Source organism: Leuciscus leuciscus (assembly GCF_965113295.1).
Source record: "Leuciscus leuciscus genome assembly, chromosome: 16".
NCBI lineage: Eukaryota > Metazoa > Chordata > Actinopteri > Cypriniformes > Leuciscidae > Leuciscus > Leuciscus leuciscus.
The window spans coordinates 1,184,873-1,256,961 of record NC_138740.1 but is presented as its reverse complement, the minus strand read 5'-3'; the positions used below and the strand labels follow the sequence as shown (position 1 = coordinate 1,256,961).

General features: G+C 39.8%; 1 protein-coding gene across 1 annotated transcript; it reads right to left on the bottom strand.

Moving 5' to 3' along the window:
- Positions 1-20,015: 20,015 nt before the first annotated feature.
- slc22a21 (solute carrier family 22 member 21) lies at positions 20,016-54,520 on the bottom strand. Its single transcript, XM_082141318.1, has 10 exons — positions 53,988-54,520; positions 51,240-51,343; positions 50,357-50,511; positions 49,948-50,119; positions 43,134-43,260; positions 38,337-38,434; positions 25,562-25,776; positions 23,224-23,406; positions 21,324-21,459; positions 20,016-20,327 (listed from the first exon to the last, which is right to left on the bottom strand). Exons 1-10 carry the CDS (start codon positions 54,375-54,377, stop codon positions 20,252-20,254), a joined length of 1,656 nt encoding a protein of 551 aa, XP_081997444.1. The 5' UTR covers positions 54,378-54,520; the 3' UTR covers positions 20,016-20,251.
- Between the last annotated feature and the right edge of the window lie 17,569 nt (positions 54,521-72,089).

The following is a 72,089-nucleotide window of genomic DNA, read 5'->3' as shown; positions in this document are numbered from 1 at the left end:
GTGAACACACTCTATATGATCAACTATACTGAGATCCAGAAGAGTGGAGTTCTTCACACACATCAGAGCATCATCAACATCTGAGAGGAACACAGCAAGCGTTAGGTGAACACACTCTATATGATCAACTATACTGAGATCCAGAAGAGTGGAGTTCTTCACACACATCAGAGCATCATCAACATCTGAGAGGAACACAGCGAGCGTTAGGTGAACACACTCTATATGATCAACTATACTGAGATCCAGAAGAGTGGAGTTCTTCACACACATCAGAGCATCATCAACATCTGAGAGGAACACAGCGAGCGTTAGGTGAACACACTCTATATGATCAACTATACTGAGATCCAGAAGAGTGGAGTTCTTCACACACATCAGAGCATCATCAACATCTGAGAGGAACACAGCGAGCGTTAGGTGAACACACTCTATATGATCAACTATACTGAGATCCAGAAGAGTGGAGTTCTTCACACACATCAGAGCGTCATCAACATCTGAGAGGAACACAGCGAGCGTTAGGTGAACACACTCTATATGATCAACTGTACTGAGATCCAGAAGAGTGGAGTTCTTCACACACATCAGAGCATCATCAACATCTGAGAGGAACATTACAGTGAAGAACGTTAGGTGAACACACTCTATATGATCAACTATACTGAGATCCAGAAGAGTGGAGTTCTTCACACACATCAGAGCATCATCAACATCTGAGAGGAACACAGCGAGCGTTAGGTGAACAAACTCTATATGATCAACTATACTGAGATCCAGAAGAGTGGAGTTCTTCACACACATCAGAGCATCATCAACATCTGAGAGGAACACAGCGAGCGTTAGGTGAACACACTCTATATGATCAACTATACTGAGATCCAGAAGAGTGGAGTTCTTCACACACATCAGAGCATCATCAACATCTGAGAGGAACACAGCGAGCGTTAGGTGAACACACTCTATATGATCAACTATACTGAGATCCAGAAGAGTGGAGTTCTTCACACACATCAGAGCATCATCAACATCTGAGAGGAACACAGCGAGCGTTAGGTGAACACACTCTATATGATCAACTATACTGAGATCCAGAAGAGTGGAGTTCTTCACACACATCAGAGCATCATCAACATCTGAGAGGAACACAGCGAGCGTTAGGTGAACACACTCTATATGATCAACTATACTGAGATCCAGAAGAGTGGAGTTCTTCACACACATCAGAGCATCATCAACATCTGAGAGGAACACAGCGAGCGTTAGGTGAACACACTCTATATGATCAACTATACTGAGATCCAGAAGAGTGGAGTTCTTCACACACATCAGAGCGTCATCAACATCTGAGAGGAACACAGCGAGCGTTAGGTGAACACACTCTATATGATCAACTGTACTGAGATCCAGAAGAGTGGAGTTCTTCACACACATCAGAGCATCATCAACATCTGAGAGGAACATTACAGTGAAGAACGTTAGGTGAACACACTCTATATGATCAACTATACTGAGATCCAGAAGAGTGGAGTTCTTCACACACATCAGAGCATCATCAACATCTGAGAGGAACACAGCGAGCGTTAGGTGAACAAACTCTATATGATCAACTATACTGAGATCCAGAAGAGTGGAGTTCTTCACACACATCAGAGCATCATCAACATCTGAGAGGAACACAGCGAGCGTTAGGTGAACACACTCTATATGATCAACTATACTGAGATCCAGAAGAGTGGAGTTCTTCACACACATCAGAGCATCATCAACATCTGAGAGGAACACAGCGAGCGTTAGGTGAACACACTCTATATGATCAACTATACTGAGATCCAGAAGAGTGGAGTTCTTCACACACATCAGAGCATCATCAACATCTGAGAGGAACACAGCGAGCGTTAGGTGAACACACTCTATATGATCAACTGTACTGAGATCCAGAAGAGTGGAGTTCTTCACACACATCAGAGCATCATCAACATCTGAGAGGAACACAGCGAGCGTTAGGTGAACACACTCTATATGATCAACTATACTGAGATCCAGAAGAGTGGAGTTCTTCACACACATCAGAGCATCATCAACATCTGAGAGGAACATTACAGTGAAGAACGTTAGGTAAACACACTCTATATGATCAACTATACTGAGATCCAGAAGAGTGGAGTTCTTCACACACATCAGAGCATCATCAACATCTGAGAGGAACACAGCGAGCGTTAGGTGAACACACTCTATATGATCAACTATACTGAGATCCAGAAGAGTGGAGTTCTTCACACACATCAGAGCATCATCAACATCTGAGAGGAACATTACAGTGAAGAACGTTAGGTAAACACACTCTATATGATCAACTATACTGAGATCCAGAAGAGTGGAGTTCTTCACACACATCAGAGCATCATCAACATCTGAGAGGAACACAGTGAGCGTTAGGTGAACACACTCTATATGATCAACTATACTGAGATCCAGAAGAGTGGAGTTCTTCACACACATCAGAGCATCATCAACATCTGAGAGGAACACAGCGAGCGTTAGGTGAACACACTCTATATGATCAACTATACTGAGATCCAGAAGAGTGGAGTTCTTCACACACATCAGAGCGTCATCAACATCTGAGAGGAACATTACAGTGAAGAACGTTAGGTGAACACACTCTATATGATCAGCTATACTGAGATCCAGAAGAGTGGAGTTCTTCACACACATCAGAGCATCATCAACATCTGAGAGGAACACAGTGAGCGTTAGGTGAACACACTCTATATGATCAACTATACTGAGATCCAGAAGAGTGGAGTTCTTCACACACATCAGAGCATCATCAACATCTGAGAGGAACACAGCGAGCGTTAGGTGAACACACTCTATATGATCAACTATACTGAGATCCAGAAGAGTGGAGTTCTTCACACACATCAGAGCGTCATCAACATCTGAGAGGAACATTACAGTGAAGAACGTTAGGTGAACACACTCTATATGATCAACTATACTGAGATCCAGAAGAGTGGAGTTCTTCACACACATCAGAGCATCATCAACATCTGAGAGGAACACAGCGAGCGTTAGGTGAACACACTCTATATGATCAACTATACTGAGATCCAGAAGAGTGGAGTTCTTCACACACATCAGAGCATCATCAACATCTGAGAGGAACACAGCGAGCGTTAGGTGAACACACTCTATATGATCAACTGTACTGAGATCGGTTTGTATCAAGAACTAAAGGAATAAATGGCTCAAAACCTAAAATCTTCCCCATTCACTCGTCCTCATGTCAGGCCAAACCCAAATGCTGTCATTTTTTCTATAGTAACTGCATCCGTCAAGTTCCTGAGAGTTTCTTTCTGACTCATGTGTCACTGTGTGGGTTGAACAGCTAATATGCAGCACAACACCACAATAGATTTACATATGACTATAGTGTACGCAGTTCTCCAAACCTTTTTTTAAAACAAAAATGATCCATCACTGAACTTCCTTAAGCTGGACTGAGACGCTGTTTACTTCTAGAAACAAACTTGCATTATTCTCCTGTTATCTCTGTAAAGCTGTTGTGAAACTCTGAGTTGTAAGAAGCGCTGTATATATAAAGGTGACTAATTATTACCTTTTACCTTGAATAATAATTACAACGTGTAAATTATTACTGTTATTTACTTGCAGTCATTTAGACTTGTTTATTGATTAATTGTGTTTTATTTCTTATAGTTTATAGTGTGTTTATAGTGAGTACATAATTTTATTTTTTGCTGATTTAATGTTAAAGCTAGATTTAAAAAAAAAGGATGAATTAAATGGAAGTATTACTGACCCCATTCCCTCCTCTTTCCCACGGGTCGTTCTGACCCGAAACTCTTTTTTTTTAACCACGCACTTGAACCACGAATACACACACACACACACACACAAATGTATGGATTTGAGGAGTTTTGTGTTTGAAATTTATAAAAGTAACAAATCCTTCCGTCTCGGGTCAGTTTGACCCCCTTAGGAATGAATGAATGCGAGGAATGCTTCAGTACACATAGAGAAACCTAAAATGGTCAACATTCAAACTAAAAATGCTAAAACTTTACCAAAAAAATATTTTATAATGTCTACATGTGTATCAAGCGTGCCGCACAAGCCCTGAAAAGTGAAGCTAAAACATCTCGATCGCCCCCCGGTGGCTGGTCCTAGTATAGGTCATAAGCCCCGCCTCCCCGTTCAAATATCTTTTTTCCGAAGGTGGTTTCTGTCATTTACTGTAGTTTATATCACGCTGATGTAAATTCAAGTGTTTGTTTTTAAAATAAGTTGTTTTTAGTTAGTTAGTTATTTGATGCTATAAAAACGGTGTTGTGACGTCACGATTGACAGCTGTGATTGACAGGTTCTCTGAGCGAAGTAGTCGCTGAAGCACCAACAGACTATTTTTCGGGATCTTCGGAGGACTGAGGAGATTGGAGCTTTAAATTTAATATCTAAATTTCTATAATTAATTATTTCACACCGAGAGTGAGGGGGCGGGGCCTTGATGTCAGCGCCATATCGGGACACTGGCGGCTTCAGTTCTAACCAATGGAAGAGAGCGAAGGGGCGTCGTCCATATTTTTTCACAGTCTATGATCTGAATGCATCCTGAAGTGAACTGACTTTATTTGCTCCATATAGAGCTATAACGCCATCTAGTGTCATGAAATATCATGCTATATAATTATTGTATCCACCAGAGGTCGGAAAAGACTCCCAATGTAAGATATTTTGAGCTGAATTAAAAGGGTTATGCATGAAATTGTGAGTTATTTTAAATTTAAGTTGAAGGAATGTGCTTAAATTACTATTTATTTATCTATATATGATGTATTGATAAAAAATCTAGTAATTTAAAGGTAAATAAAATAAAAAAGAACAACTAAAAATCCCCCTAAAAATAAAAAAATCTCCCCCCAAAAATATGATCAAAATTAAATTAAATAAGCTTTCTGAAAAAAAAAAAAAGATGTATAATTTTTGGCCTTCGGGTCATTTTGACCCGCGACGGAAAGATGTGTTACAAAGTGCGAGGGAAGGATGAGGGTTAATTTGCATTGTTTAATGCACTGACATGAAGTTTAGGACCAGCACTGCTTGCAAACAATTGTGAAGTACTCCTAATTTAATCAGAGTTCTCAGACGCATTAATAATACCATAATTGTCAGCTTTGCGAAACTCCTCGATGGACGAAAGCGTCGAGTCGTCGTCTGACGTTGGAGAATCGACATCCAAGCAGTCCAGCAGAAAGCTGGAGACACCAGAGGGCAGCGTCAGGCCTGCTCAGAGAAACACCAGAGGTTAGACCTGAGAACACAGGCCGAGGGAAACACAACCAGCAGAACACTGAACTGGAGCTTCAGAACCCACTGGTGGAGTCGAGGCTGGAGTCCTGGGAGACGCGGGCGGTCGATGAGCCCTGTGGAGAACACAGAGAGAGGAGGATAGTGACTCTTCCTCTGTTACACTCCTACTAGTGTTCAGTCTGAGCACTCGTACCTCGCCGTGATCTCTCCCGGATCCTGACGTCACACATCTGTCACACGCAGTCACTGCTCTGAAACTTCAAATACACACAGTATGACATTAGGAATAAAGAAACATCTACGCACTGCGTTATCTATCATCTCCTGGTCCTGCTGGACGTCGAGTTCACTTGTAGGAGACAACGGGGTTCAAAGCGCCTTTGACTTTATTCTCCTCTAAACCACTAGATGCACAAAAACTTGCAGCACTTTCATAAACATCCGCTTTTCAAGATGCGCGTGGAAAATGTTCTGATGCTTGACGTGATCGTGGACAGCAGCGCAACGCTGATTCTGTGCTAATCTGATCTGATATCTGATGTTTTTTTAAAATATTGTAGATTTAAGGAGCAAATGAGAATCGCTAAAATTCTTGAACATATTTTTACACAAAGGTCTTGTTGATGTTCAGTTTTGTTGAAGGTTATTAAAGTAACAGTTTTTCAGTAATGGACGGATATGTAAAAGTATGAGATTTGGGGTGAAAGACATAATATTAACATGATAATAAACAGCCGGCTGACTTTTACATTTGTGGACATGACATGGTTATTCAGATGGGAAATATCATATATCAAACCTTAGAGATAATCACCTTATTTATAATGAAACCATCATAATAAAAAAAAAATTAAAAAAATGATTTTAATCATAGCATATAATACAATGTAATTTATTGTTACTACTGTAAATCTATATTAAATTATTATGAGATCTCATTCAACGCTTTCAGAATCTTTACTTTTTTTATATATATATATTGTTATATTATACATAATGACAGTAAAGTTAGCCCATATTTATTTAACAAAAATGAATTCTTTTATTTATCAAAATAAACAGAAAATAGCACAAACTTTGCTAAAGTGGTTGTTTTGAACAAATATTACTTAGAGATTATTAAAAACACATTATTTTAGCTGAAAATTAGCTGTTCGTATCAGTATTGTGTGTCTGTGGGGTAACAGACCTCGACACCTTATACATTTATTTTCACACAAAATCTGCTGCTCCATCAATGTTCGATATATTATTTTTATATATGGATATATTACATTTTTCTTACCCTATGTATATATAATAATAGCCCCGTTGTACCCGACGACTCGTTCATCAGAGTCACTCGTAAATCCGATCATTCCGACATGACTCTCCATCATCAGTCCACCGTGAAGTGTAAACTTACTAATATTAAAGTAGGTTTATTGATCAATAATCGAGTCAATAAACTGCTCCAATCTGAGCATTTCCTAAACAAAAAGTAATCAGTCCTAAAGCTCCGAGGTGACATGTGAACAGACTGTGCTGTGCTGAGCGATCGTCACATAATATTTAGGCTAATAATAATAACAACAACTCGTGAGTCGTTGACACGTGACTCGGACGGCAGGTGTAATTATGCTAATTCTGAGTATTTAGTAATAAATCCCACCTGTCTTTGTTGCATCCATATTCCTTTATCTCAGAAAGCCGGCGACCTCGACGAGCACTTCGACTGCGTTTAGACCCATGTGTTTGGAAATCTAGGAGTTAAAAATGACATTTATAACGAGTCGATTAGAATCGCAGAATTAGACGTAAAAGAGCAAAGTTCATACTGGAGAATGACGGAGCGGCTCTCAGCGGCGTCACGTTGCGCCCGGTGCTTTTCACTCTTGAAGATTTCTTAACAATCATATTTAATAAACAAACTAAACGCGAAAAGAAAAGAAACCGCGATCCTCCTTTTACTCAACAATCCCCGAAACTATCATTACTACTGAAACGCTGTCGTTACAAGTGGGCGTGTCCACGCCCTCTCGAGGAACGTAACCAAGCAACGCGAGTGTAACTCATACTCCAGAATAATAAACAAATAGTTTAGCATAGGGCTATTTTTAGTGCTAGTTTAGGATGGGTAGAATAATAATAGATGTGGGATTAAGTGTACAATTATTTATTAAACATAAAACCAAATGACATGTGATAATTTAAAATCACCATGAAATCAAAAATGACCTAAATTATTAATTGTTTAAAAATAATCATAATCCTGCAGCTCATATTTTTTTTATCAAAATAACTTCCCCTCCTTATCCCTCTTACAGCGACAGACCAGATTCTTTTCCTTTATTTTTATTTTTATTGAACATCATACACAATATTAAAAATGGCATTCATTTTAGACAGTAAATCATGCAAGGCACACCAATGAACAAACTATAGAGAATGTTTTCATCCCAGCAAGTCTGCATGCTTACTCTTCATATATTTCTCAATGGTGGAAAACAACTTGTTAGTTAATTAATTATTGAATTATTGTCACCTGTAAGTTGTTGACTGTTCAGCAGAATAATGACAGTTTTGTCTTATTTTGAGCTGCTTTACAGCAGAACTGAACTCTGTTTGTGTCACTGAAACGAAAGCGCTGTAGAGATAAAGCTGACTTGACTTGAGAGAGTTGTAGCTTGATGAAGGCTTATCGCCTAAACTTCCGAGAGTGGTGTTAGACCTTTTTTAGGAAAATAACTACAAACAAAATATTTTGCTGTTGTTAATTTTATTATCACAGCCCTATAAGCAATTATATCCACTTTAAATCTCTATATTCTTCATTATCATCTTCATTACGACACCAAATGATCACACTGGCTCAAAGAACTTCTCTATTTAACACCTCATTACATTTCCTGCAAAATCAATGATTTAGGTTGTTATTGTGTATGTTTATGTTGTAAAAATGACAATTAATATTTGAATAAATCTGTTTTTAACTCAATTTATATTGCATTCAAACTTTACACTACAATGGAAACAGTGCCGACAGTTCAGTATCTCAAAGTTTTGTTGATTCAAACTGTATTATTTTAATTAAATCCAACTTGAATCTTGACAAACCATAGGCTATGTCATTTGAAAGATCTAAAATTCAAGTTTCCATAACTATTTTCTGATAGAAGTTGTCATGGTCATGTTTAGTTTCTGTCTTGTTTAGTTTCTTAGGATATGTTTACACGACAACTGTACTAAAATTGGAAAAGTTTTTCCTTTGCATTGTTAATGTACAGACGTCAATGTTGTCAAAACGATCCCCGTTCACACAGAGCTGTGAAGACGAGTAAAAGCGCGGTGTTTTGCTGCCAGGCCAGTGGCTGGCAATGTGACTTTGTAAAGAAACACTATACACGCCTATAGACTGAACACATAATACACACGTGCATGACGTCACAGTTTTCTCAAATTCGCGTTTTTGTTGTTTACAACAATACAACAAACAAGCCGAGCTAAAAATCATCAACCAGTCCTCCTCACTCAATAGGCTAACCATTACAGAATCATCAGCACATTTTATAAAACTACTACTACAATCATTTGTGTACCAGATAACTAATAAAGGAGAGAGGACACATCCCTGAGGAGACCAGTAGATGGCACTAACCCTTCAGAAAAACAGTAATTTACTTTAACTCTCTGTATTCTCTGCCCAATGAAATCTAAAATCCATCCTACTAGACTTATATCCAACTTAAATTCATTAATGAGTTTCTCAATATAAATATGTGGCTTGCACTTTTTCTTTCTTTTTTTTTTTTTTTACTAATTTTCCAAAGATTTCATAACTAAAGATGTAAGTGCCACAGGTCTAAAGTCCTCTAATGTCTGTACATTATGCTTTTTTTTGGCACTGCAGTCAGTGTAGACTCCTTCCCCCGTACAGGTACTTTTTGTTGTTGAAGGGACAGAGCAAAACTTTCATAAAATATTGGTAATAACTGCTCGGCACATTCCCTAATCAAACCCCCTATCTATATTATCAGGCCCAGGAGCCTTCCTGATTTACAGTGTTTAAAACATCCCGAACATTAAAGACACAATCAGGTTACCCCACATTCATTTTTCAAAACCCTACATTTTCTGGATAAAATCGTAAGTATCAAATCTTACATAAAAACTATTAATAATAATAATAAACTTTTTTTTCTTAGCGCCTTTAAAAGTTACATCTCAAAGCGCTTCACAAAAATAAGAGAAAATAAAAAAGAGAAATACAACAATATAAAAGAAAAGCTTTCATAAAAGAGAAGTACATTCAAATATACAATACAAATATAAAATGTTATCAAAAGATTTCCATAAGTAAATGGTATAGAAGTAATCAAATAAATCAAATAAAAGTTAACCTTAAAAAAGTACGTTTTGAGGGAAGCTTTAATCTCAGAGTTCCATATGTTTTATAATCCTGTAACAAAACTGTGTCTGAACTGAATCCATTCAAACTAATTCTGTAATTTCTTTCTGCTTCCCGTAGTGACGATCATGTGGTTCAGCGGGGTCCCGGGACATGCTCTCTCATGAAGATTCATTTATTTGTTTATTTATTTACATAACTGCAATAAAGTAATATCCTAGCATTTACTTGTTTACATACTAATGTATCTTATTTAATTCAAGCACCTAAAAACTTTTAAAATCAAAGTGCCATGGGGTCAAACTAACTTTATTTAATATTTTCTTATATTGAAAATGTAAATTTCTTGTCATCTCTTGGAATATCTGAAAGCCAGGTTTTTCCTAATATCTGTCATTATTAGCAGAACACATATTGGAAAACCAATTGTTTAGTCAATACTTTAAGAAGATCCTCTTGATTCGAACTTGTTCTTGGCCTAAAAAGTGACATAGGTCTTGTAACTGTTTAACAATAAGGCAGCATTTGTTACACTAAGATCATAATTACAGGTGAGAGCATTGATGGCTCCTCATTATTCTTCGCCAATTCCTTCCTTTTTTCATTTGTAATGAAAGATAGCTACACATTCACAAACTATATCTACACAACATGCCACAGTTGTAATGTAAATCTTTATTGAAAAATCTATTCCATTAACAAATAGACTAATCTATTATAAATTCTACAAGTTAGTCAAAATTTACCACAATAAAAACAATAAAATTTGACATAGAACAAAAAGACATAGAACATAATGTTCAAAAAGACATAGAGCAAACAATATCAGACTTGTTCTAGATGTATTAGATTATCGTGAGTTAGTTGATGATGAAAGTCTTATTCTTTTTGTAGAGTTTTACAAAGCTTTTGACTCTCTCGAACACAAGTTTATTTTTCTATTTCTCCAAAAGCTTGGGTTTGGTGATCCATTCTGCAAATTATAAGAACTCTTTATAATAATGCCAATTGCTCTATCAACCTTAAATCAAGAGGAGTTGGTCAGGGTTGCCCTGTATCCCCTTATTTATTTCTTGTGGCGGCATAACTTCTTTCCTCCGTTCTTTCGAGTAGTCATCTGCAATATATTACTATTGCCAACAAGCTTATCATTATTAGTCTGCTAGCACACAACACTACCCTGTTCTTAAAAGATGAATCACAGATTCTGATTGCCATCAAACACATTACATTTTTCTCCAAAGCATATTGATAAATGTGAGCTGTCAAAACCTGTCCTCTCTCTTTACGGTATTCCAGTTCAGTCACAGGTCAGGTGATCTATCTGAGTGCATCCATATGTGAGGATGATAAAGGCAGATGCAGACTGACCTTTGACCCAGTTGTTGGGAAAGCTAAAAGCAAATTGAATTCATGGTTACAGCAGAGCCCGTCTACGGAGAGCCTGCCCACTCCCTATTAAGTCCTATTGTACCGAATTGTGGTTGTAGTTCCACCAGAGTTCCACTGGGGGCGATCGCCCATGAGTGCAAAATGAATGGGAGTCTATGGGGCTAGACGGCTAAATTTGTCTCTTTCACCCGATTGCCATTGAGAAATCTCAGATTTGATTGTAGGTTTTGCAAGTTCAACATGGGTTATAGGTCGAAATTTGAATGAACGAGTACTTATGTCCTTTCGATTTCTTACAGGTTGAGTTTTTGCTGCCCATAACACGCTAGCATTCTGCTAATGAACGCTGATTGGTCAGTGAAGGACTGATTACGACCAGAGATACCTCTTGATGGCATCGTGGCATCCGAAGCGGGACCAGAACAAAAACTCTTCTAGCACGTGTATTTACCTGTGTCAGCTGTGTTGTGTATTTACCTGTGTCAGCTGTGTTGTGTAGTTGCCTGTGTCAGCTGTGTTGTGTATTTACCTGTGTCAGCTGTGTTGTGTAGTTACCTGTGTCAGCTGTGTTGTGTGTTTACCTGTGTCAGCTGTGTTGTGTAGTTACCTGTGTCAGCTGTGTTGTGTGTTTACCTGTGTCAGCTGTGTTGTGTAGTTACCTGTGTCAGCTGTGTTGTGTGTTTACCTGTGTCAGCTGTGTTGTGTAGTTGCCTGTGTCAGCTGTGTTGTGTATTTACCTGTGTCAGCTGTGTTGTGTGTTTACCTGTGTCAGCTGTGTTGTGTAGTTGCCTGTGTCAGCTGTGTTGTGTATTTACCTGTGTCAGCTGTGTTGTGTAGTTACCTGTGTCAGCTGTGTTGTGTGTTTACCTGTGTCAGCTGTGTTGTGTAGTTACCTGTGTCAGCTGTGTTGTGTGTTTACCTGTGTCAGCTGTGTTGTGTATACCTGTGTCAGCTGTGTTGTGTAGTTACCTGTGTCAGCTGTGTTGTGTAGTTACCTGTGTCAGATGTGTTGTTTGTTTACCTGTGTCAGCTGTGTTGTGTAGTTACCTGTGTCAGCTGTGTTGTGTGTTTACCTGTGTCAGCTGTGTTGTGTGTTTACCTGTGTCAGCTGTGTTGTGTAGTTACCTGTGTCAGCTGTGTTGTGTGTTTACCTGTGTCAGCTGTGTTGTGTGTTGACCTGTGTCAGCTGTGTTGTGTGTTTACCTGTGTCAGCTGTGTTGTGTGTTTACCTGTGTCAGCGGTGTTGTGTAGTTACCTGTGTCAGCTGTGTTGTGTGTTTACCTGTGTCAGCTGTGTTGTGTGTTGACCTGTGTCAGCTGTGTTGTGTGTTTACCTGTTTCAGCTGTGTGTTTACCTGTGTCCGCTGTGTTTACCTGTGTCAGCTGTGTTGTGTGTTTACCTGTGTCAGCTGTGTTGTGTGTTTACCTGTGTCAGCTGTGTGGTGTGTTTACCTGTGTCAGCTGTGTTGTGTAGTTACCTGTGTCAGCTGTGTTGTGTGTTTACCTGTGTCAGCGGTGTTGTGTAGTTACCTGTGTCAGCTGTGTTGTGTGTTTACCTGTGTCAGCGGTGTTGTGTAGTTACCTGTGTCAGCTGTGTTGTGTGTTTACCTGTGTCAGCTGTGTTGTGTGTTTACCTGTGTCAGCTGTGTTGTGTGTTTACCTGTGTCAGCTGTGTTGTGTGTTTACCTGTGTCAGCTGTGTTCTTTGTTTACCTGTGTCAGCTGTGTTGTGTAGTTACCTGTGTCAGATGTGTTGTGTGTTTACCTGTGTCAGCTGTGTTGTGTGTTTACCTGTGTCAGCTGTGTTGTGTGTTTACCTGTGTCAGCTGTGTTGTGTAGTTACCTGTGTCAGATGTGTTGTGTGTTTACCTGTGTCAGATGTGTTGTGTGTTTACCTGTGTCAGCTGTGTTGTGTGTTTACCAGTGTCAGCTGTGTTGTGTGTTTACCTGTGTCAGCTGTGTTGTGTAGTTACCTGTGTCAGCTGTGTTGTGTGTTTACCTGTGTCAGCTGTGTTGTGTGTTTACCTGTGTCAGCTGTGTTGTGTGTTTACCTGGGTCAGCTGTGTTGTGTGTTTACCTGTGTCAGCTGTGTTGTCGATGCCTCGAGAGAAAAGAAAGTGCAGAGCGCGAAAAGCACCAAAGTGACTGAAGGATTGCCGTAAAGCAGTATCTCTGGTCGAATGATGTGTATGATGTCATTGACACTTTAAAAGACTTTTAGTGACTCTAAAAAATCTAACACCCAGCAATGTGTAATTTCTTTGCATCTCCTTTCGAATACAACATTCAAATTACTAGACAAAATATCATATACTGAGAAAAGTGGATTTTGAGGGGTATAGCGCCATAGACCTCCATTCATTCTGCACTCGTCCTGTGAGCGCCCTCATGTGGAGCCAGATTGGAACTGCAACCAGTTCAGAAGCCGGAAGTTTACTGAGAGTGGAACTTCTCCCCTTATTAGACATTCTCTGGTTACAGAGAGATGTATCTGTGAGAGGATGAACCCGTATCGCTAAAGCTGAGGGCGTCTCGAGATCGACTTACCCGGCACTCTCCTATACGTGCAGATTTTGACAGAATGCTATTTGACCTTCTGTGGAACCATAAGAGGAATTACATTAAAAAGTCTGTGGTTTTAACAAACATGACTGTGGTGGGCTAAACTTTCTAGATTTTACTTCCTTAAATAATACTTTCAAAATAAATAGGTTAAAACAGTACTTAACAAACCCTGTTTCATTCTGGAATATTCTTCTTAATCTTGGGATTACATTTTTTCCATTGTTAGCTTCAGTTGTTTGAAATAAATTGTTTGAAAGAAATACTTCTCATTCATTGTATTTCTTTTTTATTTTCCATACTTTTCAAAGTAAAAAGAACATTTGTAAAGAAAATTAAGTGTATAATTATTTAATAACATTCAGAAAACAAAATTGAGGTAACAAAATTCAAGAACATACAGAAACTATTTACAGAACTATTTACAGGACAACAGATTTTAACAAATCACTGCAGGATTAATCTGAGTGACCAGGTATTGGACCATTTTTATGTTTAATTACAACGGGAGTCCCTGGCAGTGTTGCTGGAGCCGCTGAAACGAGCAAAGAAAGTATTTAATTTATTTAATTGCTTTATTTCTTCCAAAAGAATTAAAATGAGGAGAATAACTCTTTGTTTGTCCATTCTCTCCCATACATTGTGCCCTACTGGGTGGTTGCTAGGCGGTTGCTAAGGTGTTCTGGGTGGTTGCTAGAGCATTGCTAGGCAGTTATTAGGATGTTCTGGGTGGTTATGTCCTATCGGAATGGCCAGTCTGTTGATATTCCAAGGAAGAAAGTGTGGACTTTGTCAACTAAATATTTAATTACCAATAAGGTCAAAGAGGTGTCTTACAAATGACTTCATCGTTTTTATCTTGTTGTCACAAGGCTAGTCTGTGTTTCTGTTTGGGTTCATGTTTGTCACAGTTTAGTCTGTGTTTCTGTCGTGTTTAATGCATGTCACAAGTCTAGTCTGTGTTTCTGTCTTGTTTCATGTTTAGCAGCTCCCCGTTATGTTTATTAGTCTGTCACAGGTGTTTCCTATTAGCCACACCCTCTTGTTATCTTGTTAGCTCGTTTACCCTTGAATTTAAGCCTGTATGTCTAGTTCAGTCTTGGTGGGTCCTTAATGTTGTTTGCTGGTTGTTCTGTTCCTGATTCCTGTTTCCTGAGTCTGTCTTTGTATAGTTTGAGTTGTGTAAATAAAGTCAATCTGCAAATGGATCCTACTACCTTGTATTCTTCAACCACACGTGACAGAAGGACCCACCCAACCATGGATCCAGCAGATTGCCGCTTCCACCTCTGCCAGGATAAACGCCTGATGGAGGATTATGTGAGAGAATTTTTTGAGTTTTGCCATGAGGTGAACTTTAAGGAAACGGACTAAAGGACATGTTTGTCTTATAATATACAGGACTTAATAAGTTTCTGTATTTCCTCATGCCTCACGATACCCCACATTACACTCTGGCACAATATATTGGGTTCGCCCTTTTATTGAGTGGTTCGCCATTTACGGTGGGCTTTGCAAGTGAGGAACCCAACAAGCTCACACTATTCCCAAAGCCTGTCATAGTTCATGTCATGCCCACCATGCCTGAACCCGCTGCGGAGGAGGCTGTCCCTGAACCCGCTGCGGAGGAGGCTGTCCCTGAACTCGCTGTCCCTGAACCCGCTGCGGAGGAAGCTGTCCCTGAACTCGCTGTCCCTGAACCCGCTGTGGAGGAAGCTGTCCCTGAACTCGCTGTCCCTGAACCCGCTGCGGAGGAGGCTGTCCCTGAACCCGCTGTGGAGGAAGCTGTCCCTGAACCCGCTGTGGAGGAAGCTGTCCCTGAACACGCTGTCCCTGAACCCGCTGTCCCTGAACCCATTGTGGAGGAAGCTGTCCCTGAACACGCTGTTCCTGAACACGCTGTCCCTGAACCCGCTGTGGAGGAAGCTGTCCCTGAACTCGCTGTGGAGGAAGCTGTCCCTGAACTCGCTGTCCCTGAACCCGCTGTGGAGGAAGCTGTCCCTGAACTCGCTGTCCCTGAACCCGCTGTGGAGGAAGCTGTCCCTGAACCCGCTGTGGAGGAAGCTGTCCCTGAATCCGCTGTGGAGGAAGCTGTCCCTGAACTCGCTGTGGAGGAAGCTGTCCCTGAACTCGCTGTGGAGGAAGCTGTCCCTGAACTCGCTGCGGAGGAGGCTGTCCCTGAACCCGCTGCGGAGGAGGCTGTCCCTGAACCCGCTGCGGAGGAGGCTGTCCCTGAACCCGCTGCGGAGGAGGCTGTCCCTGAACCCGCTGCGGAGGAGGCTGTCCCTGAACCCGCTGCGGAGGAGGCTGTCCCTGAACCCGCTGCGGAGGAGGCTGTCCCTGAACCCGCTGCGGAGGAGGCTGTCCCTGAACCCGCTGCGGAGGAGGCTGTCCCTGAACCCGCTGCGGAGGAGGCTGTCCCTGAACCCGCTGCGGAGGAGGCTGTCCCTGAACCCGCTGCGGAGGAGGCTGTCCCTGAACCCGCTGCGGAGGAGGCTGTCCCTGAACCCGCTGCGGAGGAGGCTGTCCCTGAACCCGCTGCGGAGGAGGCTGTCCCTGAACCCGCTGCGGAGGAAGCTGTCCCTGAACCCGCTGCGGAGGAAACTGTCCCTGAACTCGCTGTCCCTGAACTCGCTGCGGAGGAAGCTGTCCCTGAACTCGCTGCGGAGGAAGCTGTCCCTGAACCCGCTGCGGAGGAAACTGTCCCTGAACTCGCTGTCCCTGAACTCGCTGCGGAGGAAGCTGTCCCTGAACTCGCTGCGGAGGAAGCTGTCCCTGAACTCGCTGCGGAGGAAGCTGTCCCTGAACTCGCTGCGGAGGAAGCTGTCCCTGAACTCGCTGCGGAGGAAGCTGTCCCTGAACTCGCTGTCCCTGAACCCGCTGCGGAGGAGGCTGTTCCTGAACTCGCTGTGGAGGAAGCTGTCCCTGAACTCGCTGTCCCTGAACTCGCTGCGGAGGAAGCTGTCCCTGAACTCGCTGTGGAGGAAGCTGTTCCTGAACTCGCTGTGGAGGAAGCTGTCCCTGAACTCGCTGTTCCTGAACCCGCTGCGGAGGAGGCTGTTCCTGAACCCGCTGCGGAGGAGGCTGTTCCTGAACTCGCTGTGGAGGAAGCTGTCCCTGAACTCGCTGTCCCGGAACCCGCTGCGGAGGACCGCTGCGGAGGAAGCTGTCCCGGAACCCGCTGCGGAGGAAGCTGTCCCGGAACCCGCTGCGGAGGAAGCTGTCCCGGAACCCGCTGCGGAGGAAGCTGTCCCGGAACCCGCTGCGGAGGAGGCTGTTCCTGAGCACGCCGCGGTGGGCGCTCCCGAGTTGGTCCAGAAGCAAGCCAGGGCTGCCCAGGAGGACGAACTCGAGTCTATCCCTAAGCATGCTGTGGAGGGCGCTCCCGAGGCTGTTCCTGAACTGGCTGTTCCTGAACTGTCTGGTCCGCCCTGGTCGCATATACGGCATGCTCCGCCCTGGCCGCCCATACAGTTTGCTCCATTGACCTGGCCCTCCCACCTCCCCCAAGAACACCTCCGTTTCACCACCACCCTGGACTATATTCTGAAGAGCGTCTGGGATCCGCTCTTTAAGGGGGAGGTTATGTCACAAGGCTAGTCTGTGTTTCTGTTTGGGTTCATGTTTGTCACAAGTCTAGTCTGTGTTTCTGTCTTGTTTCATGTTTAGCAGCTCCCAGCTATGTTTATTAGTCTGTCACAGGTGTTTCCTATTAGCCACACCCTCTTGTTATCTTGTTAGCTCGTTTACCCTTGAATTTAAGCCTGTATGTCTAGTTCAGTCTTGGTGGGTCCTTAATGTTGTTTGCTGGTTGTTCTGTTCCTGATTCCTGTTTCCTGAGTCTGTCTTTGTATAGTTTGAGTTGTGTAAATAAAGTCAATCTGCAAATGGATCCTACTAGCTTGTATTCTTCAACCACTCGTGACACTTGTGAAGCTCTTAAAAAAGATGTTTCCTGATATTGACTCTTTATGTTGTGGTGCTGAAGACAGATCTATCTCTCATCTCTTCTGGGAATGCACACATATAAGTCTGTTTTGGAAGGATTTCTGTATCTTTGTACACACATTTTCATCACAGAGTTTTTCTTCGCTATACAAAGATGTTTTATTGGGTCAGCACAACTTTGATAAAGATGTAAAGGACCAATATTTTTTTGGTAAACTTATTTATTCTTCTAGCGAATTATTATTATTTTTTTCTTACACGGATATAAATTCCAGGGTGCTAAACCCTACTTTTACATTTTTTGTAAGGAACTTAAATCATACCTGGACACTCTCCTCACATCCAGCAACTCTAAAGCCATGAAAACTGTGTCATTTGTATGATATTTTCCTGATTTCATAACCTGTAATTGTACTCTCAATTGTATTTACCCCTGGCATTGATTATGTATGTTCTTAGCAATAAAAAACAAGAACAAAAAACCTAGAAACTGCTCCGGCTCCGGCTGCTCTCGAATCGCTCTCGCGGGACTCTGATGTCACAGTCACGTGGCGTCGGCGCTGTATCAAGTCGGACAAAATTTCTCCCCAGCATGCACTGCTTCAAGTCAGCCGCCGATCGGTGTAGAGCTGTATGAAGTCCAACAAGCCTTTTAATCTGGGAAAAAAATGCTGTATTCTGCTGCCAGGCCAGTAGATGGCGATGAAACACTACAGACTGAACACGTAATACGCATGTGCATGACGTCCTCGTCTTCAGAGATTCACGCTTTTTGTTGTTTACACAGAGACCGCTTTCAAAAACTTGCACTTTGAGACCCGTTTCCAAAAGTTGGCGTTTTCAGGCACACAAAACGCCGTCGTCATGTAAACGAATGGCCAAAACGCATAAAAAGCTTTACATTTTTAATTGTAAACAGACCTTTATTTTTAACTGTCACCATTTGCCTGAGTTCTAGTCATTCATTAGTTGCCATGGTTCCTAATTGGTTGTCACCTGTTCCCTGTTCTGTTGATCATCCTCCTGTGTGTTTAAGCCTTCAGATCTCCTCTGTTCGGAGTCTTGTGTTCATGTTATGTTCAAGTGTAGAGCCTGAGCTGTCTTCATGTTCATTAAAAGTTGATTGTTCATTCTGCGTCATGCGTCATGCATCTCTTTGTGGATATTTACTACACACAAGTTTCTCAAAGTTAAGAGGAAACGTTCTTCCTGTTAACTGTCACTGGCCCACCAGTCGGCCCATTTGCCATTGCATGTTTAAAACAATCATATCCTATACTTAACCTGATCTAATATTGACAAACAATATAATGTTGGAAAGCTCTAAGTGTGCACTTTTCATATTTGACCACTGTTTTGCAGGAAATATTATGTAGTGACAAACATTTATCAATTTGTGACAAGAGAGAGTAGCGAAAAAATACCAGGAGTTGTGACCTTTGTTATGAAAAACCAATAAACACACTTACAGTGACTTAAACTTCAGTTTTTATGCTAATAATCCAAACTAAATATATTTTTGAAAACAATGTTTTGAATAAAAAAAAAAGGATATCAATCTGTGTTGTGGTGTGAGGTCAAGTGGTAACCAGTGTCCTTCAGGAATCATCAACTGGGCATGAATGTCACCTAGTGGCCTTTGTTGGTATAACAGCTCATAAAAATCTCTTTTTTTAAAAAGATATTTGTCTCAAATTTGGAACACAACTTCTTTAGAACTATGGCTTTTAATTCATATAATTTTTAGATTGAACCAAATTTTTATTTATATATTTTTTTAATAAAATATAAAAGTTTTATTGCAGTACTTTTTTATTACAATAAACTTAAACAGCTATAACTTTTGTTATTTAATTTTTTTAACAGACACCTGTGCAATAAACTTCAAAGTATCTTCTTTAAAACAAGACCAGAATGAGGATTATATTCAAAAGCGTTCCAGAATTACATTCATTTGAATTTCGACATCAGCTTTGCAGGCCTACACTCAAAATTGGGCGTGACAGTTAACAGGTTATTAATAGAACATTAATTCAACGTTTTCTGGTCTTTAATAATGTTACCTCACAATCATTAGACATTGCTTATTGAATGTTTTTCAAGTGCTGGACCTTTTTTTTTAATGTTTTTTATTTTTTATAATGTTCAAAGAACATTCAAAAGTTACGTTCCCATAATCTTTGAAGAATGATAAAGTGGAATGTTCCTTTAACATTCCATAACCAAGATTTTTTTTTAAATGGCCGTTCAGTGAACATTCAGAAATAACATTTTCAAAAGTTAATGTGAACATCACCAAAACATTAGAATATATTTTTCATTAGCCTGGTGTCTACAAAACTCACTCACACTCACACACAGAAGAAGAGAGAAAGAAATATGTTTGAAAAGTTGTGTCAAAAGCAAAAATGTATTGTTACATACAAACTGTGTGTAGCCTTTATCACATTTAGGACCAAAGAACATTCCATAAATGAACCGTATCACATTTTACAGAAATAGTTATTACAAATAGAGGCTCTATTCCAAAAGTTATAAAAAGTTCTGCCTTTTTTACTGTGGAAATCAAAAGTTAGTTTACAGAGCTTTTATAATCCCTCATAATCATTAATAATCCTTACGATCCGTTATAAGCGTACAGACTCATACTCCTCTTCACATTTACTGTTGGTTGAACTGCAAGTAGAATGTCTTCTTTTACACCTGGAAAAACAAAACATAATATAATTATTTACAGTGCACAACAAAAGTGCAATATCACACAAATGTCAAATAATTGAAAACTGTATCACTTCTCAATTATTATCTTATTTAAATAAAATAAAAGACAATATAGAAAAAAACAGGCTCCAAAGTAGAACATCTGTGATTTACATTGCATGAACATGGTTATGAAATATTTGTGTTAACAGCCCTGCATGCAAATATGTTGGACACTCCCACATTTAAAGGATAAATGTGACCATGCTGCAGTTCTCACTAAAAAACACTTTATTTCATTTTTGTGGGTGCAATAAAGTCTGCATGTGTTTTTATACAAGCAAATCTTTAGTAAATCGGGGCAGTTATGTACAGTACTGCTAATGCTATAGCAAACAGCAGGGGGCGCTAGTCGGGGTCTTCCCTATGTTCCCACAGACCTATGTTCCCACATTTCTAAGAATTTTTTTTTACTGAAAATTTTGAACATTTAGGCCCTATGTTCCCACAGTCCTATGTTCTCTCAAGATTTTCTAATTTCAAAGATTTTTCATGAAGGGTTGGTTTTAGTGATTGTGCTGGTACCGGGATAGCCCAATTACATCCCAGACAAGTCTCCCTCCTGTAAGGGGTAGGTTTAGGTATGTTAACTAATTAAGCCCTAGTCCCCTATGAAGGGTTAGGGTTAAAAAAACAGAAAAAAAAAACTTGGAAATGATGGAACATAGGGCTGTGGGAACATAAGGCTGTGGGAACATAAGGCTGTGGGAACATAGGGCTGTGGGAACATAAGGATGTGGGAACATAGGGCTGTGGGAACATAAGGCTGTGGGAACATAAGGCTGTGGGAACATAGGGCTGTGGGAACATAGGGCTGTGGGAACATAAGGATGTGGGAACATAAGGATGTGGGAACATAGGGCTGTGGGAACATAAGGCTGTGGGAACATAGGGCTGTGGGAACATAGGCACGCTCCCCGCTAGTTTTGTCTGGCTTACCAAAGTAATGTCTGCATTTGACTGATAGCCTCGGGTAAAGGAGATCCGAAACTCTCCGGAAGAAGAAGGTAGAGCAACCCGGAGAGGACATTCAGACTGCCGATCAGGATGTACGGCAGAGACCTGTAGTATCCCCCTGCAGAGAAACAACAAGAGACGCTTGAATGCAGACACGAGTTTACATTACACTGAGATCCGATCACAATGCCTCCTCAACCACCCCTGAACCTGGACACGCTGATCCGGATAACATCCCGATCGGAAGCACGTTCACACTTGTGTTTTCAGTGTGTATGTGGACAACATCCGGATCCAGGTCGCATGTTCATGCCAAGTGTAAACTGGAACTGTCTCTCTACAGGACTGATCATTACCAATATTATATAATACCAACAAACTCTGGAATTCATTGCCTTTGTGTGTTAGATCTGCTCAGACCATTTCCAGATTTAAATCTTTGCTAAAAGCTCATTTATTAAATGTATTCATTTATTTATTCATTCTTAGGTGTGCGGTAGTTTTATGCTGTTTCCTTGTTGTATGTTTGTTTTATTATTATTATTATTTATTATTATTGATAATGTTAATCACCCTCTTTGGGCAACCTTGGTTGTAATGAAATGTGCTTTATAAATGAAAGAAAATTCTGCTCTGCCTGAAATGCTCAAAATTGGTTGAAATATTTTGAAAATGCCTCATATCAGTAAAACTCTTGTTGGACCCCAACATTCTTCTAAATATCTATGTTAAAATAGACATACACTACCGTTCAAAAGTTTGGGGTCAGTAAGATTTTTAATGTTTTTAAAAGAAGTCTCTTCTGCTCACCAAGGCTGTGTTTATTTGATAAAAAAAAAGAAAAAAAAAAGTAATATTGTGAAATATTATGACAATTTAAAACGACTGTTTTCTATTTTAATATATTTTAATGTGTAATTTATTCCTGTGATCAAAGCTGAATGCTCAGCATCATTACTCCAGTCTTCAGTGTCACATGATCCTTCAGAATTTGATGATCAAGAAACATTCATTATTATTATCAGTGTTGAAAACTAGTGTACAAAAATGTTTCAAAATTCTTTGATGAATCGAAAGTTGAAAAGAACATTTATTTAATTAAAATAGAATATTTTCTAACATTATAAATGTCTTTACTGTCACTTTTGATCAGTTTAACTCATCCTTGATGAATAAAAGTATTGATTTATTTTATTTATTTCCCCCAAAAATAAAATTAAAAATGATTACTCAATCAAACTGTTGAACGGTCGTGTTTAATATTACAAAAGCTTTAGATTTCAGATTAATGCTGTTCTTTTGAACTTTCTATTCATCATAGCATCATGAAATAAAAATGTAAATAACTGTTTTCAACACTGATAATAATCATAAATGTTTCTTGAGTATCAAATCATCATATTAGAATGATTTGTGAAGGATCATGTGACACTGAAGACTGGAGTAATGATGCTGAACATTCAGCTTTGATCACAGGAATAAATTACACTTTACTGTATATTCACATAGAAAACAGATGATTTACATCGGAATAATATTTCACAATATTACAGTTTTTGTTTGTATTTTTAATAAAATAAATGCAGCCTTGGTGAGCAGAAGAGACTTTTAAAAACATTAAAAATCTTACTGACCCCAAACTTTTGAATGGTAGTATATGTGTTTGTAATGACACGAGGTCGAGTAAAGGATGAGAGGAATGATCATCATCTTGCAGTTTTGAAGTGTTTTCTCCCTCTACATCATTTGTATAGAAACCTGGTTTTGAGAACAGATTGCCTGTTTGTCATTTTCCAGTACAGATATCTAAACATTCTTAAATCAAGATACACTTAATTACTACATCACTGATTTATGAGAAGAGATAGAAGAGATCATAGACCTAAGTAGATGAAGTATGGTGCGGAGAGGCTGCCCGCTCTGGATGCCATGGAGCAGGTTCCCAAAGCCGAGCCCCTCACGACGGTGGGGTACAGCTCAGCGGTCGCTGGGTACACGATCGAAAACGCTGCCGACAGACCGAACTTTCCCAGCATCACCAGAGCAATGGTGACAGAGCTCATATCTATAAGTTAAAAGAGACAAAACATAACATCCAAAGTTGACTGTATACTGCAAAAAACTCTTCCCTAGTATTTCTGTCTCGTTTTCCAGCACAAATATCTCAACATTCTTAAAACAAGATTCTGTTACTTGAGAAGAAAAATGTGTCAAAATGAAGTGAGTTTATGCTTAAAACCATAACAAATATCTGCCGATGGGGTCAGAAAACACTTTAATTCAAAGGGAAAACGAGATTATTTTTTACTTCTTAACTTATTTTTTTTGATACATTGGCATTTCAGAAAAATAAGACTTTAAATGTGACTTCTCAAGTAAATGATTGAAAATTGACAAATTTAATGTATCATGATTTAAGAATGTTTAGATATTTGCACTGGAAAACAAGACAGAAACACTGAGGAAGAACATCAAGGATCAAACACATCATTACACAGACAAATCCTCTAAACATGCGGTCAAAGTTCATCAGAAAATCCAGCAAATGCTGACAATTAATTAGATTAACCCTCAGCTTGTGTTCTGGTCATTTTGACCTGGAGAGGATTTTCTTTTTCCCCAAAATGCTAGTTAATATTATGTTATTGGACTAAAACTGACTGACTTTACTCTACAAGGGTATAACTACTTAATCAAAATTGTTGTAAGTTTTGGTCATTTTTTCCCATCTTCTTACACTTGTTCCAGGTCAAAAATGACCAGTCTACAAAAATAGCTTATATATCACTCGTTATGCTATATTATCACCAAATATTGTCACATAATATTTGATCGAGGTATGGATATGAGTAGTTTGCGGGCTGCTAGATATGAATGTGCCTTCTCTAAGAGTCATCCGATCTAGCAGACAACGCTCTGAGGTGGAGAAGTCCATGCCGTCCCCCTAGTGGTGGATTTCCTTGTGTTTCATGAAGCGTGGCTGCCTCCCAACCGGTTGAGTTTACAAGCAGACGGCCCTTCATGAGTCACTGAGGGTGAAGCTGTCTCCCCCTGATAGCGGGACCAGTAGACAACTCCCTAAGGTCATGAGTGACATGAGGTCATGAGGCGAGGAAACTATTGTTTTCTTGTGCCAGTATTTATTTAAAGATAATGTCTGGCATGATGTCAGGCTGACCTTACCAGACCTTGAGCTCCAGTCGTCTTAGGGCTTGGAGCTTGTGTGGTGGGACTAGTGTTACTGACAGTTATACGCTCTTTTCCCCACTAGGACAAGGATTTTGGATATTGTCATCCTTGTGGGGAAATTTTGTTCCCATAACATAGGGTTTACCAGGACCACACACACACATAAACACACACACACACACACACACACACACACACACACACACACACACACACACACACACACACACATAAACACACACACACACACGCACGCACGCACGCACGCACGCACGCACGCACGCACGCACGCACGCACGCACACACACACACACACACACACACACACACACACACACACACACATAAACACACACACACACACACACAGACACACACACACACACGCACGCAAGCACGCACACACACACACACACACACACACACACACACACACACACACACACACACACACACACTCACACACACACTCACACAGGCACACTCACACACACACTCACACACACACTCACACAGGCACACTCACACACACACTCACACACACAGGCACACTCACACACACACTCACACACACACTCACACTCACACTCACACACACACACACTCACACACTCACACTCACACTCACACACACACACACACACACACACACACACACACACACACACACACACACACACACACACACACACTCACACAGGCACACTCACACACACACTTTATCAGATCAATGAGGCCTACGATCAATCAGTTCCAAAAAGAAACACCAAACCTGTCCTAATTGAAACAAGCTGACAAAAAGATATAATATTTGGTGATATGATAATATTAGCATAACTAGAGATTTATAAGATATTTTTAAAAGGCCGGTCATTTTTGTCTGGGAACACAAAAAGCGTTACAGGGTTTTCAACACAGACTAAGGGTTAAACACAATCAAAAGTGAACACTAAACCTTCTATTCAGTAAACCTGCTGAAACTGATCTTTTAATGAATATCTTGCATACCAGATTACAGTTAAATGTCTCACGTTGTGGTATGAGGTGTATGAAGAGAAGAAGCACTCCCCCGAGGGACAGGGTGGAGGACAAGCAGAGGCGGCGAGGCAAGCGGCGGAGCATCAGCCAGGCCATGAGGAGCGCCGGCACCTCCACCACTGCGGACAAGAAGCAGTTCAGGAAGATGTCTCCATGTAGACTGGAAGTGTTCAGAGACAAGGCACAGTATCCACTCGAAACGGCAAACCTAACAGGAGAAAGTGAGCGAGTGAGCGGCAGGTCCATACATATGATATAATATTCACTTTAAAATATTATACTGCTTTTTACGAGTTCCTTTGCCCATATAATCTTTAAGCTAATAAGGTTAAGCGTATTTGGCTTGCTGTCCGCAGTGGAGAGGCTGGAGGAAGTAGCTCAGATAAACCCCCAGTGGGACTAATGCTCGGATGATGAGTACGGTAACAAGATGCTTACATTATGTTGTGGAGCTGGGGAGGTGGAGGGACGCCAGAACGGCTGATAACGGAGCAAGGTGATATTGCACATATGCTCATATGCTTATATGCTCCAGCAGTTAATTGAAAGGTTAGATGGGTTCACTCCTCCCGAAATTACGTTGTGAACTTTACTTATATAAATGGTTGTGGGTTTTTTTAAGTATTTGATTTCCGCATGACAGAAACCAACTCATAACCAACAAAATGCTGATCATACAAAAGTCAGCCCAAACATGACAGTCTCACCACAAGACAAATACTGGATGACCTTTTCATATTTAAATACAAAACACATTGGGGCCAAGAGTCTGAGACCACATCAAGATCTGGGATTTAAAATCTAAATTAGTTTGAACCCAGTAATAACGTTCTTTTAAAGCAGGGGTCGGCAAGTAACTGTGGCCGCGGGCCAATATGTTTTTTAGCCAGTAGATGGCGGGCCAGCTACACGGAGTAGGCCTATGGACACAAATTAAATACTCTATTTAACTACTAAATAGTAAATAGAACTAATTAAAAACAGATTACAGCCATTTTAATAAAGGTGTGAATAGCAAGCATGCCTCATTCGCTTACAGTCTGACTTTTTAACTTTATTCCTTTTTATTATTATTATTTATTCGGGACACACACATACACACCTAAGGGTTAAGGAGTTCTGTGCGGGACTGTTTTTCCCGTCCCGCTCCCACAAGGTTCTATTCAGCAACCGCTTATAATACACTCTGTGTTCTCCCGCTTTATTCCCCGACCTGACGGGTCCGCACAATTTAGATCTCGTTTCCAGAATCTCACATTCAAATGTCTCTAACAGAAAGAAGGAGATTAAGTAGCCTATAACAATTATAAATGCTATACAAAAATTGTGTTCGTGTCAATATAAAATATTATTTTAACATTGTACTGTCAGCAGAGAAAAAAATTTCACAGAAAAAATTCATGAAATATAAATAACATAAATTAAATAGGACAAAGCCTATCACTCAAATCACTCAAGCAACATAAACGAAAACCATATTGCCCTACTGACAAATGAAGTAGCCTAGGCTATTTTCTGCCGAACTATTTCAAACATCCTTGCAAAAAAAGAATGTTGTTGACTGACAATGGTTCTGGTTTCAGTACCAAACAGCTCCTCAGAGCTAGGTGTAGGTGTACAGGTGGTCAGAATGAAGTGCGGATACGCTGTCAAAAGATGTCGGGAGTGGGCTATTGTCAGTCAGACCGCCCGCTCCGTCCAAAGTATAGGTTCCAGAGTTCCGACCGCTACCGTCTTTATACTTTAAAATGTAATCCCGCGCCGCATGATTCCTTATGGGCGTTTCACACAGTATGCGGCGGTGAAATCGCTGCGTGGCTACGGCTTTTCTCAAGTTTCATTTTAGTTCAGGAAATAAATAATGGAAAAACAAGTCGTTTTTAATTTTTGGTTTTAATTTGAAAAAAACGATTGAACGAATGATACACGCCCCTATTTGTAAACAGTTATTGTAAAAAAAAAAAAAAAAAAAAATGGACTTCCAAAATAATCCGGCGGGCCAGAAAATATTGCTGGCGGGCCAGTTTTGGTCCGCTGGCCGCCTATTGCCGACCTCTGTTTTAAAGGTTGTATCAGCGATTTCAGGCCCAAACATAAATTATCACATTCATCTAATCTTTCCTAACGATCCGCTAGCTGCCCGCCCCATAAGCATGCCGTCAAAAACCGCGTCTCTATAGGCAGCCTAGGCTCTGAGATCTGCACACAAAAACAATTGGTTTCACCAAACACTCAAAACCAAAATAAATAGTGTTCCAACCAATCACTGACAGGGGGAGGGTGCTGTGAGGTTTCGCATGCAGCCGTGTTTATGTTACATCAGATCATTCACTCTAGGAGCTCGGCTAATGTATACATTGCATACATACACTCTTATTGATACAGTTTCCATGTGTTCACCGCAATATATTACAAAAATACTCTGTAAATAAATTAGTACAAGTAAAATAATGGGTTTGTTGATGGACATGCACTTGTTAATGCTGATGGTGAGGAATTACAGCTGCAACATCTCATAATGTCCCTCAAACTGAGTAGCGTATCAATGAGAAACACTGAGTCCTGCTGGAGTCGTCCTGATGGAGGTTCGGGTTCACTGAGAAACACTGAGTCCTGCTGGAGTCGTCCTGATGGAGGTTCGGGTTCACTGAGAAACACTGAGTCCTGCTGGAGTCGTCCTGATGGAGGTTCGGGTTCACTGAGAAACACTGAGTCCTGCTGGAGTCGTCCTGATGGAGGTTCGGGTTTAATAACTAGTTCTTCCAGTGTTTCATCATCACGACTCACGCTTGCATTGATATGTTAAAATCGACGTCATTGTTCGCTAATGTGTTTAGTTTACGGTGTAGGAAGCCTCAGGACAGCTGACGTTGTTATGGCAATGGCCGTTTTTGTTTTCGACATGCACGCTGTACGCGGTAAACCAATCACAACAGACTGCACTGTCTGGCCAATCAGAGCACAGTAGCTCGCGGAAAGGCGGGATTAAGAGAGATTGATTCATCTGACGAGTCGTTTGAGAATCATTGAAAATGTGGTGATGTGCAAATGTATATTATGAGGAAATTAAATCGTTTTTTGACCTTTGATGCATGTAAACCTCTTGCAGGAGACTCCAAAACAACATTAGGAAACTTTAAAATAGCATTTTAGGGGCACTTTAACAATAAAATGCTATTATTTAAGTTTCTGCCGTATTTCTAATCAAACGAGAAAATACATGACATTAATCGTGTGACTCTTCGTCAAGCTTTTCACATAATTTTTAACTCTGAATTTGCATTGTTATGCACACTAAAAAGGTTCTATATTTAGTAGTGGCCAAAAGTGATGTCCGGCCAAGGAAAATTTACATCTCAAATATTATAAAAACGTTTTTGTAAGCATATTGCATACTTGTGCTTGGAGTTGATTGTTTTATTCCTGATAATAATGCAATGAAACATGCCAAATTATGCCGACATAATTTTTGGCCAGAAATGATGAACACATGCAAAAACAAGAGAGAACCAACTAAATATTAGCAATTGATCATGTTGTTGCCAATGCTTGCTTTTTCCTGTCAGCTTTTTAGTTTTTCTGTGCATTTTTTTGCATAAAATAAAACCTGTAGCTGTAGTTTGTCTTTTTTGGCAAATTATTTTGTCAAATAAATATCTTTACCAAGTTTTGTTCTTCCCTCATATTTAAAATATTAAAAAAATCTAAAATATTTTCTTCATTTTTTGATGGTTGAATCGAACTTGTAGGGTCATTAAAACAAATCATGTTTGTACACTGCTGTAGAACCTTAAAGGGTTCCATTAGGCACCTCACATAGAACCATCATAGGATAATGTTATGGATTAAGTATATTTTGTTTTAATTCGTTTTTTATTTTGATTATATTTTAAACAGCTTATAATCATACTTTATCACTAGATACAATTTGAAATAACCTTTTAAGCATGAAAGTATTATGCATTCATTTACATTTCTCCTTTTGTTATAAAGCATTGTCAAGCTACTGGTTTGTGCGCGTAACTTCCCAGCTTGATTGGGATTAACACATTAACAAGGAGATTTCAAACTGGATTTCACTCTTCTTTTATTCCAACATTTCATTTGTAAAATGTAATGAAAAGTGAAGAACCTTTAAACAGAAACAAAATACTTTTGTAAATAAATGCTCTTTAGACAACAATCACTGTTACTGTAGTTCTCATCAGATGTAAATCATACAGTCTTTACTCAGTGCTGTCATAAATACAAAAGCAGTGTATGAAATGTCATATTAAACAATTATTATAAATGTTTAAAGATTTTACAGATTAAAACTACTTTGACATTTTAAATTTACCGATGAACATTGCACAATAACTTGCTCAAATCAATGAGCTGAAACAACATTAAAACAAGCGCGCAATAAATTCTCATAACTAACATTTGCTGTGCTATTGCTCGGTAAACAGTTCAAAGGCCACAAACAATCAGTGCTTAAAATAGAAGGCTATGAAGTAGTTTCTGTGCTAGATGTAAACAGTTCCGCTCATATAAGAAAGTAGGTCATGCTCTGTAGAAACCCATGATGTAATAACTGCTCACCATGTAAAAACTGTGCATAATGTAACAAGTATTACATTTTAATTGTAATAAAATGTTCATAATGTAATAATTTTCTCAAACCAAATAAAATCTTAAGCTCATAATGTTTTAACAATCTTTACATTATGAGAAATGTATTACAGTATAAACTCACCAAAAACCTGTCATATTTTCATAATTGTAATAGCTTTTAAAACGTAAAAAATATTAGTATTCCCTTACAGTACATTTTTTTAAATCTAAATCCAGTCTTACACTACCTGCGAAATGCAACAGATTTCAATATAATAATCATATAAATATTAAATATAAAACATTTGTGTTCCTTTACAGTACATTTAAAAAATCTAAATCAGTCTTAACCTGCCAACAAAATCCACCAGACTAGTACTATTATTATTATTATTGTGTGTGTGTGTGTGTGTGTGTGTGTGTGTGTGTGTGTGTGTGTGTGTGTGTGTGTGCGCGCATGTATGAGAGAGAGAGAGAGAGAGAGAGAGTGTGTGTGTGTGTGTGTGTGTGTGTGCACACGTGAGAGAGAGAGAGAGAGAGAGAGAGAGTGTGTGTGTGTGTGTGTGTGTGTGTGTGTGTGTGTGTGTGCGCATGTATGAGAGAGAGAGAGAGAGAGAGAGTGTGTGTGTGTGTGTGTGTGTGTGTGCACACGTGAGAGAGAGAGAGAGAGAGAGAGAGAGAGAGAGAGAGAGAGAGTGTGTGTGTGTGTGTGCACACGAGAGAGAGAGAGAGAGAGAGAGAGAGAGAGAGAGAGAGTGTGTGTGTGTGTGTGTGTGTGTGTGCACACGTGTGAGAGAGAGAGAGAGAGAGAGAGAGAGAGTGTGTGTGTGTGTGTGTGTGTGTGTGTGCACACGTGAGAGAGAGAGAGAGAGAGAGAGAGAGAGAGAGAGAGTGTGTGTGTGTGTGTGTGTGTGTGTGTGTGTGTGTGTGTGTGTGTGTGTGTGTGTGTGTGTGTGTGTGTGTGTGTGTGTGTGTGTGTGTGTGTGATAAAACATGCTATCTGCTTCAGCCAGCGGCAGCACAGAGCACAAGTTAAGCAAACATTTCTTCACTTTAATATGCAAAACAAAGCCTGATTGTACATCAGAGAAAAATACAATACAACTAACAATCTAACAAACACACCCTAATAAAACGGTTTGGTTTTGTGATGTAAAAAAGAAAGAAAGATAAAATCTTCTGCACCTTTAATCAACTACTACTACTACTACTACTGCTACTGCTAGTGCTAGTAGTAATAGTAATAGTAGTAGTAGTAGTAGTGGTGGTGGTATCAGTAATCTGGTGGATTTAGATTTTTTAAATGTACTGTAAAAGAATATCAATGCTTTATTTATTAATAATAATAATAATAATAATAATGATATTATAATAATTTCATGAATATTTAAATCTGTTACATTATGCAGACTGGAAATATATATATATATATTTTGAATGTACTGTAAGGTAATACTAATATTTTGTATGTTTTTAAAGCTATTACAATTTTGAAAAATTACATGTTTTTGGTGAGTTTACAATGTAATAAATTTCTCACAATGTAAAAATTGTTGAGTTCAAGATTTTATTATGCTTTAAGAAAAGTATTTCATTATGAACATTTTATTACAATAATAATGTAACACTTATGACATCATGTGCAGTTATTACACTATAAGTTGCTACATGCTCCGTGATTGACTAGGCCACCGCCAACATCTTAATATCGGTAAACATCCTTTATTCACTCAAATAAAATATGAATAATCTCCTCACCGGCTGCCACTCCAGAATCTGATGATGCGTTAGGTAATTAACCAGGCTATTCCAGTTTGACCTGACACCTCCCAACTAATTGGTTGTCATCACCGGCTAGACAGGCTAGGATATTAGATACGAGTGATCAACCCAGTTGAGAAACAAATATGAGGACAACCCGTCGTCTGACGTCCCTGTGAAGAATAGAGCTCGGGCTCTTCTCCTTGGGACACATGGACACTGGATAGTTTGTTCTCGCTTTCAAGGGCTTTGTGATCGGAACAGGATAACTTGGGAAGGTTCAGGCATTGACATCTCTTACTATTCCTTTACTGTCTAGATTAGCACTAATTACTCTGCTAAGCTTAAATTTGTCCCTGAGTGCAGTTTGATCTGCTATCCAGACAATGTTTTCAATCGCAACGTTTCTTTACATGCAACGCCACTTACTTCTTAAGAACAAGTTAGGACCTGCAAGCTGGCTCCAGAATTTATCCACAACCCACTGCATTGCTTGGAGACATTTGAATGCTTTACATCACCACTTTGGGATGCTTACCCTAACAATAGTGCACTGGGTGTCATGTACTGGATACAGTCTTCCTGGCATTGATTGGCCATTTGTTAGCGAGATTGGCTGCAATTTCAAGGGCTGATTGGACTTCACTCTTGATAATGTGCACTGCAGTTTCCTCAGCTCCATTCCTATGTGGAGAATCGGCTGGATGGATTTTCCAAATCCACTCCGTTCCATTTTTTGCAGCATTTTTCTTTAGACCAGACTTGTCCATGTCCTCAACGAATTTGTACATTCCCTGTAAAACCGGTCTTGCTTGAATTAAATTGGTATATAGATCTGAATAGATCTTCCTGGGATAGCCCCTGGCTGCAGCAAATCTTTTAAATGCCATTAAAAAGCTTTCGATTGATTGGGTGTTGGCCAGTATGAATTGCTCTACTCGACATACAGCAAAAGACAACACCCCAGACCATCAGTGATATTCTTTTTTTGACGTCATCTTTCACACAGTAGGGTTCAAAGAGATCTAGGGCCAGATTTACTAAACGGGGCAAATTGGCGTGAGAGCGCAATTCCACAAATGCGCCGATGAGAGTGACAAGTTTTGCCAGTGATATACTGCTGACGCGCAAATTAAAGAACACAGACGCAGTCCAATAATTTACATAATGACCAACGCAATCTAGCAGCGCAAATTAGCGTCGGGACCACGGATAACGCAGGTGAAAATGCAGACTGTGAAATCCTAGCAAAAGAAGCCTAAGTACGTTGAAAAAAACCCGAGGACAAAAAATTAAGGGTTGCAAGAAGTTTTGATGCACCAGGTGCTGCGTGACTCCTTGTAGTTGAGGGTTCCAAGCCGTCTTTTATTTCCTGCAGCAAAATAAAAATAACATGGCTTGGCAAACGATATGTTCGGATAACGTCTTCCCTCTGGCATTCTAAAGAAAAGAATACGAGTTGAATATATTTTCTCCCTTCTACCTGCTCTCTGTTCTCTGCAGTGTCTCCTCCTAGCAGCAACAATTGCAGCCATGTCACAAAATGGGTTAAGACATGCTTTTTTTAGGGCGTTAAATAATGCCGCAAATACCAATAAATTGACTAGCGCAAACATTAGTAAATTGCGTTGCGTGATTCATTTAAATACTATCTTCCCATAAATTTTGCATCTGAAAGGGAAACTCCTACAAACGCACATGCAATAAGGTCAGCCGCAAAAACAACTCACGCCTCTTCAGCGCTAACTTTGCACTGCGTGTCTTTCGTAAATCCCGACAGTAGTTTTTTAATGCCCAAAGAGGGTTTGCGCTGATGAAGCTGTTAGTAAATCTGGCCCCTACTGTTGTAAACTCAAGGTGCAGCAGGCTGCGATCTCTCTGGTAGTAAATCATCCATCACTTGCTGACATTTCTTTGCTTTTTCTACACTAAACACAACTTGCGACAGCCCTTTTGGGTGATTCTCCTGCCTGTAATGACCCAGGCTTTCCTAATCCTAAGAAGACTTTCTGTCAATCCCTTGTGGCTTTCTGTGGCTCCATGTGATTCTCAGGATAGCAGTGTGGACACCCAGGCCCTGTAGGGTCGGGATCGGGATGGTAACTTGATCTTCTTTAAAGACCTGTACTCTGCCACCGCAAACCAACAGCCCAGAATCTGCATCCTTATAGACTACCAGCCTGTCTCTGATGGTGTTTGGGAAGGTTATACCTTCTTGCGCAGCAAGTAAAATGTCTCGAAGGGCATCTTCTCTTTCTCTCACCGATATGGTTCCTCCTGAAGAGACTGCCTCCCACTTTTGGTTGTTTAGGGCCCTAGTCCTGCCAAGGAACCTTTTTTGCTGCTCTCCAAACCCACGCTACAGTTTTAAGTAGTTTGGTCAGATGACTGAAATGCTCTATATTACACATGTTTTGAACAGCTGATCCTGCAGGTGGTCTCCTCGATTCAGCTTGGACTTGGATGAGATCCTCACTTTGCCTGGATCCTTCAGTCGATATCTACAGTTTTAGTTTGGACCTTGTCAGTGCAGCCGCAAATGCCTTCTTTTGAAGCTTACTGATGCTTTCTCATGCAGTAGATCCTTAGCAGACTTAATTAGTCACTCACTTCCTGACAAGCTCCGGAAAATTGGTCCATTTTGCCACTCTGAATTTTGCCACTCGCCCCTCCAATGATCACGTCAGCAATGTTTTGTGGACCTGGTCTCCACCACCACTCTTGCACCGTAGTGATTCCTTGGATCTCTCCAATTCTGTTAGCGAACAACGTTTTATGGCCATGGCTTTCGCGCTGTATAGCACCAAGAACTGTTTGGCTATCACCCAAGTGGTACCATTTCCCAACTCTATTTTGGCTAAGCTGCTCAAAGGACTTTGCAGGCGTGCAACAAACACTGCTCAACACATTTCTGCTTTGACAGAATCTGCTTTATGGTCTAAGGGAATGAGTATGGCTTTGGACTCCACAAGCTTGGTGATTCAGCCCTGATCAGAGTTCCATCTGAGATACATTACAGCACCATAAGTGTTTTCGCTTCCATCAGAAAACATTATTGCCCATGGTTCATCATTGAAATTTGGGGCAGTTATAGCTCTAGAGAATTTTATTTGGCCAAGGTGGACATACTCCTAAAAGAACTTGATCGCATCTTCTCTGAGAACTTCGGAAAGGGCGGTGTCCCAAGTCTCATTGATTGGAACCCTTCCATCCTTTACCTCTTAGAACACTCTTCAAACTAGAATTGCTACCTTCTGCTTGGCTGGAGTCATTAGGCCTACTTGATCGAACACCCCCAACGCCTGACTCAACAACTCTCTAAGCGTCAGTGGATTAGGTATTTGTCTTCTGACTTGCTCTTGTGAGAGATTTTGACCAATTCTTCTCTTTGAAAATTTGATTAATGTCATTACATGGAGCTTGTCCTCTTCCACATCACAGCCCAGATCAAGTGCCTTATTGTCACCATCACACATTTGGTATGGTAGAACTATAGTCTATTCTTTGATTTTAACTGGCTTATCCTCAGATTCTACCCTTCCACTTCGACCTGAGAGGTCCCACGGCTTGAGAAAGAATCCTCCAGCTTTTAAGATCAACTTTACATTTGCCACAATAGACTTCAGCTGGTGAAGGTCATTGTGGGACCTGAGAATGTCATCAACATAGCTGTCATGCTGGAGCACTCTGCGCTCTTCCTCAAGGAGAACAAAGGATGGCAAATTGGCAGTTTCACGCATACCCTGCTGGCTTGTCTCCAATATTGACCCTTGTGACCGCATATTCACTTAGCTCTTCATCCACAGAGTCTCATCAAAGGAAGATGCATTTCATGGTCTTCCAACCAAAGTTAATTGTATATCTTCTTGATGTCTCCTAATACTGAGTCAGGAACAATAAGATTGGTTACGTACCACACAGGCCCACCCCAGTTAGTGATTGTGTTTTGGGATAATGTTACTGCAGCCCCTCTGTCCTGCACTTGAGTGCTATAGGCAGCCTTCCATTCAGGTTCTTTGGCTAATTGTTTTTCCATTCTCAGGAACGTAGCCTCAACTGCACACCTGTTATTTGGCAGGGAAGCTGGGTCTTCTAACCAAGGATATTTAGCGTGCCGATGCAGCTCTTTGTTGTGGTTGTCCTCCATGATGTAAGCGAGTACCTATCTTACTATTTCGAGTTCTCTCTCCTCAGCAAGTCTCATTTCTTTCCCATCTGGTTGGCAGTTTCCGCTTCGGCTCACATGCTGCGCCAATGGAGTCCCACTTCCACCATTCCAGAATGTTTTGGCTACTGATTGCATCACTTGACTCATGGAATTGGGCCAATGGCTTGTGGCAGGCCAATGGACTATACTCTGTTACCTCTTCGTATTTCACAGCTACCATTCTAATTGACCTTTGACCATTGACCTCATTGACCGCAAAGTGTGTTTTGGACATGTGGGCCAATACATCTACCTCCTCAACGAGCTCAAGATGAATTTGTCTAACCGTCTTTCCCACTGGCCCATCCAACACAAGGTCTCCGACCATTCGGACTCTCTGAGGGGCTAACTGGCCTTCTTGAAGGCTTATTAATAATTCAGCAACTTGGGGCCTCACTTCTAATAAATTAATTAACCAGGATATTGAGTCAAGAACCTTAGGGTTCTCTATAGAACTTGACAGAATTTTTTTTTCTAAGAGGGTGGTAAAGACACATTTTTCAGCAAACTAAAAAAGGCACAAGAGAACCATTTTTACTTGTAGTCTCTGACATCTGGAGCCTGTTTGCTACTGCTTGCTATAGCGTAATGACTCACTATATGTAAAAACAGCAATGGACATACAGATGTGCAGTTTGACTGAATAACAAAACACAAATCTGTAAGATGTAACAGGGTACTTATAGGGATGGTTCGGAGTAAAATCAACCTAGAGTCCTTTGCACCATGACCTCGAGCCAAACACCTCCCCAGAAGCCTTTTTCCCTTGGTCGAACATTATTAAAGTTAGAGCTTATTTAGAGATATCAGCCGAATGGCTTACCCCACTAATAATGCCCATGCATCGCTTTCTGCCAGGACTTTTACGGGCTTTTCCCAAACCACTGAAGTGACGTCGACGTCCGGGTTAGCAGTAGCATGAGCCATCAGGCAAGTGTTATTTAAATAAACTCCTGATGTACTTACAAACTTTCCAATGCCTCGTTTTATGAGTACAGAACTTATTTGTACTACTGTAGAAGTTTGGTACAATTCTGGGCATTATTAGTGCGGTAATTTACGAGATACATCAAAGGATCCATTAGCGCCTGCACTAAGCCATCCGGTTCATATTTCTAAATACTGTATTTTCCGGACTATAAGTCGCACTTTTTTTCGTAGTTTGGCTGGTCCTGCGACTTATATTCAGGTGCGACTTATATATCAAAATTAATTCAGACTGAGATGAACCAAGAGAAAACATTACCGTCTACAGCCGCGAGAGGGCGCTCTAGTTGGCGGAGTTATTCAGAAGCGACACCATATGAAGAAAATTCAATGGATTCAGTGATGTGGAATGAGATCGCGGGAGCTTGGTGAACTTGTTTACTGGTAACTTGCTTGTTGGACTCCCTGGCTTATGTTAATTTAGCCTATTCAGCTTCCCAGGTATATGTTCTTTATGCTATTGTGTAGCTGAATAACTGTTAATGTGCTGCGTTAACATACCGGACACCTACTCAGCCTGTTGTTCTGTGTGCTACTGTGTAGTTAAATAACTTGCCTTTTCAGATTAAATGTCTGTTCTTGGTCTTGGATTTTGTGAAATAAATTTCTAAATAAATGCGACTTATACTCCAGTGCGACTTATATATGTTTTTTTCCTCTTCGTGACGCATTTTTTGACTGATGCGACTTATACTCCGGAGCGACTTATAGTCCGGAAAATACGGTAAGCTCTAATTTTAATAATGTTCAACCAAGGGGAAAAGGCTTCTGGAGGGGGTGTTTGGCTCGAGGTCACGGTGCAAAGGAACCTAGGTTGATTTTACTCCGAACCATCCCTTTATACATGCACTAATCCACGTCTTGAACCAGATAATGGCTGCATCCAAAATCGCATACTTTCTTGAGTAGGTACTTATTTTGAATAAGCACTTTGTCTCTGCTAAAAAGTATGTTCTATATAGTATGTATGTAATCTGGACATACTACATACGCCATGTTGTCATTATCATGTGACCTAACAGCTCTTCACGGCCATTCATAAATCATCTCCCGTGTCCTCAAGGGATGGTAAAGTGTTCATCGTATGCAGTGTTTTGCCAGGAGTACTGTGAGAGCAGACATACTATTCTTGTCACATACTGTTTTTTTCCCCACTATATATAGTAAGAAAATATGTGCAGCCCATGTCTATCTTGAGTACATGTAAGCGTTCTTACCATACCAGGCACAGCAGGACAGTAATGCAGCGGATGTTGGTGGACTTCACCAGGTCACAGAGACTGTAGTTCTTCAAACTTCCAGCACTATCCTTTGACTGTAGAACACGTGTAACAACAAACATGTCTTGTTACACAATACTGTCAAAACACTGCATATAGTGTAAGCAAAAGACCATCTGATATCCACAGCTAAAACAATATGAAGCACTCTTATGCGGACAGTCATAATAACATCATAGACCAGGGACCAGCAACCTTTTTATCATAAGTTTCTGAGTTAATCACTGTGCCCATATATACACATATGTTAAATATTCATAATGGCTTACATAGAAATATTGCAGAACATTAAATATTTCAGAACTTATTTTTATTTTTTTTACATTTATCAAATAATGCATTTTGTCCAGTTTCATCTCTTTCTGTCTTTTCACGATTGGATAGCTATCCGATCAGAGAAAACACATGAGGTGACCAGGCACAGATGAATGGATTTTCCACATGCATCACAGTCATTTTAATGTGTGAGGAATGTTTAATAGGACTTAACATACTTGGTTGAATATCGTCAAAATTGATAGCATTATGTCACTAACTTGTGGTTGCGCTAACGGTTTATTCATTGACTTGCGCAGTTTAATTCTCACACTTCAACAGTATTTATAACTCCTAACTTAATAAAACAAGTTGTGTTACAATGAGGAATGATTAACTCAAAATGTAGATCTGTATGCAGGTGGGAGGTACTATATCCGAATGAAAGTATGTCAGGATCACTATCATCAAAGATTATTGACAATTAGCATACAGTTTGGATTGGCGGTATGGTTCTGATCTGGCGTGGATAAGAGCAGGGAGAGCAGCGATAACCCCCTCAGGGTAAACAGAACGGAACCAGCATAAATGTATAGCAGATATGTAATGTACTGTATATTTGAAGAAGAATATCAGAAGGCCAGTCCTGACTGGACAAGTGGAGCTGGGGAGGGAGGAGGGTAACTAGCTCCTGAGTAACGCAGTAAAGCTGTTGATAATTCTGAATTGACCTTATATATGGAAGCTGTGATACCGTTGTACTCCTATAGGAAGACGTGGATCAGCGGAGCACTGCAGCTCGACTGACATGACTTGCCAGAACTAATGTTTTGCTTGATTATATACACTTCTCTTGCTTTTTTCATGCTGTACATGTAAGGGCTAGATTTTGATTGATAAGCATGGAGATGCTGTGGGTTATTTGAGTCAGTGAAATGTAAGGCCTCGGGTAACCACTGTTCACCGGCCCACTCTTTCTGTCACACACTGGGCAGAAGATTCAGATATCCGGCCTTTTTATTTTATTATTTCTCTCTCTGATGTTTGAAGTTAATCTACAAATGCTGTGAGAAGCAACTTGTGAATAATGACTTCTTCTACAGTCAAGGTCAGTTAGGCTGGGAATTTAGGGAGTCAGATAAGACGTCTACTATTAAAAAATATTTATGCACGTCAGGTGGGCATATTATGGGATTTTGAGGAAGACCAGGGTGAATGAAGATGAACTGGGAATTGTACATTGATGGTAAAAGGCCTTACGATAATCTGTTCATTTGTTTATCCAATACATTTTTGAAAGTCTTTGTTCATTGAAAAATGTATATGTATGATTTGACTGAATAAAAAAAAAAAAAAATTCTCTCATCTTTTAGCTCTCTGAGATAAGTTTCGGTTGTAAGAGAGACTACCCTGGATCGAAATACATTTTATAACAAATTTTACCATTGAGTGGCCTGACTTTAATTGTATTGGTATGTGGTGAAATTGTAAATGAATAAATTAAAGTCAGGCCACTCAATGGTAAAATTTTATGACCTCAATTTAACCAGGAATACACAATAATTGAATCACAAGTGAACTTTGACTCTACTGAAGCAATGCAATGTCATCTTAAATAAAGTAATTTTCAGTTCCACTGGTTTAAATTGTATTTCATTGCTTAGTGGAACTGAAAATTACTTTATGTATGATGACATTGCATTGCTTCAATTGAGTCAAAGTTCACTTGTGATTCAATTACTTTTTATTCCTGGTTAAATTTAGGTAATTAAATAATAAAATCCAGAAAATAAGAGCATCACCTCACAAAGGAGGAACAGTGATTAACAAAATGTTATTTAAACTAGTGATACCCTTACAGAAAAACCACATGAATTTCACATGTTATCACATGTTTTCCACATGTGAACATAATGGAGCATGTGGCACATGTGGAAAACATGTTTCTATATGTTATAATGTGGAGCTCATGTGAAATATATTTGCACATGTTGTAAAATAATTTTTAACATGTGAATCATGTTACCACGTCACAAATACTGTACATTATATATTTTGGGCCCTATTTTAACGATTTGAAACGCAAGTATCAAGCGCGAAACTCAAGTAACTTTGTGGGCGGGTCTCGGGCGCTGTTGCTATTATACCGGCGGGATAAATGACTCTTGCTCCTGACGCAAATCTAAAAAGGGTTGATCTGAAGTAGCTTCATTACTCATAGGTGTGGTTTGGGCATAACGTGAAATAAACCAATCAGAGCGTCATCTCACATTCCCTTTAAGATCAGACGCGCTTGTTCCATGGCGGATTGCTATTATAACGGCGGATTGCTATTATAACGGCGGATTGCTATTATAACGGCGGATTTGCCAGGCGCACGCCAGGAGCGGTTCACAGCCGAGGAGACCGACGTTCTCGTCAGGGCCGTAAAACACAGAGAAGTGACGTTGGGGATGGAGAAACAGGCGTTTGATAATTTGGGTAAATGTGTAAGCTAGATTTATGTTTTTATAATAAACTGTCCATCTATCTATCTATCTATCTATCTATTGTAATAATGTATTATTTGCAAAAATTAGAACTGCTGCGTCTGTGTAGATGAGAGAAGCAAAGTGTGTGTGTGTTGTGCACACGCTACATTATGGCCAAGCATGCGCCCTTAAAATAGCATATGAATAACATGCGCAACGCTTCACTGACTTTAGACTAGGTTTCTCCTGGTCAGTGGCGGAATTGTTTTCTGAAACTGCAAAATAGCACCAGGGAACGTTTGCGCCGGAACACGCCTCCTCTTTTCGCTGAACCGCCCCCGGGAGCGCAAGTGTATTTCCTAATTTACCGGCGTGCGTCTGTGGTGTCGGGTGCAAAATAGGAATGATACATGCATCGCTGTACAAAGTCAATTGCGCTGGGTGCGAGATAGGGCCCATAGTCTGCTTATTATTAGTGTTACCTTGAACTGACATATGTGAGTTTGTGAGTCACTCAGCAAATTAAACGGTTCCTTTTTTTTTTGTGAAATAAGCCTTAAGTAACAAATTGCCAAGTTTTTGTTCTTTTTAACAATGAGTGACATTGGTGTTGCAGCTCTAAATGTTAACGGTGTAAGAGACTGATGAGGAAGGGCAGAGCTCTATGAGCTGTTCATACGATAACAAACTGATGTTTTGTTTTGCTTCAAGTGACTCTATAAGTAGTGAGAGAGCAATGGGCAAGAGAATGGGCCGATCATTACACCTCACTTTGGTTGTTCTATTTTCTGAAAATTTTGTTCCACATTCATATGAAGACGTTTAAAAAAGAAGACTTTTAGACGTCAAAGCACAATTTGAAAATAAGATCTGTCGCTACTACCGCTTCGTTGCGACCTCTAATGAATCGTGTTCAAAAATACACTGTTGTTGTTTTCCATTCTCTGCACGTTTATGTTTTCATGGAGTTCAACATGTGAACAGCACTTTAAGTGTTGTGCAAGGATCATAAGAGATTGTGTTGTTTATTGGCATGTAATTCTGCTCACTGAATTAATCATACACCTGAACTAGATTAATGTTTAAAATTACTTGTGCATGTGAACTCTGGATTATGAACTTTGGACTTTGAAAAAGCCTGTTCAGTGGAATGATTGAATGCTTGTTTCTAAGAGTTGTGGAATAACTGATATTACGGTAGATGCAATTATAATGAGGGTTACAGTAAATACCGTTGTCATATTAGTAAGTCCATGCGTTTAAATGTTGCCATTCTAAGTAGAAATTGTCCAGTTCAGTGTGTGTTTCCTACGACTGCACATGCTTGCTTTAACCTGAGTTTTTGCCTCGGCTTGCTGCTTAATCTTTAGCGTCACAGCTTTATGACATTGCATTTCAAAGTTAGTCAGCTATTCAGCTATCTTAACCAGTGGTTAGAGTTAGGCTTGATTTCTCTGCTGTCTCCACTCAGATGGGCAAGGAGTTTGACCAGAACAGAAGAATACCGACTGTAAAGTCTATATAATCATTATCTGACAGAAATGATCCTGACTGAAGGGGTGTTTGTGTGCCTGTCAGTCAGTGAGTAATTAACTCTGTTACAGTATATAAACATGTTGCTTCATAAAAGATTATATTGCACAAAGCTAGGCTGGTAAATAAGTGCATTTGTGGCATGCAGTAAAAAAATACTGTAGCGGCAAAAAAACCTCTTCTCACAGCTACGCTTCTGCGATGCCATACAGCTGAGTCATTTGTAATTAACTTACAACACATGACGAGGCACATGTGCAGCAGGTGTGAGATGGATAAAAGAAGCCTAAATCATGCTGTTTTCACAGTGCACTGAACTCTTTCAACTCCTCGTTATATGACCCCTCTAGTAGTAAATCAATAGCAGTTGAACAGAAAATAAGAGGTTGAAGAGCTTTGGTCATATGAGGAGCTAAACGAGACTGTTTAAGGCACGGTGTGGCATGTGTAAAGCACAGGCAGGTGTGGGTTTCACCTGATGACGGGGAAAAATGACTTCAGGGGCCTTAACCCCGTTCATCTTGGCGGCCTTTCTGAGAATCTCCTCGGCCTCGTCGACCCTTCCCTGAGACAGCAGCCATCGCGGAGACTCTGGAATAAACCTGCAAGCAACAACAGATCCTTCATTATACTTATTTAATACAGCAAAATGAAATTCAATACGGTCCTATTATGGTATAATAGTGTTAATGTTGCTGTTTGAGCATGAAAAAGCTCTGCAAAGTTTCAAAGCACACAAAGTCCCTCCTGCGGGAGTTCTTCTCTATATCAGTGTCAGTGTTTCTGAACTCTGTTGCGCCTGAGGCTGTATTCAGGTGCGTGTGTGTGTGTGTGTTTGTGTGTGTGTGTGTGTGTGTGTGTGTGCCTCTCTCCATTCGTTGTTTCCACTGTCTCTTCTCCTGTCCGTTTCTCATAGGTTATTCCGCCTTAAGTGGACGTGCCGTAAGCGTAAACGTAAGCGCGCAGTGAAAAGAGGAACAGAAGCGCAAAATCCCCAGAGAGAGAGCGAGAGAGAGACAGAGCACAGCATGTGTTGCCCACTGAACGCTGCTGAAATTGTGTTTTCATAGCTTTGATTGTGAAATCTGTGAAGCTTGAGTGAGCAATTGATAAAGTTTTTTCTCCCCCTCATATTTCTTTCTTTTAGTGGTGTGTTAACCACATGTAACTTGAGAACAAACGGCCAGTGTCATGAACGATGTAGGCATTTTTGACATACTTTTCTCCAGTTCATGTTACGTTAAGGAGATAGGGAAGTTCTTGTATTTTCTTTTGTCCCTGGTAGGATATTTAATTTCTAGTTTAAGGTAGTTTATTATTATTTTGTCCTGGGCTAGCCCTGAAGTTACTTTTGTGTTCTTATTTATTGTTTGAACTGCTGGCAGAGCTTGTTTCCCTGAGAGAGACGCTGAGAGTTCTTGTAAAAGTAATCTGCTTGATTATTTTTCTTTATGCTTCACGCCTGAACCCTAGACCTTGGGTCGTAACAACTCCCTGAATTCCCTCCATTGTAGTGTTGAGTTTTCTTCCGGGAACGAACGCGTCACAATATTCCTAATTTAAATAATCAATACATGGAGTTTATAGTTTATAGTTATAGTAGAGTCAGAGCTTATCACTGAGCATCTACAATGGCTCAAGCCCCTGTAACCCTGGTAGACGGAAATTTCTATTCTAACCCTTTAACCCGGTTTCGCTTCTTTGTTTGCGATCATATCGTTTTAAGCCGCTAAACTCCAGGGAAGTTTTCAAATCAATTATCCAGTGAGTGAATTCATTAACAATCAGTCCGAAACAGCGCTAATGTAAAGAAAACCAGGCTGATTACATCAGAGGTGACAGAGAAAATAGACTTCAGTGAATTATTCATGTTATTCATTTAATTCATTATTCATTCCAGTGTCTGTTTAGCTTTAAAGGGGACATATCATGCTAAATGCACTTTTTTAGCCCTTAAATGCATTTTGTTGTATATTTGGAGTGTTTAGAAGTACAGAAAAGATGAAATTATTCTCTTCAGGTGCTTCGTTGATATCTTTATATTCTGTTTTGGTCATATTTTTCAACCGGTTCAGATTTTTCTGTTATCTATGACGTTTTTTGAACTATCACGTCACAGTATTTGCCGCGGAACTGCCAAATAAGGACATTGACTTCCGGCCCAACACTTCGAGCAATCCGCCATTATTATTTCTCGCTGCAATTTTGTAGTCCAAGCTAAAGGATGCAGAAGTTACGAGAGGGTAAGTTAAAATGTTCGGTTGTTGGATGTAGTAACCCACACGCTTCATTACACCGTCTAATTTAGATGAACTGCCGCGCTTGTGACAGGAGCATGTTTAACTGAAAGAACGAGCAGAGAGAGAGACCCGGTCGCGCGCGCGCTCACTCTCTCTCTTCAGAGCCAGGCGAAAGTGTAAACAAGACATCACCGTCTCCAAACTAGACGTTGTCTTGCTCTCTCTCCCTCGGACATATTAATCAAAATAAATCGACACGGTGGTAAAAGGTCGGAAGACCAAAGTTTCATGTGTAAATACAGTACACACCATTGCGATACATCCATATGAAGACGTTGTTCTGCAGGTTCGTCGTCTTCATTTTCATCTCGCTCCGGCTCTGGCTCGAACATGTAAGGCTGGCTGGACAAGTCTTCCGTTGTTGACATTTTGTTAATAACGTGTGTATAAAAGTTTCTGTATGCTAGATAATCCTATCTCTGCTACCAGACTACAAAAATGGCCGAACGGGGTGGAGTTGAACCGAGTGTCACCGCTACAACCTGGAGAGGGGGCGGGGTATGAAGTGTCTCAATATTATTTAAAGAGACCGCACCAAAACGAGTTGCTTTCAGAAGCACATTAGAAAAGGGGTAGAAAAGGGGCCTGTGGAGCTATAATAATGAGGAATTCAGACCCAAGCATTGCAGTTCCGCTTTATATAGACTACAAATATATGATTTATATGTAAAAAGGAACAATTTAAAAGCATGATATGTCTCCTTTAAAACACCAGCTTTGTGAAATTCTGTGATTGTTTCTGAAGAGCGCGAGTCCTAATACATCGTGCTGTGTGAAATACAGATTGAACAGAACCGCTGTAAGGTCAGATGATACGCAAACTAAATTTCTCGGCTGGATAAAGCAAACAGCGTCTCGCTAGTAAAGTTCTGAGGGATGTGGATTGCAATCAAGGTAAAGAATATTGCGGTGACCTACAGGAGTCGTAACGTGGTTCTGTTCGGTAGCGCAACGTAACTTGTCAAAAATGTAAACAAGCTTTTTGCTGTTGCACTGTACACACTATACACTGTGAATTATGTAACGTGTTTTTTTTGTGTGCATAAATTTATGAATTATATGGACTGGTTATTAGGTGTCCTTTTGGAGTCTCCTAATGTGTCATTTTTTGGAAAGAGAATTAAATTTACCTTGAAAAAAGCTTGCTGAAAATACTGTTCCCTTTCGAATGGGACCTCGCACTGCGTCTGAGAAGACGTTATGGAGAACGCCTCAGCGTGACCGGTGTCTGAAGCACGTGTGCAAACGCGACAATTGTATTGGTCAGTGAGAGCCTATGACATCACTCACTACCAGTGCAACCGTGAGTATAAGGACGTTTTCACACCTGAAAGTCCGCACCAAGGTCCGAACCAAAGGTCATGTTTTGATAATTGTCTACATTCTGTTAGTTTTGGTTTGGTTTCTCATTGCAATTATGCGAGCGCACTAAAGAACTTTATATGATGTACTTGCGTCCTGTTGTCATCATCTCTGTGGGCTGCATCTCGACATTGATTGGTTTGTAAACGGACGTGCGTCTGACGTCAGCGTGTTGTCAATTCGGCGGGTAGCTTTGACAAGAATGAATGAACAGACGCATATCGTTGTCACTACTTTTATTATTACGGCATTACTCCCTGCAGCACCGACTATACTCGAGGCAAACATTTGATCGTCGCCGACGGACGCAGGAAAAATGTGTGTGTGTGTGTGTGTGTGTGCGCGCGCTGGAAGAAAGCTGTGGGCAGGACTGACAGATCTGCACATAAATATTCTTCTTCAGTTGTTTAGGTTACGCAGGAACCACCGGGACTTCCTGTAAATGGTCTGAAAGTCCGAACCAAACAGAAAATGCTTTCACACTAGACACGAACCAAACCTTTGTTCAATTTGATCCAGACAGAGACTACCTCTTTTCGTCGGACCAAATTTAGTCTGTTTGGTCCGGACCGTGGTCTGGGAGAGCTTTCACACCTGTAATTTTGATTCGGACCAAACTGAAAAGTCCGAAAGTCCGGACCAAACAAGGTAGGTGTGAAAGGGCCCTAAGAGGGCGCCCGAGGAACACGTCATCCTCTTCTTCATCTTCAGGAGTCGTTTGTTTGTATGCGTTCTGTAAGACAGAAATGCTCTAGAGGGATAGTAGTCAGCATTTGCATGAGTGCGTTCGGCTCTCAAGCGAGTTAAAGGCACTCATAGCTACAGTATGCATTTGTGGCAGCAGACTCTGTTCTTGCTTGTTTCTCAATAGAGAAAAAAGCAGTTCTGCGTAAGAGCATACACCCCTTGTTCTGTGGGTCGTCATGCTGAGTCCTCCGCTCTACAAGCTGTTTTAAACATTAGTGTCAGGTTGAATGGCTCTCGGTGATCTAATATTTGGCTACGCGTGTTTAATGCTCCCCTTGTTTTAGAGGGTTGTCATGCAGAGTACTCTGCTCCCTTAGGGCTCTGTCTATTTTTTTGTCAAGCTGACTGGCTTTCTATGTGCTTCTTTTTAAACTAAACCGTAAGTTTAGTTATGGTTGATCTCCATAGGGCTAGACCAATATGATTTTGGCTAAGATAAAATAAGATCTGCCTTCTGATGGTTCGGTTCAGGTCTTATTGTCAGATTGAATGGCCCTCTGTGAGCCCCCTTGACAGACCTTATAAGGTTCAGGCGTTGTTAGTACTCCTTTAGAGGGTCATTATGCTGTGAACCCCGCTCCTTAGGGCTACCTTTGTTTGAGAGTTAAGTTGAATGGCTTTCTCTAAGCTTCCTTGACAAGCTTTATTTTAGTTGAGCATTGGTAGTATGTTTATGTTTGAGTATTTGGCTCTTTAAGAGCTCATTTTCATTGTTAGAGTCAAGTTGAAGGGCTTCATGAGCCTCCTTGACAAGTTCAGTAAACTAGTCGAGTTGTATGGCTCTTGACGAGCCTCCTTGACAAACCTACATTGTTTAAATGTCATGCTGAGTACTTCACTCTTTAGAGCTCTGTTTAACTTTAGTGTCAAGAGGAACGGCTCCAGGTGAGCCTTGACAAAGAGTGTCGTTAGGTCTCCTCTCGTTTAGAGAGCTGTCCTGATGAGGCCTCTACTCCCCAGAGCTCTGCATGGTTAGGTACCAGGGTTTGTCTTCGGTCTCTAGATAGGAGTGGTACTGGGTCTCCTCTCATCCTGAAGAGTCGTCCTGTTAAGGTTTTCACTCCTCTGAGCCCTGTAGGTTAGCGGAGTCGAGTGGCAAGGCTCTCTGTGAGCCTCCTTCGATAACACGGTTTTAGTGTAAGGGGTGATTAGATCTCCTCTCATTTTAGAGTCGTTCTACTGAGGCTTTCACTCCTCGGCGGTAGATAGGCGGTAGATCCACCTATATTATGTTGCCAAGTGGTACAGCTGGTAAAGCAAGTGGTACAGCTGGTAAAGCAAGTGGTACAGCTTTCAGTGAGCATCCTTGGTAGTCCTGCCTTTTTAGTAAAATGGTGTAGTTAGGGCTCCTCTCATTCTAGAGAGTTATCCCTGAGGTCTCCACTGTCTGGAGCTCTTCCTTCTAGACAGTAGCACTAGGTCTCGTTATGAGTGTCTTTTGCCGCTGTCCTTAAGGTAGAGTGTTGTTAAGCTCTCTTTAAAGTTCTTTAAAACAGAGTAATCTCTGTAGATGTAACGTGTATATTCTGTTTTGGTTTGGTTTGGTTCTGTTCTGTTTCTGTTCCACGCTTGTGAATGTTGACCTAGGGCCCTATCTTACACCCGGCGCAATACAGCGGCAAGCGTGACGCAAGTGTTTTTTGCTAGTTTCAGCCCGACGCAGTTATAATTTTCACGTTGTTTAAATAGCAAATGCATTTGCGCCCATTTGTGCACCCATGAGCTGCTGGTCTGAGAACGAGTGTGTGTTCTGGCGCATTGTTGGCGCGTTGCTATTTTGAGGAACAGAAATAGACTGAGCCGTTGACCAACTGAAACCTGGTCTAAAGTCAGTAGCGCATTTTTTTTTGTTATTTAAAGAGCGCGTTAGTAATGTGGGCCTATAGGCGGGTCCACAACGCATGTACATTCTGCTTATTACACACACAGGGACGCACAGCAGCACACAAACATGCCAAATATTTAAAATAAAAGGATTGCTATGTAAAAGATTATTATCGTGTACATAAAGATATGGTGAATCCGGCTTGTCCCGTTGATGTTTTACCTTGCGCACGAACAGATCCGTTTGCGCTCTGGAGACGCGTTCTGTCTTTCCACTTTCAAATTCCGTCATGTAAATAGCGAATCCGCCATGGCCCGAGCATGAATTGGCATTTAAAGGGAATGGGAGAGGAGACTCTGATTGGTTTAATGCACGTAAATCCCAAAACACACCCATTACTCATCAAGAGAATAGGGACAACCCTTTAAGACCATACGCCGGGAGCGCCGACCACTTTTCCCGTCGTTAAACTAGCAAAAGTGTATTCAGACACGCTCTAAGTGAACTTGCGCTGTGCGCTTTAGACCATGAGCTTAGATCGATAAAATAGGGCCCCTAGTTTCTTTGTGTGTGCCAGTTAGCCTAATTAAGTTCACCTGATATTAATTTCATTGGTTGGTTTGGTCTGTCTATTTAAGCTCTGTTTCCTTCAGTTCTTTGTTTTAATAAAAGTTAAACTGCTGTGTTTAGATCCTTTACTCTGTGTTTATTGCAACCCAACTGTGACAATAGAACCTCACTGAATCTGTTTTCTAAGAGTGTAGAGTCACAGACTCAAATCTGCAATATCCACATGGGTAAGTCTCAGGCCAGAGAGCTTTAAACTCTTCATGAGAGATGAAAGTATAATCAAATTATCCAAACTATCATAGCTTAATGGGAATGTTAACAAAACGTTCTTAGAATATATTTTTAGGGGTGTTTGTTAGTATAACCCATCTTATTCAAATGACCTTTGTGCTGCCTCTTTAGCAAGCAAGTGTTCACTATACATGACTGTTCTTCTCATGTCTGGTGCATTATTAAATATCGCCCATCCCATAGCAAACACCTACCACCATAGGGGCATGCAGAAGAATCCAGGGATGGTGAGGACCAGCAACAGCGTTCTCCAGTCTCGCAAGAAATAGGCAGCCAGTGGAAGCATCATGTACCCGATGGAAAAGAAAAGACACACGCCAAGAGTGGAGTAGATGTCACGAACGGATGGGCTAAATATTTCCATTCCTAGGGGAAGGACATTTTCATAAAAACATTTTTAGTTTAATCTACAGTCTACAGTCTGAATTATTGAGAATATTTTTAAAGTAGATTCTGACACAAAAACATGCATATGTTTTTAAACACATCCTAAAAATGTGCTGGTAGAACAAATGTGTAATGTAAAGATCAGTTGTGATTATTCAATGCTAATATTAAAGCGTACACTAAAATAAAAAAACACAGCACATCAAAAGCCTTTACCTAAAGCAAATGCTGTCAAATAGTTTGAAATCTGGCCCATTCCAGCAATGAAAAACAAGATGCAAAAAATCAACCACGATGGGGAGAAGACTTGAATGAAGGTGAATACTGTCTGAATCCCCATGGTAATAAACAGCACTATCTTCCTGCCAAACCTGAAAACCAAGAAGAAGAAAAAACACGTTTATTTCCAAATAGGCAACTTTCCAGTTTTCACCAGTTTTTATGAGAGTGCAGCGACGGATCGCTTTCTGCTCTCTGTGTATAGTCCACTGCTTTCACAATCTGAATACATTATGGAAAATATACATAATTATAACTATTGCAACAGACGGGACAAAAAAAAAAAATCTGATGTGTCAGAATAGATCTGTGTATTAAGTCGAAATGAGACAACAGCCAATGTAATGTTTAACGCATTTCATTGTTCTTCATTTTAACAACTTTTCACTTGACCTTTTTAAAACAAAGTTTTTTTTTTTTTTACTTAATTGAGAAATATTTGAAGGCTACTTGTATTATATAATTAATGTATTATTTACTTAATACAGTGAATTCAGGTAAAATGGGTTTGGGACTGGGAAAAATGTCCTAATTATCCTGAATTAACCAAATACACTGATCCCAGACCAGCATTATGATGATTCGGCTTCTTTTAAAATTATGTGCATTGGCACATAAAAAACTAACAAAAAAACAGTGTAAATGGCCAATTTTAGTTTGAAACACTAATGATTTGCTTTGATACAATTGAAATCCTGAAAACACAATCAATCAGGATGACCAATGGCATAATTTTTTGCCGAACGAGATCTTTGTGCTTAAATATTTATAATTTTCACATGTGGTTTGTGGGGAAAAAAAAGGTTTGATGCTTTCTAACCTGTCAGAAATCTGTCCAGAGATGACAGAACCTGTCAAAACCCCAGAGAAGAAGAGTGAGGTGGTCAATGGCACTCTCCAGTCATCTGAACACACCAAATCCCACTGCCGTTGAACAAACAGTGCAGGATTTGAAGGGATTATATCCATTTGTAGAAGGAAAAACAAAGTTAAGTTTTTAAAAGTTCCGTTACGGTCTGACCCATGAGTGATTTACATTATTTTTGACACTTCTATTCCTGATTGAAAACAGGAAAAATGGAGACGGGGCTAGTTGTCACAAGGGCTATTACAATATCTTTATGGTTTTTCTGATAAAATTCTATTTACATAAATGCTTGTTTTCTGTGAAACCCATAGTTTAACTCAAAATCCAAGTTAGTGATATAGCCTTTGTTTGTCCATGTCTGACAAAACAGGGATAAGAATGGACCCTTACTGATCTTATTGTGAACGATTCGTAATCTTGAAACAAAATGTCATAATTTGCTCTTCAAAACTTCCAGTATCACATGATCACAGATGTACAAAAGTATAATTTACTGATTAACATACAAACACATTGGATGCACATATAGTATTGCTTATTAATGTCAATATCACATTAAGATGGTTTTAAATTATGTACTTTCTGTTGTTCCAAATATTTTTTGTCACCTTGTATTGTGCTATTTTATGAATTGTTTTGTTTCATAATTATCATTCAGTTTTTAAAGCTACTACATATCCTATAACAGACTTAAAATACATTTCCCTATTTCTTATTTCAAACAAATCAGTGTGAATGAAAAGCTGGTCTCTGTTTCCCGCAGGATAGGGCCATGTTCTCACTGTACTGGGGCTTTTTCTGTAGGACACAAATGTGCGAATGTTGAATTGTTTTTGTAGTCAATACCTCAAGGCATGCGTCTATAGAACTGACTTTCAATAAAACATTCACTGGATAATGTTAGTTTAGCGTTAGACGTTCGGTTTCATACCCATTAGACTCTCTGCGATGCATTTCATGTTTTCAGCCCAAACCAACTCAGATACACATGATCAAACACCCTCGGCACAAGGCTTAAGTTCAAGAAATCAAATATATATCAATTAGCCGATTAACCAATCAATTAAACAATTTAACTATATGACATTATTATATCAAACAAATAATAAAATGTTTATTGCACAAGGCTCTGTTTTTGAAATTAGCATTTAATAATTTAATATTTAATAATAATTTTGGAACTTTAAATGTATTCAATACTGTAAATCCATCAAACCAACTGTACATTACTCAGAATATATTCCTCATGACATGTTGCACAAGGTTTGTTTTTCAGATTATTAATCTAATATTTTTTATAAAGCTTGTTTCTCAGATTATTGATCTGGTATTTACAGTACGGAACCCATTTAAATTAAACTACTACACTGTTTGATCTAAAGATATCAAACCAAACAGGGATTATATTCTGAGTAATTTACAGGCCTGATACCTATAGTTTAATCGATCTAAATGGGTTCAGTACTGTATAAAAATACCAGATTCATAATCTGAAAAGCAAGCCTTGTCCAACATGAGGAATAGTATTCTGAGTAATTTACAGTTGGATTGATACCTTTAGGTCAAACGGTGTTGTAGATTAATGGATTTAAATGGGTTTACCATTTACCATGGGTAAACCAAAATGTATTCAGACACCTTCAACATCTCTCACATTATCACAGGTTATTCACTATAGTTTAGAGAATGGTAATAAAATATGAGCAGAACTCAGTTGATATTTGACTGGTTTTGTCCGTCCTTCTGTTAGACTGTCTCACACATGAATTATGTTGAATATCTGTCAGCTGTTAAATTTAACTACACAATTAGATAATACCAGTTTAGCTCAACCAATCACCAAGCAATGCTTCATTGTGTTCAGTCTGTGTGTAAAAAGAGCATTAGCAATTAAAGACAAAACACTTCAGCAAAACATGATCAGCTCAAAGTGTCTGAATAATATTTACACATTTTACACTTTACAATAAGGTTCATTATAGTTAACATTAGTTAACCATTAGCAATACATTTGTTACTGTATTTGTTCATCTTTGTTAATGTTAGTTAATAAAAATAAAGCGGTTCATTGGTTGTACATAAGATTTTAATAAAATATTAGTGAATGTTGAAATTAACATTACCAAAAATCAATAAATGCTTTATAAGTGCAGTTTGATTATTACTTCATGCTAACTTATTGGTGTTAACTAATGAACCTTATTGTAAAGTGTTACCAATGTTACTGGTAGTCACTGTAAGAAGAATTTTTGGGTATAATATGCCACAGTTTATTTTGCTATCCTCACTTACATACATTAACTATAGTGTCCTGCACACACTAGCCTAGTACAAAAATATATCAAAAATGATATCTATAATATTTTTTGGTTTGACAGTAAATCTTATTTCTTGAAATTAAGCCCTGTTCTATGCAAAGGAAGTTTGTTTATGTATTTATGAGTTGGTTTGGACTAAATACATAAAGTGCAGAGAGTTTAATGGGTATGAAGCCGATTGTCTAACGAATGTCAAGCGTTAAACTATCACTCGAGCGACAGGTGGAGACGAACCGGAACACGACCTGAAGAAAGCCCAGAGTAACAGCCTTTCTCGGGGTCCCGGAGACCCCAAATATTCCCAAACTACATGCCAATCTGAACTTCAGTACTACATTAAACTGGCTCTGGCTGAAGTAAGGAGAAAGCATCGAAAACGAACCTCTGTAACAATCGTGGAGATGTATGTTTCATTATCATACACCCAGCCGTCCTTACAGGTTTCCCGAGGAATATCCGAGACATTCACATCCACCCACGGGAGCAAACCCCTGTCCGAATAGTTTCTCACGATGTCCACTCGGTGTCTAGAGCATTTACTGAAGCCAGACTCCTCGTCCAGAGGAATAGACGCGTTTCTCCATTCATCCGTGATGTTCAGAGCCGCGGGAATCCGACAGCGATGAGCGGGTGTATCGCCCATGAAAACCATGGATAACCCCGTGAAGCCATTGGGAATAATGCTGAAACACAAAAGAATGAACAGATTCCTTTGGAAAGGTCCCCAGTCTCCCAGGAACGCGGTGCTGTCATCGTAGTCTGGAGAGTTCATGATAGTCGCAGCACATCTGCGACAAAACCTTCTTCTTCGCTGTCAACGCGTCTCGCTAACTCCTTTTGAGTAGCCTATTACCTCCACCTACTGTATAGCTGACATGTGTGATGTATCTGTATTGTTTTACTTTTTATACGAGGATGTAATGCTGCCCCACCCACCCCGAGGCTCAGCTCCCTCCTCCAGCTTACAGACTGGGCTCCTCAACCTCCAGGATGAGCAGAAGCACCACGATCCCTGTATGGCAAGCCGCGTTTACATTTAATCATTCGCAGCAGGCACGTGCAGGGGGGTTGTTGGGTGCTCCAGCACCTGCCCTTTTGCCCCTTGGTGCCCAAAGTGCCCTTTTGTCAAAGCAAAATTTCCTCTCCTTTTTTTGTAATTAAAGGCCCTTTTGTGGATGCCTGCCCAATCTAACTATTAGTCAAATTAACAAATAATAATTTAGCCGTAAATAAAATGACCCACATGATGACCTTTCACCTGACGAACTCAACCGGGACGATTCCTCACGCTGCACGCGCATTTTTTAATTTCGCGCGGCTACGCGCACTACCAGAGGATATCTTCAACTCTGCGGCTGCTGGTAAGTGGTGTTTCATTCTCAGCGAAGTGCTTTTGATGTTTGTTTACTTATTATTATTATTTTACAAGAACGACGTGAAGAGAGCATGCAGAGATGTTGTTTATATTGCTGTGTGTAGGCTGTAGAAGTAACGTTAGCTTGCTGTTTAGGGAGAAAAGTTTCACGGGCGACGAGGGGTCTGGTCTTTTTATGTTATTTATACTTTAAACTATTATTATTATTATTATTACAATATTTATTTAAAAAACGTAGAGTGCCTTAAAAATGATCACAACACTGGTAAGGCTTACCAGTATCTTATGTTTTGTGTGCAGCAGCAAAAAATCCAGTGTACATTTAACTCAATTTGAGTCAAATTTAACACTCCTGAAATGTATATATGACTCCCTCCATTTTGGAGTTAAAATAACACTTTTGAAAGTGTGAAATATATACATTACTCATGGAGTACATTTGAACACTTACAGTAACAACATTCAAGTCAAGTCAAGTCAAGTTTATTTGTATAGCGCTTTTCACAATACAGATTGCATCAAAGCAGCTTCACAGTATTAAATTAAAATAATACAACAAAGTTTGTTTCAAGAGGAATTTATTGATTGATAAAATTAAATTAAATATCCCCAAAATATCCCCAATTCAACAGATGAAAAACAGTTGCAGGATATGAGTGGATCAGTTGTGTCCAGTTGCTAACAGTAAAGTTCAGTGCATAGTTGTTTCACAGAGCAGGAAAGGCTGTGCAGATCCAACTTTCTCAAAATCCTGTTGTCCTGGTTCCCTAGAGTAGACAACACAAAACCAGACCAATTACAATACTATTTGTGTTTTATAAATACAGCAAGTTTATGGTGGAAAAAGTTCAATCATCTTAGACTTTCGTGACTCAAACAATAAACTATTTTGGTTAGATTAAGACTTGAATTACTGATTTCTAAGTAAATTAAAGACTTCATTCATCCAAAAATATAAATTCTGTCATTAATTATTCACCCTTATGTTGTTCCAAACCAGTAAGAGTTTTGCTCATCTTCGGAACACTTAAGATATTATTTTAAAATTTCTGTCCCTTCATCAACAGCCTATTCAACTATCACTTCCAAAGCCACAGAAAGGTATAAAGGCCTGTTCACACCGGGACGAATTTCGCGCGCGATATTCGCCGACGTTTAGCGCCTCGTGACTAAACAAAGGGCGCCAATGTGAGTGTGCACACCGACACGGAAAAAGCCACGCGTAAAAGCGTCATTTTAAAAAAAACGCCTCGGGTTAGTTTTTTTGGTTTGACGCACCGCGTCAAAAACGATCAGACAAATGAGATTGGCGCTTTTACTCACGTGTCTGGAGCTTCTGAAGTTACAGTAAAACACAACTTGGGGGGCGCTCAAACACAAAACAGTCTTGCCGAGCACACATATGTAACGGCGAAGAAGATATACGCCAAGTAGCGTCTCTGCCGGGAAGAAATAAGACGAGGAAGATGCAAGGCAAGATGAATGTAGAGCTGCTGGTCTCGTTGGTGTCGGAACGTAAAGAACTATATCACAAACACGACAGCAACTACAAAAATCTTGATAAAAGAGAACCGGGGTATTTCTGTTTTACATTAAGCGCCATCTAATGTCAGGGAATGAATTTGCATGTTCGCTCGGCTCATCGTCAGCGAAAATCGCTTGGGTGTGAACACAAAAAACGCGTTGAAAAACGCTGGCGAATAATGCGCGCCGATATTCGTCCCGGTGTGTACGGGCCTTAAAGGAAATCATAAGTAATCTATGTGACTCAAGTGGTTTAATCTAAAAAAAAATTATGAAGCAACAAGAGTGCTTTGTTTGCACGAAAAAATAAAAATCAACTTTATTTACAAATTATTAATCTTCGATGCACGCTCACTTAACAACATCTGCTTTCGCATCAACAACATGCACAACTCGTAATGTTCTCATGAACGCATGTTGGAAATTAATATTTTATAAATTAAGTGGTAAATGTTTTGTTGCTGCAAACACAGTACTCGCGTAGTTTAATAAAATGTATGTTACACCACTGGTTAGCCTTAGCCACTTGGTGCAGCATGGAAATGCTCCTAGCAAACACAAATAGCAAAATCAATCAATTTAAACATGAAAGCATATCCAAACATCAACCAAAATTGAACCTGATAAATACATTTTAATAAACATTTAATCTTAAAGAATTACTTACACATTCTAAGAAAATTTGTTTTTCAGTTAAGGTTTCAGTTAAGACAGGTGTGCTGGCAAACGAAAGTAAAAGATAGTTTGAGGATAAATACATTATGATATTTGCACATCACAAATATTGTCATAAAACAAAATAACATTATAAAATACATATTGTAAATGAGTTAAAACACTTACTCTGTGTTTTCACTGTTAAAAGCAAACTCCGTGTCTGCACTGCGTCACGAGTCAAAGAAGATGCTGGGCATAACGTTAGTCTGTGAGAAAGGTTTAGGCGCGCACATCACATAAATATCGTTATAAAATAATATAATGCCATGAAATACATGTTGTAAATTAGGTTAAAAACACTTACTTTTGGTGTTTTCCCTGTTAACGTTACAAGCAAACCTTCTCGTCGTCAGCTCCGTATTGAGTCAAAGATGTCGCCTTTGAGAAAGGTTTCGGCTCGTTTAAGCACGCAGAGCATTTAAATTTCTCTATAAATCAATATGTTATAAAATACATATTGTAAATGAGATAAAACACTTACTTTCGTCGTTTCTCTGTTTAAAATCAACCTCTGCTCCGCATCGCGCGTTAACGAAAATGCCTTTCTGAGAACGATTTAGCCGTTCACAGCACATACATGTTGTAATAAAACAATATAATGTTATACAATTTTATAAAATGCATATATAAATGCGATAAAACACTTCATATCTGGGTTTTCCCTCCTCGTATGCCTTGCATCGCGAGTCAAAGAAAATGGCGTCTGTGAAAAAAGTTTCAGGTCCTTTCGTCGCGCCCAGCGCGTAAATGTCCCGGATGTAACTAACAGGGACGTGGGGTCAGGGTAGGCAGGGTAGGCAGTGCCTCACCAAAGGAAATGTTGACATTACATTTATTAATTCCAAGAGCTTTATTAATCCACCACATTATTAATTGCATTTATTTTATTCCAAATATAAATTTTTGTAACAAAAATTTTCAGGAATACACATATAATATACTCATTTTGCCATTGTTTGCTCCTAAAACCATTGTTTCATGCAGGAAATTCAAGGCTATGGCCATTGAGGCAGAGGTTAGCAGTGCCTCTTTGGTCCATAGAACGTAGTTTACGTAGATTTGCGCATGCGCAGTCAGTTCTCATGCTGTCTTGAATTATCAACATTGAGGCAGAGACCGAGCTTGCTTCATGTCACGTGATCCACTTGGTCTCACTCAATCCGCGCTTCCCGATACTTAGCATCTAGCGGCGCCTAGCGTTCGCTGTCAACAGGCCCGGGGTGGGTAATCGGGAGAATTCCCGGTGGGCCGCTTCACTTTTGGGCCGGTCGAGGAATTTTTTTATGTATTTTTTCACATTTGTCACGTTAGTTACATTAGGCTACACACGTTCTGCATTCTGACACCACAGCGCGCAGCCTCTGCATGGGTTGTACCATGTGAGGGAGTTCTCCCCTCCCCTCCTATAGAGTTGGTTGGGTCCATAGCCCGTCTTTTCCAAAACGTTTTCTCAGGTAGGCTACCGCGGCACCGCCGGCGCCTACCGATAGCTGGGCCGGCCCTACCGTAACGGTAGCTATGCGTCAGGGAGGATGGATGGGAGGAAGAGGCCAGGAGGTATGGAAGCTTGTTTACGCCACAGAATAAAATATTCTAAAAGAGAATTGCGACTTTTTATCTCACAATTGCGAGTTTACATCTCGCAATTCTGTCATTATTTCTCAGAATTTCGAGATATAAAGTCAGAATTGCGTGAAATAAAGTCGCAATTGCGTGATATAAAGTCAGAATTGTGAGATATAAAGTCAGAATTGCGAGATATAAAGTCAGAATTGCGTGAAGTAAAGTCGCAATTGCATGTTATAAAGTCAGAATTGCAAGATATAGTCAGAATTGTGTGAAATAAAGTCGCAATTGCTTCTTATAAAGTGAATTATTATTTAACCTTTACATTATTTGTTGAACCATGGCATTAAGCTGTCATAATACATGCCAGTAATGACACCGCGCCCCCTCCCTCTCTTTACTGTGTCCCGCACAAAACATTTGTTTGTTGTATAAGTCATAAGATAGATGTGTCCATTAATTTGATTATTAGATTTGATTGTGCATTAGCCTCACATATGACTGACTTTGCTGTATGCAGGCAGTGATGTGATGATGCCTGATATGAACTTGGGTTGCTACATTAACTGAATGACTATTATGAACATATATGCCACATTGATAGGTCACAGCCTACCCATGACAAGATTTCACAGCACGTTACTGGTAACTAATAACACTCTCTCGGTGTAAATTTAGTAACTCTACATATTTTCACCAGCCAGAGGGTCCGGTTTACACTAGCAGTGTTAATCCCTTGAAATTCAACACCAGAAATTTAACTCTTTACTCTAAGAGTCCTTAACACCAGGATTTCAACACTGGAGATTTTGCTGTGTAGCAGCCTGGGCAGAGTCTGCAGCTTTACAGCAGGTCAGTGAGCTAGTGAGCCAGTTCCAAACACTGTCAGCAATCTTTACATCTTGTCATGGTCACATAAAAATTGTTTAATCAGCTAATATATCTCCTATATGTTTGTTTTAATGTCTACAGTCTCAGGTCAGCTCCAGCAGTATCATCATCATCATCATCATCAGCAGCAGCAGCAGCAGCAGCAGTAACAGCAACAGCAAAGGCAGCAAACTCACTTAAGGACTTTAGTAAGCATTTACCAGAACAGGTATCACATCTGTCAGAGAGATCTTCAACTCCCACCTCCGACAGAGCTTCGACCAGATCCCGAGGGAGTCTGGAGATATTGAGTCCGAGTGGACCATGTTCTCCACCTCCATTGCCAACGCGGCCACTCGGAGGTCTCCGGTGCCTGTCGAGGCGGCAATCCCCGAACCCGGTGGTGGACACCTACCAACGCTGTTTACAGTGGAGGTGGGCAGCTGTTGACCTCGACTGGGGATATCACCGGACGGTGGAAGGAATACTTCGAGGATCTCCTCAATCCCACCGTCACGTCTTCCATTGAGGAAGCAGAGGCTGAGGACTCGGAGGCGGACTCGTCCATCACCCAAGCTGAAGTCACCGAGGTAGTCAAGAAACTCCTCGGTGGCAAGGCACCGGGGGTGGATGAGATCCGCCCGGAGTACCTCAAGTCTCTGGATGTTGTGGGGCTGTCTTGGCTGACACGCCTCTGCAGCATCGCGTGGCGGTCGGGGACAGTACCTTTGGACTGGCAGACCGGGGTGGTGGTCCCTCTTTTTAAGAAGGGGGACCGGAGGGTGTGCTCCAACTATAGGGGGATCACACTTCTCAGCCTCCCCGGGAAAGTATATTCCAGGGTACTGGAGAGGAGAATCCGGCCGATAGTAGAACCTCGGATTCAGGAGGAACAGTGTGGTTTTCGTCCTGGTCGTGGAACACTGGACCAGCTCTATACCCTCTACAGGGTGCTGGAGGGTTCATGGGAGTTTGCCCAACCAATCCACATGTGCTTTGTGGATTTGGAGAAGGCATTCGACTGTGTCCCTCGCGGCATCTTGTGGAGGGTGCTCTGGGAGTATGGGGTTCGGGGCCCTTTGCTAAGGGCTACCCGGTCCCTGTACGACTGGAGCAGGAGCTTGGTTCGCATTGCCGGCAGTAAGTCAGACTTGTTCCCAGTGCATGTTGGACTCCTGCAGGGCTGCCCTTTGTTACCAGTTCTGTTCATAACTTTTATGGACAGAATTTCTAGGCGCAGCCAGGGGCTGGAGGGGGTCAGGTTTGGGGACCACACAATTTCATCTCTGCTCTTTGCGGACGATGTTGTCGTGTTGGCCCCATCAGACCAGGACCTTCAGCATGCACTGGGACGGTTTGCAGCCAAGTGTGAAGCGGCTGGGATGAGAATCAGCACCTCCAAATCCGAGGCCATGGTTCTCAGTCGGAAAAGGGTGGTTTGCCCACTTCAGGTTGGTGGAGAGTTCCTGCCTCAAGTGGAGGAGTTCAAGTATCTTGGGGTCTTGTTCACGAGTGAGGGAAGGATGGAACGGGAGATTGACAGACGGATCGGTGCAGCTTCTGCAGTAATGCGGTCGCTGTACCGGTCTGTCGTGGTGAAGAAGGAGCTGAGCCGTAAAGCGAAGCTCTCGATTTACCGGTCAATCTACGTTCCTACTCTCACCTATGGTCATGAGCTGTGGGTTATGACCGAAAGGACAAGATCCCGGATACAGGCGGCCGAAATGAGCTTTCTCCGCAGGGTGGCTGGGCGATCCCTTAGAGATAGGGTGAGAAGCTCAGTCACTCGGGAGGAGCTCAGAGTAGAGCCGCTGCTCCTCCACATCGAGAGGGGCCAGCTGAGGTGGCTCGGGCATCTTTTCCGGATGCCTCCTGGACGCCTTCCCGGGAAGGTGTTCCGGGCATGTCCCACCGGGAGGAGACCCCGGGGAAGACCTAGGACACGCTGGAGGGACTATGTCTCCCGGCTGGCCTGGGAACGCCTCGGTGTCCCCCCGGAAGAGCTGGAGGAAGTGTCTAGGGATAGGGAAGTCTGGGCATCCCTGCTTAGACTGCTGCCCCCGCGACCCGGCCCCGGATAAGCGGAAGAAGATGGATGGATGGATGGTATCACATTAATGTTAAAAATATTGTAAAGTATTAATTGCTGTATTTTTTTCTGTTTGCTTTGTTTTTATTTTCATTGTATAAATGTAACTCTTGTATTTTTGTAAATCAGTTTATGCCATGATAGTAGCCACAGATGCTGACATGGCATTAAATAAAACTGTACTGTACTGAACGAAACATGGGCCACGTTGATTTTGTCCTACACAGTTTACAGCTGTTCTTTATTATTCTGTATAACAGAGAAGAAAAATCCATCAGGTTCGGACAATTTAAGATACTTCAGTTTCTAATCCCAGAGTTATTAATAGGTGCACATACTTTTTTTTCTTTTTTTTTTTTACTTTTAAACGTAAAATTTGTCTTTTCTGTTCTGTTTCTTTTTCAAAACTGCATCAATGCATTTGCTGCCGTATCGATACAGAATCATCCATATTGATATATTGCTGTATTGATATTTTGAGCACAGCAGTGGTGTAGTCTACGTGATACGCAGGTATACGCCGTATACCCACTAGAAAAGGCCAAGGATTTCCGTATACCCACTTAAAAAAAGCGTGAGGATACGTATCAACTTCGTTTTGTGTCAGAACTTTCACACTTTCATTCATAAATTCACCCCGTCTGTGTTTGCGAAGCGACGGATCGAATCGCGGAATCCAGTCACAAATGGAACTTGCTATATAAAGCAGAACGTCACGGAATTAGGCTATTTTTGAATGAATAAATCAAAAGTAGCTGCTTTACAATGAATCAAATCTCGATATGGACTAGTGTCTGAATATTAAAGCTAAAAGAGACTGCAATTGTTCTACGCGTCTCTGGGAATGAGCGCTCAGTGTATGCTCCACTACACACACACACACACACTGAAGCACGCGTGACTCACGCTCGTGGTGTTTTCAGCGTTTCACTGTATTGAGACATGATGTAGGCTACACATGTGCATTTCATCACAGAGCTGCTATGAGAGTCACTTGATGAGAATTTCACCATTTCATTTGATAAAACTATCGTCATTCATTCGTTTCATATACACACAGAAACTGTTATGTCTTTACGACAACCTGTCAAAATAAAAGTTCTGTATAACTTGAAGAAATTATAACAGAAATATATTACTATTGCACAGAGTATACTTCAGGCCTAATAATAATAATAATAATAATAATAATAGTTTATTAAAACACACAGAAACTCAAATGTCTACAACCCACCAAAATAAAAGTTCGGTCTAACTCAAATTAATTAGAAAGGAATTGCACAGTAAAATGTATTTTAAAATAAATTTTTTTTCAAAAACACCATTTCTAAAAGTAAATTTGTATTTGTGCCTATAATGTTTGTTTTTTTAAATTGTTGATAATTGTCAACTGATAAAACCTGTGCTTCAGGGACCATATTCATATAACAAATAAATAAGTTGATAACACTTAGTATTTCATAATGCTCTCAATTACATGTCGATGCATACTGTATGCATTAGTGAGTGTGGTGGTGCTTATGGGGTGACGCTCTGGGCTGGGTGAGTATGCGGCGGGGGGGGGGGGGGGGGGGGGTTATATTAGAGTATACTCACTACAAAAAACTAGACTACACCACTGGAGCACAGCCCTATTTAAAGCCTTGTTCCATGTGCCCCCTTTTATACTTTGAGCACCTGCCCCTCCAGAGGTCTCTGCACGGCCCTGATTCGCAGGATATGAATTAGGGTTGTTGGGTATCCTTTGAATTTTAACGATTTCGATTCCGATTCTGCTTATCAATTCAGATTCTTATCTATTCCTAATTTCGATTCCAATAAGGTAAAAACTAAAACCAAACAAAACTTACATATCATTCACATTTAGGGCCCTATTTTAACGATCTAAGCTCATGGTCTAAAGCGCACGGCTCAAGTTCACTTAGGGCGTGTCTGAATCCACTTTTGCTAGTTTAACAAGTGAATTTTCTCTTTGCCTTTTGTTGTTTGATTAGTGTTATTATAGAGCGGGAATATTAGTGTTATTATAGAGCGGGAATATTAGTGTTATTATTATAGAGCGGGAATATTAGTGTTATTATAGAGCGGGAATATTAGTGTTATTATAGAGCGGGAATATTAGTGTTATTATAGAGCGGGAATATTAGTGTTATTATAGAGCGGGAATATTAGTGTTATTATAGAGCAGGAATATTAGTGTTATTATAGAGCAGGAATATTAGTGTTATTATAGAGCAGGAATATTAGTGTTATTATAGAGCGGGAATATTAGTGTTATTATAGAGCTGGAATATTAGGCTGCTGTCACTTTAAGAGCTGCACAGATCCAGTATACTGATACACGTGTCTCCAGCACTGAAACCAGCGGTGGAGTTGTCTCGTGCTTGAATTGAAAAGTCAAATGGAAATGTTCACAAAGTAATCGAAAAGAGGAATCAAAATTTGTATTTTATAACAAGCATCCAATTCCTGACCTCAAGTATTTTCGACTCCCAACCCTATTCGTGATATCAACCATTCAATTTTTACTAGTTAAAATGCTTGATCTCAGGAATTAGTAAACAATGGCAATTTTTGTTATCCAAATTTTTTTTCAACTACAATTTTTTTTATTATTGATATCAACAATGATGTCATTACTTTACATATTACATATAAATTTTTGATATCAAGAATTAAATTTCAACTAGTAATAACTATAATTCTTGATATCTGTAATTGTATTTTCATCATAGCCTGTCATTCAAATTAAATAGTTGATATCAAGCTTTGATTTCTTAGTAGTTGAAATTCCAATTTCACCAATCAGAAATACAATTCTTGATATGGAATATTTTTGTTAAATATTGTTTACTATTGTTTATAAATTCCTGATATCAATAACTTGTATTTCAACATTTAAATTTGATATTTCCGATAGGGAATAATATTATCAATATTTGATAATCTGAAAATTATATTTCTGATGTATATCAATAGTGTGATAATAGTACGTAAGAACGCCGGCTCATTATTGGCTGACGCTGGTCACGTGACCACGACGACACATGCGTATGATGCTGACGCAGGAGCAGCCAATGGTGAGCCGGCGTTCTGACGTAGAACCCAGAAGCGCTGCTCTGTTTTTGGGGGGGGGGGGGGGGGGATTTCAGCAAAAATATCTTAATTTCTGAAATCAAAACCCTGAAATGAAACCTTGAACAATAAATCCAGAGAACAGAAGAGTAATTTTATGTGTCAGCAGTGTCAGAAATTAACTTTCCCATTATGCTCCTTTTGTTCATTTTAAATTTAAATTCTTACATTTAATTCAAAAAAATTCAGCTAGAATAATAAGACAATATTATTCCTTGGCTGTTTGGCTGATTGGCTGTTACCAATCAAATTAAATCAGTATCATCAACCAAAGAAGTTGCATTGAATTCCGAAGTAGCATTTAGATGTATTTACAAACTGTTTAATGGCTTTACAATAACATAGTGTTATGAGATTAAAGTGTTAAATATAATATTTTGAATAGCCTTTAGAAATATGAAATTAATGACAAAATGAAATGATACCTAGATTATGAGAGTAAAATCACCAGTAGGTGGCAGCAAGTAAATGTCTTAATGAGTGAGTGAGTGAGTGAGTCAGTGAGTCAGTGAGTTCATTCAACCAATTCGTTCAAAACGCTGATTCATGGGACATTGAATCATTCACTCAACTCACTTTTTTTTTAAAACAAATGAGCCGGTTTCTCTCTTTTTTTTTTTTTACTTTCAATATAAAAAATATAAAAATCAATGAACACTGACCGTTGTATTAGTAAGAAATCAATTCTTGATATCAATAATTATATTTGAATGGCAGCCTATGGTAAAAATACAATTACAGATATCAAGAATTATAGTCTTTACTAGTTGAAATTTAAATATTGATATAAAATCCATTATAACTACTAGTGAAAATGTAATTGTTGATATCACAAATTGATATCCTGCGAATGATTAAACGTTAATATGGCTTGCCATAATCCCTATACATTATATCCAAAGCTCTAGTCCTTTATTCTAGTTTAAAACAGCCCTATATGTCTGAGAATCTCTCAGATCATTCACTGGTTATTATTCCTCTTACATTATTAAATAGACTAATATGTTGATCATCACATTTGTTACATTTAAAAAATACATGTTCTACTGTTTCTATAACATCACATTCATCACATACCATTTTCATGCTTCAGTGAACAAATATCATGCACAGATATAACCCTGTCAGTCCCAGTTTAAATCAAGAGATCATTACCTTTCTGTACCTTCCATAAAACTGCTAATTTTGCAATTTATAATACCATCTCCTGTGTTAACTCTCTCTTATTTATTATTTTTTGTATCAGGTACAGAAGTAAACTGTTATACCCTCTGCTTTCCCCCTGTATCATCATTTATACATTTCCATCATAGATCTTCTGTCAGTTCTACATTACACTTTTGAGAGCTGACGACAGTCCTAATTCCCTTAGTCTGTTCAATCCATTATTATAGCAATTATCTCTGTGGAATATACAGTTTATCAGTTATTCTTAGACTTCTTTTTGTCTGAATATATAGTACTTGATGAAATGTATCTTTAGATCTGTCTGTAAGCATCTGTGGGGTGTGGGGGTTGCCGGCGGGGTGTTCCAGAGAGCAGGTTATGTGACATACCCAGCTATGGTTCAGGGTAGTCAAGCGGATAGTCTCGCAGAGCCTGAACTTCAGGCCGACGACAGAAAGTCTGCTTTCATTTTCACTGCCCGTGGCCGTCTGACATGTGAAGCAGTGCCGTCAGTTCACCGAAAGCCAAGGTTACTCTCGACGTGACAAAAGTGTGTGTGTGTGTGTGGTGCGCCCAAAGAACTATAGATTTGATCATAAGTAACCCAGAAACTTACAGTTATAGACCACTGTTATAAGAATGAAGGACTTTTCAAGGACTTTCAAGTACTTCACACAACTTTCTCCAGCACTTTACAGCTCAAAAGTCAGAATATTACCCAATTTAAATGTTATTTTTAATGTGATGACCAAAAAACATTTTTTTTGGGGGGGGGGGGGGGGGGGGGATTATCCTTCAAAGATTGTCCACATTTGTAAAAAATAAATTTTAAAAAAAACTAATTTTTGTCACTTTTTGTAAGTGAAGTGTGAAGTAAGCGACACATTTGTAGGAAAGTTCACAAAAACTTTTCTTCAAATTGGAGAAAAATTAAATGAAATTGCAGAGACAGCGAGTAAAGAGCTCTTCCTTCATAATCAATGAACCTGTTCGGTGCAAACTCATTAAAACATTTTTATCACTGAATCTGACTAAACTAATCTCTTATTTATATTGTGTCTCCGCTTTGCTCGTGATATAAGAGGATTTGTGCACATGTAAAACTCTACATGATCGAGGGAGTGAGAGTTTGCTGTGCCTTGGCTTGTTGGTGAACTGATGCCACTGCTTCCACACAAAGCTTCTTCCTCTGATATTTTAGTATTTCCAGAAATCTTTTAAAACTGTACGATATACAGTTGTGCATGATGAACAGCAATGATTGTTGTCACTTCAAGTTAACATCTCCCTCAGTTCAGCCCTGATGGCATCTACAGTTTGATCTCATTTCTCCATATCAGATCTCAGTGCTCTAGAGGGGTTTTCAAACTTTTTGTGTGTGTGGACCACTATTTGTAATCAAGAATTTTCGCGGACCACCTCATAATACACATAATAAAATATGTCTACACAGAGTCCTACCTGAATTAATCTGCACCTCTAAATAGGCTTACTAGCTCTAAAACTATCATTGGTCATCACATCAGTACAACAGCTGTTAAAAGAAAGTTTACTGCACACAACGGCTGCCACATATTTAATTTATTTATTTACTCAAGCGCCCAGGGCATAATCAGGTTCATTTGAACAACAGGCTTATTTCCATAGCAATGGAGTATGAAATCTATACAGAACACTGGAATATAGTCAACATTTCAAAACCTTTGGCGATTTTAGGGGATTATTAATCTTCAGAGTTTTAGTTTTACAAGTCCTCAAAAAGTACCTAGGCTTGAGTTTGTCCACTTAACAGCACATCTGGAAAACATTTCAGAAACGCGAGATCAAGAAACTAACTGGAAATTAAAATAATAACAGGCCTTATTCATTCCATTTATAAACATTTCATGCCTAACCGTGCGTTCACACCGGACGCGAATAGCGCGTCAAATTCAAAAAGGGATCATATGTCAAATTCGCGCCTGCCGCGTCTAGTGATACGCTTGAACACTTTGTATCAATTCGCGCGTCGAGAGCGAAATTGACGCGCGTAAAAACAAAAGTTTGAAGCGAAATTTCGTCCGGTGTGAACGCACCATTAAAGGCTATGCGTGTGATGTGATAATGAGAACATATTTGCCTCTGCCCTTTTCTCTTCAGAGAACCTGTTGCTATCCACCGATCCAATGTTGGGGTTCTAACGGCACTGAACTTGAATGTCAAGGCCGAACACCACTAGGCTATTTTAGTAATCACACAATAACTTGACAATTTAATTAAAATGTTATATCAATATAGGCCTACATATTATTCTTTTTTTATTTTTTTTTATGGGAATTTCCTGGTAAAATTAAGGTAAAAAAAATATTCTTTTATATTTTATTTCGCCTTTCCACGGACCACCTGCAGTACCCTCACGGACCACTAGTGTTCCGCGGACCACAGTTTGGGAATAGCTGCTCTAGACTGTAAATGATCCAGTGTCTTCAGTTCTGACGTAGATCCACACACACACACACACACACACACACCTATACTAGAGCGTATCAAGGCTTGATTTACCGGTAACACTGAACTCTTACTGGCGCCCCATATTGAAGACATGCAATTTATTACCTTTACATTTGTTTTCAATTTTCTTAATATGTCTCTTCCATGTTAATTTCTCATCAAAGATTAATACAAGATACTTGAATTCTGTCACTGATCACATTTTTTTTATTTTTTTATATAGATATATATTGAGTCTTTTCGTACAGAACATTTAATCCCCAATCTATCAACTTCACTTGTTTCTTGTATTCCTTTAACTACATTTCTTAAATTCCTCCCTCTGTTCCATACATCAGCATATAATGCCTTTCCAATATTTGGTTTAACTTTTTCAAATATATCATTAATCATTCAATTAAATTAAATTGGATTGATGACACTTCCTTATGGAGTCACATTACACAGCTCTGATATTTATTCCCCTATCCTGGAATACTTTCAAATGGGAAATCTGATATCCATTTCCCCCTATTCCAAGCTTATTTTAGTTTAATTAAAAGTTCTATCCTCCAGTAAGTGTCATAAGCTTTTTTAAATATCAAAACTGCAACAAGGTATTCTCTCATTATAAGTGCTTTTTTGCATCATTGTTAAATAATATCAGAGCATCCATTGTAGATCTTTTGATAATATTTATTTATTTTCCTCCAAAAAGTCATTCAACCTGATCTTACTATCATTTTCTCCATTACTTTGCACAGTGTAGATGTGAGTGCAATCAGTCTATAGCTGTTTTTTGCATATTTCCCTGGTTTAAAACTATTGGTAATGTATCACTATTGCACTTCTCCAATCTTTGGGTTTAATACACGATTATATTAATCCAGTAATGCTTTGATCTCTGGCAAGTTTTTAACTGTAACTGAGTCTCTCCCTGATGTTGTACTGAATTACAACTCAAAATAATTAACATCTTCATCCATATTTTTATCTACTCCCTGTTTTTTCATATGGACATTCTTATATATTTTACTTATTTCTTGTCTTTCTCTTTCTCTTCTATTACATGGATCTGCTTATAGTTATCATTCATTTTCCTAATCATTCTCAATACCACATGCATTTCAGTCTCTTTCCCAGTTGTATTGCAGAACTCTTTTGCTTTTTTAGATTATCCTTATTGCAATTGACCTTTTCTTCCGATACTCTATGAGTGTATCTTGAGTTATTAATCTTTTGAAAATTCAAAATGCCTTATTTCTTTCTCTAATTGCCATATTTCTCTAATTTTTTTCTTTTTTTTCTCCAATATTTTGCTTTTGTACGGCATTTTGAATGTCACATATTACTGGCCAATGATCACTGCCAATATTATCTTCACACTTACCAGTTAATGCTTGTGACATTTTTGTGAGATCCAAACATGATGGGCTGCAAACCAGTGAATGTTCTTCTATAAAAAAATATTTTTTTCCCCATTATTATCAGTGTTTTTACTACCCCATAAACAATTATGTGCATTAAAATCCCCACACATAATAATTTTGCCCTGTGTGTCACCCATCACTTCTTTTAAAATATTATTACTTATTCCTTTACATGGATTATTAAAAAATATATAATTCTGATTACGTCATTCATGTATGTATTCTGCATGACTATTTTCATATGCTATGCTTTCTTTAATAAATGTTGCACACCCTCCACCTCTGCGTCTTCCCTCTCTTCTACATGTCCATTGATCTTGAATTCCTAGGAGCTGTTTAGCATGTCTCTTGGATACAAATAAAGTCTGGTGTTCTTCCCAGTTCTGTCTTTAAATGCTTGCCCACTTGCTATGAAGCTCCTAGCACTAGTGTAGTGGAAGCAAAGACATTATAGGATTATGAATTAGGGATGGGGCCGATCCGATCCAGTATCGGTATCGGGACCCGATACCAGCGTAATTCACGTATCGGATTTTCCCGATCCAACCTGCTGAGATATCCGATATCCATGAGTCATGTCTGCGCTCGCTTTAACGTCTGCTGAAATGACTCCAAAGTCCAAAAGTGATTCCCGCCGGCGAGTCTGCTAGCTGGCTGCAAACTGTGGAATGGATTTCCTGAACGGAGGCGCGGCTCAATGAGACACAGAGTTATGAGACACGCCCCCGCTCAGGAAATCCATTCCACAGTTTGCGGCTAGCCAACAACGTCCGCTGTGTGAAAATACTTCACACTGGAAACACCGCAGAGCAAGACAGCAAAATGCAATGTTTGCAAAGCTGTAATTCAGAGCCTTTAAAGCTCCCTCGCGTCGTACAACACAACGAACGCAATCAAACATTTAAAAAAGCACCACGTTACTGTGCGTTCACACCAAACGCGAATAGCGTGTCAAATTCGCGTCTACCGCGTCTATTTGGACGCTTGAATATTTTGAATCCATTCGCGCGACCAGAGAAAAATTGACGTGCGTAAAAAGCAAAAGTTTGAAGCGAAATCGACGCGGATCTGAGGCGAAATCCGCTTGTTTGTTTGCACGATGCTGATGTTGATCGAGCATTCATCGAGAGAGTTAATGCATCGGAGCGAGGATCACCCTTCAGATAATGTGTGTGTAAGATGTTTACACTTGCACTTTTCTTATATTTCAAGACGCAAGTATTTGACATTTTGGTAATGTAATAAATATTGACATGACAATCAATTTGAAACCCTTACAGTTGCATTTTTTTTTTCAGAATGGGATTTTTCCTGTTTTTCTGACTTCCTTTTCTGACCTTATACTTACCTCAAGTTGCCTTTTGGGACATACATGCATACATACGTACATAACATATCATTCATACTTGCCTGTTGAGAGAAGTTTATTTCAGCAACATATAAAATAAACAATAATGATAATAATAATATTAAATCAAACACAGCTCTGGTATCGGAATAGTATCGGTATCGGCCGATATCCAAATTCAGGTATCGGGATCGGATCGGAAGTGAAAAAATGTGGATCGGTGCATCCCTATTATGAATTGTTACTCATGTCATGTCATGTCCAAAGCAACAGTTTCTTCTTATGCTTTTAAAACCTCATGGACTTCTAGAGCTGAAATTCCTGTTAACTTTAGGAATTTATTAGCTCTGCACATCCTACAATTATCTTTAACTTGTCCGACTCCCTTTCTAGCGCTGTAGGGAACAACGTGGCTAAAGACACACCTTAAGAAACAATGTGCTTTTCACTCCTCCTAAAGTGTATGATTGCGGAAATAATTATATATGTTTGTACTGAAGATTAGTGGAGCAACAGATTTTGTGTGAAAATAAATCATAAAAGTGTTTTTTTGTTTGTTTTGCTTAAAAGTCTTATAAAGGTGGCAAAAGGCACAAATACAAATACTTCAGCTAAATTATGTGTTTTTAATAATGTCTAAGTTGATACTTGTTCAAAACAATCACTTTAACAAAGTTTGTACTATTTTCTGTTTATTTTGATAAATAAAAGAATTAGTTTTTGTTCAATAAATATACCGTCATTAAAATATGATAATATAAAAATATATTTTAAAAATACAGAAACAAAATTAT

Bases quoted from the DNA above. Each gene is read 5' to 3' on its own strand.
- slc22a21 (XM_082141318.1), bottom strand. From the start codon at position 54,377: ATGAACTCTCCAGACTACGATGACAGCACCGCGTTCCTGGGAGACTGG. The intron at 50,120-50,356 runs GTAAAGGCTTTT...TCCTTCCCCTAG, and splicing joins TTTGACAGCATTTGCTTTAG to GAATGGAAATATTTAGCCCA. The intron at 20,328-21,323 runs GTAAGCCAGACA...TTGTTTTTCCAG, and splicing joins CAAATGCAGACATTACTTTG to GTGTAAAAGAAGACATTCTA.